This window comes from Lagopus muta, chromosome 1 (assembly GCF_023343835.1).
Source record: "Lagopus muta isolate bLagMut1 chromosome 1, bLagMut1 primary, whole genome shotgun sequence".
Taxonomy (NCBI): domain Eukaryota; kingdom Metazoa; phylum Chordata; class Aves; order Galliformes; family Phasianidae; genus Lagopus; species Lagopus muta.
The window spans coordinates 88123603-88195357 of NC_064433.1; the positions used below are offsets into that span (position 1 = coordinate 88123603).

Genomic DNA, 71755 nt, shown 5'->3' on the forward strand with positions numbered 1-71755 from the left:
GGTGGCTAGGGCTGGGATCTCCTTGTTTGCCTTCCTTCCTCTGAGCTGTCAGGCAAGGAGAAGGGATGAACAGTCTGATCAAGTCTTCAAATATCTTTTGGCTGGAAAAATCACTACAGAGAAGAGATGTGTGTGTCTTTGCAGTGCTGTTTAAACAACCCAACCAAAACCAGGGCTGCGCTATGTCAAAAGTAATGTGCAGATGTGTGCATGTAGGAAGGAGAGAGGAGGAGGAGAGGAAGAAGAGGAAACAAAGTGAGAACCCCCCTCCACTGGCTCCTCTTGGTGCCGCGTGGAAAATGCCTGCTTGATGCAAAAACAAAGCAATGACAAAGAGGGAGATTTTGCTGTAAGTGTCAGATGGACCTGGAAGGTTAGCTTGCTCTTTAATGAAATTCTGCTTCAAAGTCTCCACTTCTTTTCCACAGGGGAGCAGCACTTTCTTTAAGCGATGTTTAGAGGACACTAGTCTGCAAGGGTAATCATCCTCGCCTCTGGCAGGAAGAGCTCGTGCACTCGCATTACCGAGAAGGCTCTCTTTGTGAATAATTGAATTTGTCTCTGGAGCACAAGATTTTTTTTTCTGTGGGACTAACTGCAGCTCTACTTCTTCCTTACGTGCAGCTTACTGTAACTGAGGTAGGAGGAAGGTATTACAGCTGAGGTTTTTCTGAATGTGATGCATAATTGAGGTGATTGCCATGAAAATATACATTTATAGTGTTTCAAATGCCTCCTGCAGCAGTGAATGGATCTGCAGAAAATAATCAGAGGATCCCCCACTGCCACCCTCCTGCCACCCGAAGGAAAAAAGTAGTGCCGTATGAGGCAGCAGAAGTGTCTGTGAGCAGCTGGCAGGGCAGCTCTGCGCTGCACCCAGGGGTGCTCAGAGCCCAGCGATTTCCCCCAGGCTGATAGTTCCTCAGCTCTGCCTGGTTCCCAAAAAGGAGCAGCCAAGTCCAGACCAAAAGAAAGGGCTTCTTTCGCCATAATTTGTGTTGCTGCAAACAGAACACTGGGACCAATTGAGGAAAAAATCCATCAAGACTGGAGGTGCCTTTTTTTCCTTTCTTCAATCACTAAGGTCAGCAATGATGCTGGATGGCTGGACAGCCAACTCGCTGTGGCACAGCAGCCATGTATATTTAAGATATCACTTTAGGCAGGAGGGAACTTATTCTAAGGGGAAGACATAGCAATCTAGTAACATAAAGAAGCTGCTCAGGGATTTCTTTGAATACATGCCATGACCCTTGGGCTACCTTGTCAAATTGTGATGCATATCTCAGATCAATAAAAAGGCTCATCTGAGATTTCTTTGTCCTGAATGTTACACTAAGTGGTACAAATCAGCATGAGCTGATCAGCAGGAGAATTTAAGGTAGCTCCACCCATGACTGAAAGTGCAAACTCTAGATTCAAGTCCAATTTTCTTGGACTCCAGTCTCTAAAAATAATATTTGGGTTGTGATCTCCTGTGTGAGCCAGAAACCAGAGCATATACCTTTACCATTTTACTTATTTCCGTGGCTTCCAAATACAGTGACTTGGATATTCTATTCATCTTCAGCCTTGGGATTTCCCAGTTCTCATGAACAGGTTTCTAAGTTGTTTCTGTATGACAAGTGGAGACTTTATCACTTGATTGCATTCTCTTTGCAGCAACCCAGGCATCCATGACTGCTTTTAGGGCATATCCTTAGGTAGCTGAGTAAAGCAAACAAAAAAAGGAAAAGTGCAGTAGCATGTGTCCTCCCAGACACCTGGCCAGCAGTAGCAGCAGCAGCTGGTCCAGCTGCAGCACATTAGCTTGATTAAACACACTACCAAAATTTTGCATATGCAAAAATTAGGGAAATGGTATCAATGTAGTCATTCAATAGTGTGTGAAATAGGGAAATGACCAGTGAGTGTTTGTTTTTTGTGGGTTTTTTTGTTTGTTTGTTTTTGTTTTTTTCCGGAGCTCTGTGTCTTTCATGCTGGAACTACAGAGAGAGATCCACAGCCAGCACAAGTCAATATATTTTGAAGAAAGCAGAAAACTATTGGTAAGAAAATTACCAATTACCAATGTAATGGCTGGCAGCTTTCAGAGGCATTGCTTGAGTACCGGGAAGGGGTGTCATAAAGAAAAGGGGCTGACAGAGCTCCTCAACCCCCCAGAAATGCTTTCAGGAAGGAAATATCAGGACCTAGCTACCGGGTATCCCAAACAACCAGCCAAACTGAGTGAGGTATGGTCAACCAATTGGGATCCTCCATCCTGCAGAAATTAATTAGCGCTCTCCTGCTCCACTGGAAAATATGATCATGGAAAACTCAGTTCACTTAGGTTTAATATTTTTTTCAAAGGCAGTGGGAATTGAATCTTTTAATGGTATATCTGAGCTATTTTGAAATAACACAAAGGAAATGAGGCAAGGGAAAGAAAAAGCAATATTTTTATGCCATGTACCTTACATTCAACCCTAGACCCTTACCAAGTTTTCAAGGGAGAACTTAACCCATTAAACTGATTTCATCTGAAAAGACAGAGGAAAAAAAATAGTCTTGAACACAGGTTTACAGTATATGTATGTTACAGCATTAAGGTTTCACTAACACCCACTAATTCTGTTGCTGCAACAGAAAACTGAGGCTTTCACATTTAATAAAGCATTTCTTTGAAGTCAAGCTAAAGTGATGAGCATGACCGTGCTGCACATCTGCCTGTGTGCACAGGGCAGGCCATTCTGACTTCATTTTCTGAGAAACTACCAAGAACAGCCCAAGAGAACCTGAGGTACTTAACAAAGCTTCAGAAAGAAAAGATGGAAGATGGCTCTTCCCCATCTCTTGCTTGCTGCCCCCACCCCATATTGCAGGTTAGAGTGGTGGTGGGACACCCGCGCTCGGCCCATAGAGCAGGTGCTGGGGAAGGGTGGTATTTTTGGACTGAAGGAGAAAACCTTGCTAACGTGTATTTCTAGAGCAAATCCTAACTATCGGTAGTGATGTTCTGTTCTGTGACAACTTTCTAATAACCTTGGTTATATCATGTAGCTGATAAGGAGCAAATGGTTTGTGCTGATGAGCAGATTACATTAGATTATTCAAAACATCTAGCATTTTTTTCATCAGAATAATCACTGAGTTGATCTCAATCATGTTCAGGACAGCTTGTACTCATCTCTCATTGGAAAAGTCAAACTGTGCTTTCAAAGGGCAAAGAAAAATCTCATTCTCACACATACCTTTGTGTGCAGGTAGGAAGAAGGGCTGAAACACTTCATGGCAAGGATAAGTTACACAGCTGTAACCCCTTTAGCAGACTCTTCCTCTTCTCCACCAGCCCTATGGGCCACTTTAAAGGCTTGAGTTTGTCACTGCAAGTAAAATTTTCAGCAAATTAGAGTAAGGAGAACTGCATCACTGTTAGAAGTTTAAACCAAAAAGCTATCTGAGGAAAAAGGGAAAAGCTCACAAGCCCTTCCACCCCAGTGAACTGACAATCCTGCTTGCTGGAGCATTTATTGCTATCTAGGAAACAGAATTTTGTGGAATAAGACTTTTTCAATTAGGAAAGGAAAAAGTGAAGGTTCCTGCATTTGACTATTACAATAAAATGAATCTTGGTATCTAGCATAGGCTGTTTCTGTCTTCAAAGTCAGTGAGACAGATTGCATTTAAACTCAGGAGAAATATTTCATATGTATATTCATAGAGAATAAAAGGTTCTCAGATGCAAACTAAATAGAAATCTCATACAAATGGAAGAGAAAGCTTGATTCAATACCATTCAGAGAGAAGTAGGAATTTTTTTCCTTAGAATGAAACCCTTGCTGAAGTCATTCATACTATTTTCATAGTGAAAGTGACCACCATCATCCCCTTAGTGGAGAATAGGTGCAGAATAAAATTTAGTAATTTCACATGGAGCTCAAATATCAGTTAATGGGCAGTACTTGAGTTAGCAAACTGAAGTTAACATAACTATATAGCATAGACTATTTGCCTTGACTTGCAAATATTAAGTTAGAAACCCTTTTGTGTGAGAGAGTTCTGCTTTGAATAACCTGAAGTATTAGGCTACTAATAAGCAATACAAAATAAAATACTGATTCCTCATATGGAATTTATTCATTTTAGTACAAAATATTAAAATACTTCTTGGTGAGCTGTGTGTACGTGGTCCTTTGACCTTATACTGCATCAGTACGAATGTGACAGGTGACATGCTGGGTATCTTTTGCCTGCTAGTTTAATCCAAACATTGCTAATTGGAATTTGCTAATGCAAAGCTTTCAGTGAAACCAGTTAGCATTTGTTATAATGAGCTCTTTAGTCCAGTGAAGCCAGTTTTATGTAGTCCTTCCTACAGCACTTATCTACTCAGACTTATTTGTCTTTACCTTTCTACCTTTTCTCATCTCTTGGAAATGAATTAAAAGATGGACAGTTCATGAACAGAGATAAAAAGGAGATGGAATTTTGCCCTGACCATCGAGTAGCTTTGTTTTCCATGCACCTGTTCCTTTTGTGTTTATGTCACTTTCAGCAGCTCCAGCCCAAACCTCTGCCAGTTCTACACAGACAAGCTCTTATTTTCCCTGCCAAAGGGGAGCTGTGGGTGCCCCAAGTGGCTCCCAGGCAAGCTGGGGCAGCACAGGGACATATCAGAGCAGCAGCAAACAAGTAATGGAGGCTCATGTTGAAAGTCCCTTCTTTTTACTGATCAATTACTCCTTTACATGGGACACTGAGGACCGCCAACATGCTCTGCGAAATTAATTCAGGAAGAAGCCATTCATACTGGGGCTGCTCACACTGATACTGAAGTGGGCACTGCTTCAGGCTATGCAGGAGCTGTGTAACAACACAGAGGTGAAAAAGCAGCTTTCTGCTGAAGCAGCACAGGAGCAGGGATCTGCAGCATCTCTCAGCTCTAGATCTTCTCGTTGAAAGGGGGTTGTTTTTATTATAGGCATGAGCACAGCCCCTTCAGAGTTTTCTGGGGCTATGGCACCCAATCACGTCAAAGGCAGTTTAGGAGAAAGATTTGCTTAAACTTTTACTGTGCTGAAAACTCTTCCATTAGTTTTTAAGGCCAACTCGGAGACATCATTATACATACAGAGGTGGTCCATGCTTTTCCAGGCACCAATGTGACTTTGCAGTGAACCTTCTCCAAACCAGAACACATCCACAAAGTGTGGGCACAGTGGTCCAAGACCAATAGCAATGAGCAGTCCAGAATATCTGTCCATCACCCCAATTTTGGCATCCATTACTTTGAATTTTTCAAGACTTATAACTACTGTTCTGTGTTTTTGCAGGATGTGCCGCAACAGGGACATGAAAGACAGCTGATGTTCTCCTGGCCCAGACTCCTCATCTGAATGCAACCAGTGGGCTCTGTACTTGTAAAATATTACTATCTTCCTTAGCAGGCAGTACGAGTGCAGTTTTCCTACTTACCCCTACGGGACAAAGACTGCAAAAATTCCACTTGTCATCAAGGCAGAAGGTAAATGGTTACAAAAAAATGTGTTTCTTTTTCATAAAAGTGGAAAGAGGAAGGAGAACCGGGGTAGACAAAATTCTGTTGGTCAGTGTCAGTGGCTTTTTTTGAGGTTTGCAAGGGTGCCACTGAATGCTGTCTCAGGCTCTTGTTAGCTGTTAAACAGCTCGTGATTAGGAATTTTTCATTTATTTATTTATTTATTGGAGAAATATGAAGTAAGATTGAAATGCACAAAAGGTTGTCAGGTGAACAGTGTCTACATTTTCATTTTGGAGAAACGTGATGAGGAGAAGCCTGTGCAAGTGGTTTGAGGTATGGTGGGACCAAAGCCATCAGCTTTTCAAACAGTGTGGTGCCTCTGCCATGCATGTGCTGCACTGAAAACTAGGGAGAGAAAACGCCCTTGTCTGGTTGAGGCTGAGAACTGGACTTTGTGAAGCAGGACGTCATTTAAGACGCCCACAGGGCCAGAGACTTGGCTTCTTTTGTCAGACAAAAGGAAGCTGGAAAGCAGCATTAAGTCAGCCCTAGGGGAGAATGTGAACAGGGATGTTATTTAAACATGCTTGTAAAAGAGCAAATGGTTTTAAGTAGGACATGAGTGGATTTAGCTACAAATTAAACAACAATTGTGTCCTCAGGCCAGCAGTGAGGGCAAAGAGTCTGAATTGATAAGAAGATGGAGCTAGGCAAAGATGTTTGCCGAACTGGGCAAACTTGTGCTCAAGAGAGGCTGGATTTGATGACCCCAGAAACTTTTTTCAGGCTGAGGTTTCTGTTAGGAAGCTGAGAAGAATTATATCAATGCAAAAAAACTTGGCAAGGTTTCTGTTCAGAGTTGCAAAGCCAGCGCGCTTACCTGCTGCTGTCTGGGGCTGTACCCAGCATGCTTTCAAGGGCTGAGAATGGGGCAGGTGCAGGAAAAGTTAGAGGTAGCAGAGGGAAGCAGTGCCCATGGGTGCAGTTCTATCCTTTGTGCAATTTTTCTGCATCTAATATAAATAATATAGTAATAGTGATAACGAAGCACTGATTGTCTTTCCTTGCCTGTGTTTGATACTGGTATGTTTGATGCTGTAAATGTGGTCTACATTTGTTAAATATGTGCAGCTGCTGTTCATATCTGCATCACTGTGGATTTTTCAGCCACTGCATTATGTCTTACTGATAACATTTGCTGGAGACAGCTAAAAAAGTCAGTCTGCAATGCACCTCTTAAAGGTTGTCGTTTTAAAGTAATTGCAGATTTTGCAATAAACCTTGTCCACTCAAAAGAAGGCAAAAGACCTTAATGCAGCCTGTGAGTGGAATGGAGATGGGCAGTCATTATCAGTAAAGTACAGCTCCCAGCTGCGTCAGAGCAAAGTGAATCCAGCACTTTATCTATTCCATCTCAGTCCACAAACCAGAATTAACAGGAGAGCAAAGTTCAGAAGCATCCATGCAGGCTGCAGCACAGGGGCTGGCCAAAGATCTTAACATCTGCCCAGGCACTCACACCATTGCATGACTGTACCACTGCTCTTCCTGCTTAAATGTGGGGGTGCAGACAGATCTGACTTCTGGATCACAGATGGGCTCTGTTCAATGCATCACTTCTGACCTCCCACAGGTGGATTTGAGCCTTGAAGGAACGGGGAGGGTAGGAGGTGCTGAGACACTTTTTAAAATAAACAACACAGGAAAGAGTGAGAGGCTCTGCTCCTGGGGGAAGGCAGGTTTTACAATAAAAAAGGACCACTTACACTGAAAAATGGAGTTGATCTTAACCTGTCTGACACGTTGAACACCTTACCTGATACAAAGAAAGTCTGCAGAGAAAAGGAAAAGAAGAGGGGCACGAGGTTGATGTGAGAATTTACTGCAGCAAAAAAACATCATACGAGGAAAAATTGAAGATCAGCTTCAAAAGGAAATGCCTTGGTGCAGCAGTTAAGCAAAGGTTTTTGTGAATTTTGGTAAGGTCATGAATTAGAGTAATGAAATTGCATCTGGAATTGGATGCAGGGCTTTCATTAACAAATGTGTCTATGGATAGTGGTGAAAAACTACTCTTCTAATTAAAAAAAAATTCCAGTTCCTTCATCAAAAGACCTGTCAGCATTAGTTCCTGAATCATAATGAACATCGTGTTTCTGATTTTCCTTCTTGGGCTCTTCAGTTGTTGTTGTTACTGTTGTTGCCCTGATGAAAGAAGAGCAGCATTACATGAAGGAAGTGCAGTTAAACCAGACTTCAGAAATTCCATGCTTTAAGAACATGACCTCAAGAAACTAGTCTAATTATGCTTTGAAATGGACAGTGGTAAGTATATGTATTATTTCATCTCAGACACAAATTACAGAAGAAAATATAGGGTATTTTTGCAGAGAGAAATAGAAATGGTAGATATTACTGTGTCCTGTAGAATCAGTTAAACAAAAGCTATCAACTGTGTTAGAGCATGATAATAAAGGAAAAGGTAGAGATGTGGTTTTGCAACATTGATACTACAAACAATATCTGTTTAAAAAAAAAAAAAAAAAGTCCTTTCTTAATTGCTTTTAATTATTCATGAGCATATGTAGAGCAGGTCTGTGGGAAGTGCCAAAGAATTTAGCAAACATAACAAATAAAGTATGATAATAAAATATTTTTTGCATCAGCTTCTTCAGGGATTTTTGCTGTAGTGAAGCTCTAATATCTCTGAAAAATACAGCTACAATATATGTTAGTGAGGTATCAGGCTTTTTTAAACAAGAAAAAAGAGAAAGCTGAAAAGCTTTTGTGCTTTGTTGACCTCCATGTCATGGGCACACACTGAAGACATGCAAACCCAGTTATCGACTTAGGTTGCTCTGAAAGTAATGCCTCCTATTTCTTTCCATGGAGACTACAACAGGTGCAAAGGCAACAACAACACTATAATTGATAGAGCAAATTCTCAGCTACAAAACACTGCTTTTCTACATAGGCACCACCATTAGCTATGCATGTTTTGCTAGCTATGAACAAGAACCTGTGTGTTGTTCTTGTAAAATTCTGCATGGCCATCCAGAATGTGGCTTGTCTTTCATGCTGCTGTTACCACTGCTGAAATGCATCACCCACTGCTTCACTGTGCTCACATGCAACTGTTTGGTCTCCATAAATGTTAGGCAAGCATCTGTGAATGTCAATGGGCGCCATTTTTTCTGCAAGGAGAAATTCAGTAGCACACCTTTACTTCACACGCACTTCCATATCAGGTGGCATTGTGTCAGACTGCCCCTCTGCTGTCATCTGCCACATGGCAACAAAATGTAACAATACTGATGGGAAGATACAGCCTCTACTGCCATACCACCAACATCCACCTCTGATGTGGTGGGCCAACATAATAATAGAGGAGGCATTACTTTCAGAGCAGCCCTCGTATTTAACCACTTACATAAAAACTATGTTTGAGCACTTTTCCATGAGTCTTAACCTTCTAGCATTAACTTCAGTATAAATACCAGCAAGCAGTGTGCTTGAGCTTTGCCCTTAGGTTTCTGTGTTATCACTGATGAGTTGTAATTGTTGAGGTCTGAAAGGTGACTTTCAGACACAACAGGTTTCTCATTCTTTTATCTTAGGCCATTACCTCTTCAGATCTCTTTGCAGTGAATTCTGAATTTTAAAGCTCTTTAACATTTTTAAAGGGAACATGTTTGCCCTTAACATGATTTAGTGCAACCATGTCACTCTACAAAATCAAGCAGCAGAGTAAGGAGAAAAACAAACACCACAAAAGCACAATAATACACATAGGTCATTCAGAGGACAGCTTGCAAATATGTACCAAGGCACAGCTGTCCATGATGTGCTACATGTCTCTATCTCAGGGTGACTGGCACACAGGCAGTTAGAGGATGTGACTTCTGCCTATTATTTTTATCTGCCTACTGTTATTATATGCAGCTACTTATCCCATAGCTTATTGGTAAGATGATGAACACAATAGGTTTTGAAGTTCTAAGTAATTTCATCATAAAAAGACAATGTATTTGGGTAAAATAGGCGTTGGAAACGTTTAAGTACATCTTAGTGTTATTCCTCACTATTTTCACGGTGGGAATTGTGTTGGTCTGCAAAAATAGGAGGGAGTGTTTTGTCTTCACGTCTTACGTGAGAGGTTTTATTCACAGAGGAAAATGTGAAACACAGAGGAAAAGAAAGAGGAACTTATAACCAGGCAGTCCTCCTATCGTGAGGTGTATGGCAATGGCAGTGCACTGTATGGGTGCAGAGTCTTGGGTGTGAATAACACTCTAAAGATTTTTGCTACCAAAATAATCAATGATGGCAAGAGATTTTCTCACCAAGGCTGTAATTTCTGCTTATACACCAATGGGTCTGAAAAACAAATTTCCAAAACTCCTAAAGTAAATAGGTGTCAAACAGTGGGAATGTCGACGATGCTTTGACTGTAGTTGCTTACTTGAGGAAGCCCATGGCTCAGAGATGGCACAGTGATGCAAGGTTTGAAGCTTAGGATACAAAGGAAGATTCTACAAGGAACAGCAGAAAAAAAGAAAAAGTAAACCTCCGTCTTGGGGCTGTTAGTCATTGATGCAAGAGAAACAAAAATAGAAGTTAATGATCTGAGATTTCCTCTTGCGTTTGCATGATTCAAATGTAAGTCCTACTTATAAAAAAAATCAACGTTTGTCAAGCAGCTAGAAATGTTACCTGGATAATCATTCAAGTACACTAAGATATTTGAACTCTCCCTGTCCTCTGCCCCTGCTGATGCTCTTTGCCTTGGTTTGAACATCACTCAACTAAAGTGGTTGATTTATTTGGCATATTCTCTGAATTACTGTGTCACGTGTGACTGTCTGCGCATGCACCCCCACCAGCTGTACAGGAGGGGGAGGGATACAAACAAGAGAAAGAAACCACAGCCTTTGCTGCTGGTTTTCTCTGGGCATCCTATGATGCTCCTGGAAACTGCTGGCTGGCCTCTGATGGTGGTGTTGGGCCTCTAGCAGTGCTCCGAGCATAGGATTTGCTGGAGCAGCCCTCTGAGAGAGATGGGTGCTGAGAGTGATAGGTACTGAGGTGGCCTTCTCCGACCTTGGACTGACAGAGATCAGATCCTGGAGGCAATGTAGTTGTATGCTCCAAGCCCCTTCATTGAATCAGCCCATTCACTGGTAAGGCAGGAGCTGGGGAAGAACGAGTGCAGGAACCCCACAGGCTGAGCAGCACGAACACAGAGGAGACAACACAGGTCTGAGGGACAGCTGTGACACTTCCTCACAGATGAACTGGGTATGACTGAGAGCACAGTAGAAGGATAGGGAGTGCAAGTGAGAGTCTCTCAATGAAGTTGAGAGTCTTGAAAGGTTGAGTAGAAGAAGTAGAAGTGTTCAATCAAGAGAGCTTTTCTGAAGAGGGTGCTTTCAGACTGAAATGCTTAAAAATATGTATTTCCCAGAATGGAGCTCTTTCAAAGTACAAATTTCTGAGAAAATGTGTGGTCTTCTCACATCTAAATTTGCCAAATATTGATTTCTCCTTTTGGTAAAGGTTCAGCAACAGAAAGTGCTATACTAAAAATTGAATTTCTGCTAGACCCAAACCATTGGTAAAGACAAATAAATGTCAAACAGTTAACAGAGGCTGAGCTGTTAAATTAAAAAGATCTACTTGGTAATTCAGAGCTGTGCATGAGAGCTGCTTCCAGAATAGTTATGCAGAAAACATATCTTCTGAAAAAGCAAAGAAGCAACCAACATGAAAGTGGAGATACATACCTATTCTCACCAAAACCCCAAAAGAAGAATCATCACTAGATTCAATATTATTTACTACTACTAGCCAACCTTCAGCTCATGTTAGAAAACCCGCTTTTACCACACGTTTTCTTACATCTGAAAATACATATACGTCCTCTGACAGCCCCACTACAGTTTGTACATTGAACGTTTTAAGATATTCATTTTCTGATAAGGAGAATCCTTCAAACAAAAAGCAGAAAGGAAAGGAAAAAAAGAAAACAAAAGGAAACTCCACCCAAAATGTACCCTAAGTTCAGAAAAACACAAGGCCATGATTATTAAATATAGGTGTTCTGGTTTCAGCTGGGACAGAGTTGATATTCTTCACAGCATGTGGTGTGATGCAAAGTTTAGGGTTAAGGGGAAAAACAATGTTGATAACACACCAATGTTTTAGTTGTTGCTGAGCAGTGCTATACAGAACCAAGAACATTCTAGTTTCTCAGGTCTTTATGCTGTCTTGCCAGTTAGAGGTCTGGGGGGCACAGGGAGGTTAGAGAGGACAGAACCAGGAAAGCTGACCTAAACTGAACAAAGGGGTACTCCATACCATCTGATATCATGTGGTAAAAACTATAACAATGAGGGCAGTTGGTCAGGGAGGGCAGCCACTGCTTGGAGACTGGCTAGTCGGTGGGTGGTGAGCTATTGCATTGTGCATCATTTGTTTTGTAAATATATATACATATAAAAATAATTATCATTACTATTATTTCTCTTTCTCTTTTCTGTCATAGTAAATAGTTTCTATCTCAACCCACAAGTTCTACTTTTTTTCCCTGATTCTCTCCCCCATTCTGCTGGGAGGAGAGGGAGTGATCAATAGGCTGCATGGTGTTTATCTGCCTGCTGAGTTAAACCACACCAATAAGTCAATCCAGGCATAACCAGTCAGTAACACTAGGTAGAAAAGTAGAAATTAGAAGAAGAGAGAGAAAGAGTCCTAGGTGGATTAGTGGTAAAAAATGTCAGTGAAACTTGAACTCATTACCTCAGGGAGGAAAGTAAAGAACTGAGGTGACCCTTTATGGGTTAACAGGGTTAGAAAAAAAGAAGAAAAGCAAATTATATTAATGGTGGAGAATTATACAAGACTTACGTTGGAAAGAGAAAGAATTGCAGATCTCTTAAGTAATCCAGGGTCTTCACTTGTTTCCAGTCCAGTTTTAAGACTCAAAAGGGGTCAGAAACATGATTTATTCAAGGCTTTTGAGACATGTTGTTACCACAGTTTCAGCAGTTCTTACTTAACATTCAGCATAGCTGCAAACCAATGGCTAAATCAGAAATGCCTGGAAAATAAAGGCTTATGGTGCCTGATAGCTTGTATCTATGCAGTCAGTTGTGCCTGGAACAGAAATACTGTGCAAACAAAATAAAATAATAACACACATCTTCCGTTCCTTGTGGTCGTCACAAATGTGCTGCTCTGATGCAAAGATGAAGTTTGGGCTTCTTGGCCAATCAGGAAGTGTCTGTGGTGTGACACTGTCATACAACTGCTCAGATATTAGAACAGGAGAAGTTGGTTACTCACCATCAACAGATATTTTGGGGGACAGCAGGCAATGGCTAAAGCTTTTGCAGGTGGTTTTGATAGGCAAACACCTGGAGGAACCAACAGGTCAAACTGATGCCCTGCTATCAGCTGTGATAGCAGGATGGTTTTAGCTAGCTTTAATAAAGCCATCCAGACATACTTTGAAAGGTAGGGAAATGCATCATAGGTCTTACGGTAGTAGCTGCTGATATATGCTTCTAAACCTTGACCTCAAATTGGAGTATGCAAGCTTTTATTTTGCCAGGTACGTGGGTGTATATAGGATTTAATTTGCACTCTTTTTACAAAACAAGGCCATTAAGTCTTATTAGAAGTTGTTACTGTGACCTTCAGTACCTATTTCATTAATACATTTCTGTTTGCTTTCCAGCCTACCCTGCAATTTTGACTGGCCTACGGGAGGGCTCTGCTGGTACCTTGCAAATGGTGAGCTCATACAGCAGCTGCAAGTCACTTAGCTGCTGTCCATGACTCACATCCCTGCTTCTGAGCAACTCCTGTCCGTATAGCAGTATTCTGCTTCTGTGAACACAAATGGGAGCTAGCTGAGGGATTCTCCATGGCATGGTAATGTCTGACCTTGCATTAGCCCCAGGGAAGGCTCTAGGATGGGATGGAGAGGCTGTGAGTGGTCAGTGGTCATGCAGGGGGCTGCAGGTCTCTCAAGAGACACAATGGAAATTGTAGAGCTTTAGCTTCATGTTCAGTTATTTATTTTTAAGTTAGGAAGTAGCTATTTACTCAAGGTATATGTGATTTTTTTGAAACAAAAACGAAACAATGGAAATCATGGTATTTATCCAAGGGAATAATATTGCATGGGGAAGGAAAGGTAAGGAATCAGGGGCACAGTAGCTAGTCAGCTTCTGATGAATAAGCAAGACAGAGAACACAAATCATTTGTGGGTGGTCCTTTCCTTGGGCTTGAATTAAACATGGTTTACAGCCAGCTAGTCAGAAAATGCCACTGTTTTTTCCTAAAAAGCAACAATTCATCTTTTGCAATATCTGTCACATTAGGACGTGAAAACTACGATGTCACAAAATTTATGTTTTATTTTAAGTTTCAAGTAGAAACTTACCACATTTTAATAGCTATGTTCCAACTGTAGAAAGTTTCCAAGGAAATGTTCTCATTGCCACTTTGGATTGCAGACAATGGGAAGAAACTGGCAGGCTCAGAAAGGTAAATAGCAAACACCTTGGACCACGTTAACCGTTCTTGTTGATTATGAAAAATGAGGAATCTAAACAAAATCTGCTGGGGAAAGAATTAAAACTTATATTCTTTGCACTTCTCAGATTTTTTTTCCTTAGGCTATGATTCTTCACCTCTGTGAAAGGTTGCAGCGAAAGGTGAATGGAATAGCCTTTCTGATGCATGCATATAGACTCCTGAAGAAGAAAAAGAGACTGTGCAAGAAAGATTTAGGTTAGACATTGGGAAACCCTTCTTCATAGTGAGAGCCTGAAAGCTCCAGGAGAGATTGAGCAGATCATTTGCCACCATGACTGGGGCTGCGAGGAATAACATGAACATCACCAATTCTGGCTTTGGACAAGCAGGTGTATTTTTGGTTGTCACTACCAACTGCATTTTCTAGTAAAATTTGGCAGTGTTTCATCTCTGACTCTGAGATGAGCTTCAGCATCATAGAAATGAGGACTGATCAAGAGATTCCCCTGGAACATTCATTTTGGGCAACAGTTCCTCTGTGTTCTTGCCATGAAGTTCAAGCGGATGCGGTGCTACTCTGACTCAGGGCTGAAGCTTTGGGCTGTTCCCAAGTTGCCTACAGTGTCTGTGAGAAAGTGATGGTCTTGCCAGGTGTAATGTATCATGCTACAAGCACAACACAGCTGAAGCAATCAAATATCAATGGAGTGACTAGATCCAAGTTTGAGGATCCTTACTTAGAGCTGAACACTTACTTGGGTGTATACTTTGGAGACTTTCTTTTATCATCTGCTTCATAACAGCAAAACCTAAATGGAAAGTCTGTTGTACCGTGCCAGCTGTACTTAGCACAAAACATATTTCTAGCCCTTAAGACTGACTAGCAAGCTGCTCTTGTTATGATGCTTTGCTTCCAATTGCCTACATCCAGGTTGAAGCTTTTGATCTGTGAACATCCCAAATTAAGAAATTTCTCCTCAAAAAGAGCGTCTGTGGACAGGCAGACCCTTGTATTGTCCATATCCATGCCTTTTCAGACAAGGCATGCTCACGCAGTTCTGCAGAACCACTGTAATTTTCCTGGTGACTTATTTTCAATTTTGGTGTTGGACACTGCAAGCACTTGTTTGCACTGCCCTGCTGAGCAGAGCAAGGGGTGTTGCTATCATGGGACCAGATGATAGGAAACCTTTCAAGAGTATTTGTTCCTCACCTCCAAATAAACGTTCACTCTTTTCATTCTGTTTTCTACACTTTATTGTTAGGTTTAAATCTATTTTGGATGGCAGATTTATATTTCTTCATAGTAAACATCTATAAAAATATTACGAACAACAAGAAATTAACAGAAAAAAAAGGAGAAAGCAATTATGCTATGAGTTCAATGACTGTTTACCAAGACAGAGTTTCAGTTGAGTAGTTCCAGTCTTCATACGGAATGACTGCCTTGTGCTGCCTGCAATATATCAAACTTGCTTTCAGCTAAAAGTGTATACCACTTTCTTTGATTGTGAGTGCAAAGGTCTTTGTGCTGCATGAGTAATAGTATGAATGTCTTTGTTTAGAGGAAAAAAGCAATTCCTCTTAGTATCATAAGCTGCTAAGTAAATGTAATTAGGAACATCCAGGCAGTATGAAGATCTCCCACCCTGCTAGTACGCATCAATTCATCCAGCCTTGATTTTGGAATCTCTCTAGTCCTTCCCCTTTACTGCTTAAGGAGAAAGTAAAGAGAGTACAAGAACAGATTATTTATTTATTTATTTATTTATTTATTTGGAGCAATTGGCATACAACCAGAACTGCTGCATCTACAGCGTGCAATTTCTTGTGATTTCCAGAAACCTCTTATATATGATGCACTCTAGGAAGGTATCTGATTTTGTGTATTCAGTGCATCAGTGTACTAGGCGGCTTTTTTCATGGAATTTGTCTCCTTGTACAACTAACAAAGGTAGGAGTTGCATGGTAATCAGGAAGCATTTCATTCTTGGCCCTGCACTGTGCCCATTACTACTAGTAGTGTTTCTCCACATGGTGTTTGTCCCTGAGGTATTGAATTGAAGGATGTGGAAGCCCACTGTTCAGCCTGGCCCCAAGTAGTGATGAGGATGTCCCTTGACTTTCCTTCGGTTATGTCTCCAATGAGAAATATGGCAGGAGAAGAAACACAATAAATAAAGAGGAAGGAAGTGCTTCCTTGCCAAGCAGGATGGTAAATTTGTAGGAGAGGCTCTGTCTGTTGTGGATATAAGCAGTGGAAGACTGCAGTGGAAGAGTGAGAAATGCTGGAGGCTAACAATTGGCTTTTACTGCCCTACAGCCTAACATGAGCTGCATAGTGAGAAAGGTGTTTCCCAAGCCAAGCACTGTGTGGTACATGGACCAAGCAAAACCTGACAGAGTGGCCTGGAGGTAAAAAGCTCATGAATAGATCAATGACATAACCACAGAAATAATTAACAGCAAAAGCATTGGTTGCTAAACCACTCCTGCCAGTGGGAGCATGCAGATATCCATCTGGGTTACCACTTTGGATAGCATCTCAGCCAAGAAACTTTCAGCCATATGAGTTTGCTTTTCAGTAACAGCATTTAGCACCATTTTGATTTATAGTTTAAAGTGCAATGAAAAGGATTTGCAGCTTTGCTTTATGTGTTTGTTTGTTTTTTCTTCCCCAGAAATGTCTGTTGAACAAAAAGACTCACAAGACAGTGAAGGTTTCTATCATCAGATCTGTGCTTGATGTTACAAGGCACCCACCAGCCACATATGATTTTGTCGTGTGTATGCCTGTTTTTCCTTCCTTGGGAATGAAATATGGAGTATTTCATCAGAAGAAATATTTGTTTCCTTTGGTGAGTCTTTCATAGATAAGACACATCTGAAATGTTAAGAACACTAAACACATATATACTTTGTTATTTGAAATGCAGAATAAATGGTAACTGTATGGAAGTACTGTACACGTCACACAGCTTGAACTTTTTTTCTGGCAGATTTCTTAGCTCAAGTCTCTAAATGAGCCAAGAAACCTGACAAAAACACCTAAGTAAACTCAACTAGCTAAGAAGAAACTTCTACACAAACAAAAGATGCTTGCTATTGTTAAGAAGTATCTTGCTGCAATTCCCATATCCAAAAGTACCCTCACTTAGCTACACAGCACTGGTGAGCTGTTCTAACTATGCATTTCTCAGTGAGTAATCCTGCAGTGTGGCTGGCAAAAAGCGCAGACTGGCTTCCTTTAGCACCCTCTTGTGCATGCCTCATATTCAGGTGTAAATGCACAGTTAAACCTTTTTTTTTTTTCTTCTAATGTGTATGCTCTTTGCACATTAACAATATAATTGAACTGCTGGACTCTGAGCAGCCTTTATTGGTGCACCAGGTAAGCTGGTAACTGCTTGCACCTGTATTCACTTTCGGCTGTGGATACACCAGTCAGTATATTTTTTAGCAAAGACTGTATTGAAAACCAAAGCTCAGTCCCCTCAAAATATGCCTTCAGAGGGATGAAAGATAAATGATCATTTTTCTCCAAAATGACTCATTTCACACAATTTGCAGTTTAGTAGAAATGTCCTCAAATGAGAAAGCCATCAATTAAAGAAGTCTACATTCTTGCCTGTGGGCTATACTAAGATAGCTCCACTCTGTATAAAAATGTTAATGTATTTAGATGTGACAGAAAGGAGGGAAATTACAATAATTCTTGGCAGTGTTCTGTGATGGTGCCATATTAATGCACAGTGTGACACAAATCCCAAACCAAACTTTCAGCCTTTTTTCTTTTAAACAAAGCCTCACTTCTTTTAAGTACTACTGTTCACCCCCCTCCCCTCCCCCCCCAAAGAAAATACATCTAATGAAGACTTATCCCAAGCGTTTACCACAATGGCTTCAGAAAGGTAGAACAAATTAGAAAACAAAATAACTTGGGTTATCTTAGGGGTGCATCTATAATTTTTAAAGCTATTAGAGAAATGATTTTGCAGTAGTAAGGTATCCTTCTGTTTGCATTGCATAGTAAGGTATCCTTTTCTGCTGCTATGACTTCAGAGCAAATACAATGAAGAGATAGTCTGGTGATGTAATCCACCATAGCTAAACCCAGACATAACTAAACCTTAGCCTTTGTTATTCCTGACACTTTAGCTGGCATTTGAATATAGCTCTTTCAGCACTCAGCTGGTAATTAAAAACAACATCTCTACTAATGGTTCAACATTCTGTTTAAGGAAACAACCAACATCCTCAACACTTCTACCTAATTGAGGAACTGATAAAATGTTTCTTAATTTGTGTAAATATGACAAATCTATGCTCTGCCTCCACAAGTTCATCTTATTTTCAGCTTATTGCAGGTAAGTGAACTGTTTTCCTTACCCCTGAAGGGAAGTCCTTTTGAGATGGCTTTCCTTGGGTAGTTGGCTTTGCTCTGTCCAGGATACAGCTGTGTTTCAGTGGTGGGTCATGTGAGCATGTTAGAGAAGTGCTGTTGATAAACGGCAAGGAAAGAAGTGCATTTTTCTCCATAAGCCTCCTCTTGCTTGGGATGTAAACGCTACTTGGGAAGGACAATATCTCTGCTGTCTTTGGCTGACTGGTGAACAGCCCTTGGATTGTAAGAAACCAAACTATTTTTCTCCACTTCTTTGAGGACTCAGTGAGCCCTTTTCAATGCAGTGCCTTTACATTTCCTGCCAGAGTTGCGGCTGCCAGGATGGCTTGCGGATGGAGCCATGCAGGTGCCACCACCAGCAAGTCATGTATGCTATTTCAACCGGCATGCTGATAAGACACATCTGTTTGTATGGGATAAAACCAGGTAGATCACTGCTTCTCTTTAAATGAGGTACATACATACAGACCCTTTAGCCCCAAAACCTTCCCTAGGAGTTGCATAGCCCTGTTACTTCAGTTGCTGCTTGTTTCTTTCCAGACCACCTGGCTGGGTTGTGCATCGGAAGATTACTTGGAAATTAAGCGTGATGCACTCTCTCTCACCTTTAAGTCCTTGAATGATCCTCTTTTTTAAAAAAAGATGAATAAATACACTTTTCGCCCTTAGTAGAGGTGTTTGCTTTGATTTGTCATAGACCTTGGAAATTCAGTACTTCAATCAGCTGTCATGACTAGCTCAGGTAAGGAAAAATTTTAAAAGCCTTCCTTATTATTCATTCAATAGAGGTATGATCTTTGCTTGACCTGTACTTAAATGCCATGTACACAGAGCCAGAGGCATACCAGTGAGAGGTCAGCATGCCCAGCACTGGCGGTACCTGAAGTGCTTTTGGATGGGAATTTGTGAGCTGTGAAATCATTTAGCAAGAGAGCTAACAAATCTTGCTAAAGCTCTGTCACACTACGACAGCATGTAAAATGGCTTGCTGAATATCAGATGTTATTCTTATACTTTTTATAAAATGGAATAGAAACCCTATAAATCTATAAATAAATTTATCCTATTATGATGGAGAGGTGCCTGTGACAGAAAAGAATTTTAAATCCCTCTTTTTTTTTTTATTTTGATCTGACAGTAACAAATCGTCCCCATTCATTAATTATGGGGTAAGTGCTGCTGCTTTACTAGGGGAAACATAGGGATAGCCACATTAAACTATTTTCTGCAATTGAAAGGAAGAGCCACAACAACCTGAGAGCACCCAGACCTACACAGCCATGGTGTGTCCCCAGGCCCACTTTTGGAAAGGCCCTGTCTAGTCTGAAGAGCACCACCAGCATTTACGTCATCCACCTCACAGCTGTTAAACTGAACTCTATGCTTAAGAACAAATCGGTAATGCACAGCCAATCCATGTGAAAGGGTCTGCTTTAATAACCTTAACTGTCACTGATCGCCTGCTGAATTTATGGGATGTGTTTTGAGCATTTAACCTGTCACCCTGACAGCAGGCTCCTGCCACAAAGTCCTTGTTTACTCAGTGCCTGCTGCAAGCTCTTTGATCTATACTCATCCGAGGTTTTTTATTTATTCATAATATTTTTGAAACACTCTACCAACTAAAAGAGATACTGTTCAATCTGTGTTTCTTTAGAGGACCAGCCTACATCTTCAGGCTCTCTAAATTTCACAAGTTGAGCAAGCTTGGCTCCCTTTTCCATGACACAGGGTAACGAATTCGGCCAAAATGCTTTCCCTGTTGCTTCATTGTGAATAAAAGGATTGGAATCTCTCATTCTGGAGACAAATGGCACATGCAGAATGGCAGCATGGGCAGCACAAGGAAATGCTGAGCATTGCCCTCCCCTCCATAGCAGCACAGTGGCCATGCCAAGAGTAAATATAGTCTGCAGTGTCTACCACAGCCTTATTCTCCAAACAAAATGGATAGCAACAGGCTGACTTTCATGAGCCTGTGAAATATTGAGTGTCCACCTTCACCCATGCAATTCAACCCTGTAAGATTCACTTAAAGAAATCTCTATTATGCTGCAGCAATACTTACCCAGACCTGGGTGAGCAATGCAATTGGCAGCGTGTGTCACAGTACTGGCAGAAGAAACTGAGCAAAAGACTTGATTCTGACCCAGCAGAGTACTGCTTGAGAGCTGAATCCCTTCTTACAAAGCCTTGGGGAATGAAGAGGCTATATTTGTGTGCATATGTATATACATAAATATATACGTGTGTGTGTATACATACCACAGTATGAACACAGATTGCAGTAGCACTGAAATTAAATCTGGGTTCTTCTCAGTCTGCCTTCCTCAATCCCTAAAGCAGAGACCTGGCTGCCACTGGGTCACTAAGGGAGAAAAATTTTGCCTATAAATTGCCTAAGACTATAAATACACGATGTAAATGGTTGTATATCATCACTGGCTGAGAAGATACAATGTCAAAGTCATAGTACAAGGCAGAGCTGAGCCATTTCTCTGCTATAAATAGCCCCAGGGACAGCTGTCTTTTAACCAGCATCCATGACATGTGGCACCAGCACTTTGCTGACCACAGGTTAATGCTGCATGTCTCTGGCTCCCTCTTGGTTCCCATACCAGTGCCACTATGGTCCTCTTGGTCAGACCCCTTGGGCTGCAGCTGAGCTTGCTCAATCTAAGCCTGTAAGGAAGGGTGTTGTTTCAGCTCTTGTTATTTTGCAAGATTTTAAATGAAAACAAAGAGACAGCTGGGAATTAGTACAAGGGAACAGTGCACAGAAATAGGTGGGAGGAGGAGGGGAGACAAAACCAAGGCTCTTAAATTCACAGCTTGGTCTCTGAGTCTAGAGATGTCCAGGCTAAGATAAAGCTATATTTCACTTTCTCCAGTTTGTTCAGATAGCGAAATGGTACTTTTCCAAAAATGGGACAGGTGTTAGGAAAGATGGTCTCCTTTTAGTAAATGTGAAATAATCCTCATGGGCGAATAGAAGTCTACTTGCTAACCACCATCTGTTTGTGTTTGATTATCAGACAAATATTCAGCTCTAGAATACTTACTGCTTCAAAGGAAGATTAAAGAAAAGTGTTAAATAAGTTGATAGCACCAGACATCATAGGTGTGAATCTTCTGTGCTAACTTCCTCAAAACTTCTCTTTGTTAGTTGGGAAAACAGTTTCATCCCATTAGAGCAGGTAAAACCCTGTCTACATGCAGATTTATGTATGTTTATTTATTGCAGTTAGTTGATACCATGTTGAAAAGAGCCAAAATGCTCATAGTTTTGAGTTTCAGCTGAAACTTGGGTGAAACCAGCAATCCAGGCTTAACGACCTGAAGTTAATTCATCCATTTCACTACACTCATTTGGCATTTCAAGCTTGTGACAGACCTTTAGAACCAGACATAGCTTTCTGTGGTGGTGCCTGAGGGATGCAAAAATTTCAGGTAGTAGTTTACTATGGATTTGACATCTCTGGGGAAGAAAGAGGAAAAAATAAAGAGCAAGCGATAGGATCCTCAACAATTATTGCAAGCATGTGTGTTTTTCAATAGGAGAAATTATGTTCTGAGCTGCATTAAAAGAAGAGTGGCCAGCACGGTGAAGGAGGTGATTGTCCCCCTCTACTCAGCTTTTGTGAGGCCCCATCTGCAGTACTGCTTCCAGGCCTGGGGTTCCCAGTACAGGAAGGTCATGGAGCTCTTGGAGTGGGTCCGGAGGAGGGCCACTAAGATGATCAGAGGACTGGAGCACCTCTCCTATGAGGAACGGTTGAGGGAACTGGGCTTGTTTAGCTTGGAAAAGAGAAGGATCCAGGGAGACCTCGTTGTGGTCTTCTAATATTTGAAAGAAGCAAATAAACAGGAGGGGGAATGACAGTTTGCGAGGGTAGATAGTGATAGAACAAGGGGGAATGGTTTTAAACTGAGACAGGGGAGGTTTAGGTTAGATATTAGGAGGAGGTTTTTCATTCAGAGCATGGTGGCACACTGGAACAGGCTGCCCAACGAGGTTGTGGATGCCCCATCCTTGGAGGCATTCAAGGCCAGGCTGGATGTGGCTCTGGGCAGCCTGGTGGTTGGCGACCCTGCACACAGCAGGGGGGCTGAAACTAGATGATCATTGTGGTTGTTTTCAACCCAGGCCATTCTGTGATTCTATGATTTCTACCCTATAGACAAAAAGCTGTATTAGCACCACAGTGTTCTGAGAAAGGGAGACAGCAGCACGTGAGTAGATGATGCATCTTCTTTGCCTGATCGGACTGTAACAGGGGAGTTATGAAGATAATTACAGGTACTGCAAAGTGCAAGTGTGGCACAAACTTAGTGTTGGTTTGCACATCTGTGTTAATCAGGAGTCTCTTGCAAAAAATGCAGTAGTAGGTATGCAGCGTTATATAGCCCTCAGCTTGTAACGCTTTTGCTAAGCACGTGACAACTGCTGTGCTTATGTTTAGTTGCCGTTTGATAGTCATCACATTGCCACCCAAAAATAATTACTGAACATGGTGAAGTTGTGTCTAAGCAGAGACCAAACACTGGGTGGTATCATATGTACTAGCACTTTAATGCTCCACCGAAGCATTCCCCTGCACTGAGTTAGAAAACAAAGACTTGAGTCTTCCAATCCATTGAGGATTTGCAGCAGTGAGAGAGAAAGGAAAAACATTTGAGTATACTGTTTTTATTAAATATATTTAATTTAATAATATTAAAGTAAGGAAAGTTGCTAGGCAAATGCAGTGAGTACTGAGAGTAGTTTATGGATGAAATAAATTATTGGAGAAGCTAAATAAAATCATGGAGCAGCAATGAAATCATGAGCTAATGTGGGGCTATAAAGGCTGGCTAATATAGCACTGGAAAACAGCCTCATTAAAGACTAATGAATGAAAAAAAGGTGGGGGTGGACATTTTTTCACAGATCTTTCTCTTCAGAAAGCCTCTATTTAGCAGCAGAATGCCAGAAATTAACTAATTTCTTAACATCTTGGTTTGTGCTTTCAGGACAGGCAGAACCTGTCTATGTGCTTGTAATTGTATGGTAGATCTCTTCTGGCTGAAGCGCAAACCAAGCAGCCACTTTCCTATTCCTGAATATACTGGCAGCACACTGCTGCCTCTTTACCAGAGTATAACCTACAACCATGCATTTCGGGCAAAACCTTGTGACAGCACCTCATGCTTCATGATCCTGCTCTTTCACACCTTGCTCACTGCAGTTTCATTAAAAGAGGGAGGTTCCATTTGCTGCTCCATTTGCCCTCTTTCCCACACCCACATCTGCCTGGCATTCAGCAGAGCCACAGCCCTGGAAGGTCCTCAGCAAGGGAGCTACAACTGAGAACGGTTTCAGGGCATACATAATGCACTGGGGCACCTGCTGAGGCACAGCAGTGAGCTCCAGAGTGTCCCACTGGGGCCACCAGGCTCCTACAGCAGGGATTACTGCTATTAGTTAAATCCTCTGAGGCTGCAACACAATCCATTATGTAAATAATGATACGTTGCATTTGTTGGCGTGCTGTATAGAGCACTGTGTTATGAGATTTCCATGTCCTTTTTTTTTTTTTCCTTTTTTTCCTTTCCTAAATGACGGGTCTGCCATGCTTATCCCTGCAGAATTTAATACCTGATAAGCAAGGCAAAAAGGAAATTTAAATTGAATTAACATAAAAAGCTCTCAGTGAATTTTTAGAGTGCCCTAAAAGTGAATTGATTTTTTTCTGATTTAATAGAGCATTCATACATGCTTGAGTGCATATATACATACATATAGTAGGTAGGGATTTATAATGCATATTTATGAAAATATGCATAGATAGAGTACACGTATACATGCACACATGCACATGTATTAAAAAACAACCTACTATATATATGTGTCTGTATGAGTGCTTAATCTCAGACAGAGCCAGCACCTCATGAGAGAACTAGAGATTTTCCTGGCTCTGTCTAGCTACTGTTTTACATCATTTAAATGGTGGGATCTTTTTTTCTTTGATCTATAAACCAGCAATGATACTAAAGACTTTCAGGTATCTCTGTTACCGCATTTGTTGTTTGCATCAGGAAAAAGTGAATGACATAAAATATCCCCACTTAAGCCTAATGAAGCAGCTGCATAGAGGCTGTTACAATAATTTAATGATATTTCTCTTTATACAGATTTGAATGACTCTACCAATGAATTCCTGCAGAGCCTCAACAACACAACACGCACCTCTGAGGGTACAACCTCTGAGCACTGTAAGTGCTGTGGCAGTTCTGCAAATACCATGTAGTCACGTAGCCACATATCAAAGCTATTGTTTTGGAGGACATGAACACAGCAGTACTTTGAGAAAGCAGGAATATGTCCTTTTGGCAGCATTGATCTTAAATGCAGGCAGCTTAGCTGTATTAGGAAAGGGAAAAATACCTGCCTATAAATAGATTAAAGATGATTTTTGTGGTACAGAGATAGTTCTTGATACAGAAGACTGAGGCCTCACTCAGTCACGGCAGAAGCAGACTGGGCTGCCGCTAAGCCACTTAGTATTGTCAGCTTTTTCATTAGCATCAAAGAGGCAAAAGGTTTATCACTATCCCAGACTGCCGTGCAGACTGGCTTGCTGGAACATCTTAATAGATATTTCCTAATATCCTCTCTTTCTTCTAATGTTCTTTAATTTGATAAGAGCATATTTGCCTACCAATCAGTTGTAGTCCAAAAATGCAAGTGTTCCACCAAATGCCCTTTGCACTTTCTCTGGAATATGATTTCCAGTCCTCAGCAAAGTGAATGATGGTGGATTCTAAACATAAAATCATAGAATGACTTGGAAATATTATTTGTTTACAAAAGTGAAATAAAATAAAAAGAAGAAAAATTTCTTTTAAAGTAAGCTACTAAAAAATTTCTGTGCCAATATCTTTGCATGTAATGTGTCCTTCAACATCACAGACCAGTCTGTTTCAACTACCGTATGGATACATTTATTTACCACCAGCCCATCGGTCAACAGTGCTGCTGAGACACGATCCTACAAATCCTAAGTGGTGGGAATGAGGGCTGGGGCTGTGCTGAGATACTGCCAAACTGTAGAGAAACTCGTGGGGAAGAGAGAATATGGCTGGCTTTCTGACAAGCCATTTTTTAGGCTGTGACTAAATCACTTTCTGCTACTGTTGGGTGGCTGAATTCAGCCCACAAACCCAATCAGAACACAAGCCCATCAACTGGGGCAGTGATGTTTAGCATTTATTGTGGCGAGCCAGGAAAGCTGGCCTTTTTGTATGAGTCTAGGGCTGCTTTGTCCTCTCCAGAGGATCAGCAAGCCAAAAGAAGGACAGCCAAACAACTTCTGACCAGGTTTGGCTTATCACTGTTTCCCGTGTCCTTTGCAGGCAATGTGAGCAATACAAAAGGCAGCCACCTCCCCTGACCAGTGGTGGTCCTTCTCCTCCTCTGTAGCTTTCTAATATTCACAGAGAATCACAGACTTACAGGCATAAGGACATAGTGTCAGTACCAAAAAGAGATGTCAGTATCAACCTGAGGAACAAAAAGAGTAGAAAATGTAGTACAGCACAAACTCCAGTCCAGATGTTTGTACTTAAGTATTTTCATACATATCGGAAGGCTGTGCCATTCATCAAGATCTAACAGATTGGAGAGTTGAGCAGGGAGGAACCTGACAAGGTTTAACAAAAGGTAGTGTTTTGCACATAGTGAGGAATAACCGCATGCATCAGTACAGGATAAGGGATGACCTGCTGGAGAGGAGCTCTGCAGAGAAGGACCTGGGTGTTCTGGTGAACAACAGATTGGCCGTGAGCAGCATGCCTTCTGTCCAAGAATGTCAGTCCAGGGGAGGGCAACGAAGATGATAAAGTGCCTGGAGGATCTTCTGTATGAGGTAAGGCTGACTAACGTGAGTCTGTTCAGGCTGAGGAAAAGAAGACTGAGAGCGAATCTGATAAATGTTTCTAAGTATATAAAGGGAGGTGAGAGGCAAAGGGATGAGGCCAGCCTCTTCTCAGTGGTTCGTAGTCATAGGACAAGGAGTAATGGCCTAAAACTTCAACATAGTTAGTTATGTACTAACATGAGGAAGAACTTTATAGTAAGGGTGACAGATCACTGGAACAGGCTGCCCAGAGAGACAGTGGAGTCTCTTTCTCTGGTGACGTTCAAGACCCATCTGTACAACTACCTGTGTGACCTACTGTACTGAACTGCTTTAGCAGGGGTGTTGGACTCACTGATCTTTAGAGGTCCCTTCCGACCCCTGCAATTCTGTGATTCTGTGATTCTGTAAACTGAGACTATCCATAGCACTCAAGGCCTTTAAGTGCATTGATCACTACTGCCATTTTTTTCATGCAGAGGCATGAAGTGTAGAGTGGTCTCAGACATTTCATCCATTCTGCGGATTGTCTCTAAAACAAACCTCAGAAAAAGAGCTGTGGTGCAGCTTCAATGCATGCTATAGGGCATGAGGGAAGAATGCAAGTAATTTTTTCCCCAGAGCCTCCCACTTCTCTCTAATTTTGTGTGGTAATTAGAGAACATACTTAAACGGAACCATACTTCTAGGGTAACAGACTATTTGAGTTGTGGATAATATATGTGAACGTAGTCTACCTGATTCTTAATCCCAGTCAGAGAAGCACTAAGTTTGTAATTACTACCAAAGTTTAATTCCCTAGTAAGGCATTCAAAGATCTACTGATAAAAACAGTATCTAAGAGCCAATTATTTTTAATCCTAATATCTTTATTGAAGAGCTTGAAAAGACATGCAGATCACAAATAATTTTCTGTCCCAGAAAATCCTTTAGAAACAGAACATCAAACCCTAAATATCAAAGGTAAAAACTGATATATATATTTTTTTCACTGATTTGGGACAGGTTCTTTATCTTCTTTATCTTTACCTTGGCATATAAACTGGCAAAAAAAAAAGTTATGAGTTTTCAGATATGCCTCCAAAGAGCAGTTGGGAGCAGAAGACTGCTGTGAAGGCTTTGAGTTGTTCACCAAGACAGTGATATTTTTTAAAGCATGGATGAAGTAAAGCTGCGAGGTGGGAGCTGGGAAAGCCAAATGGATATGAAGAGGTGCATTGGGGTTATAAAACAAACAGGGAAGTTACAATGTGTGAGAGCTAATGTCAGGTGCTGTTACACCAGGCTGTCTGCTTACTGCCTTCTCTATCCTCCTGTGCACATTTTACAGCAATCTTTTATACGGCTTTTGTGTTACACCATGTTTTGTCTCTTACATTTCAATCTGAACAGACCTCTGTCTTTCAAGCCACTACTAAAGCCCATAAAGTACACCTCCATGGTGGACTCTGATGGGACTCCCATATCCTGCCACGAACTGGAAAACCTGTAACATGGCCTATGCTCTTTGTATAGTGTGTAGGAGAGTGACAATTAAGGAGCCGCAGTCTTTAAAGCAGTGATTACAGGAGCTGGGTGTTAATGACCCATATTAAAATTCAGAGTGCCTAAATGACATTAATGTTGGAAGCTGAGCACTCCTGAGCACACTGACTTCATCCCGCCTCTCTCTCTATGCATTATGCTAACACCATTGTGAGTGTCACAGGGAGATTACATGTGCTTAATTTGAATTGGGTAATCAACTGGGAATTTGCTGTCTTGTTAATGGGAGTAGATTAACACATCATTCCATAAACCTGCATAAAGAGTGCTGAAGCTTTCTGTTTTACTAAGTATATAGAGATGACAGCTTTGCCGTATGGACACCATGATTACATGGGAAACCTTGGCTTAATACAAGCTTTTTGATACCTACATGAGCAAAGCTTCCAATTAATTTTTTACTCTGCAAATATTGACTAGTATGAATGAACAGTTTCCTATCACTGTGAAACCAACCGAACAATAAAAAAATAAAAAAGACACCAAGGCACAAATCAGCAGCTTACACAGAAAGGAAATACCTGTCACTGGGGGGTTGCAGGACAGGATGGCTGGGAGAAGCAGGTGAGCCCAAACAGCACTGAGCAGGCCCAGTGGATGAGTTCAGAAAGAAGACTGAGATGCCTTTGGTGATGTCCCAAAGTCAGCTTTGGGCTCATTTACAAGTCATTGGTGCACCAGATGCTTAAGAACTGAAACCAACAAGGACACCAAGGATAACTTTATGTGCCAGTCTTTTTGACAGAGCTGTGCCTTTGAAACAATAATTTCTCTTGAGTCTGCTTTACAGAGTACTACATTTATGGAACACATGAAAAGGGAAAGGAATATAATCATTTTACTTTTCTTTGTTCTTCATTATATTTTGTCATTTGCTATCTTTAGCTTCTTCAAGACCTTGGAGGACATTTCCCAGGTAGCTCACACTTGTGGAGGGGACAGACAAGACTGACTCCATTCCTTGCACTGGCACTAAAGATCAAATGACTGCTTTGTAATTTGGGTCAGATCAGCACACTGAATAATCTCAGCTGGGTCAGTGGTTGCATGATAATCAATGCAGGGTGCAAGAGATACAGCAGGAGCACAGCTTTTGGCAGCAGTATGTTCTCACATTGACTTCAGCAAGCCAAGAAACTGTCCCCGCAAGCTGGTTTGAAAAATTATTGTTAGCACAGTGGTCTTTCTGCAATTAAGGCAAATAAACTAAAATTAAATCATGTCAAATTTAAAATTGGTACTCTGATCCAGGAATGGGATTCGCATTATTTACTGCTAAGCACTGGGCACTGAGTACCAGGGCTCAGTGCATGGAATGTCTGGTGACTTTACATGAATGAATGACTTAACAGGAATGAACAATTTGTCAGACAATCAGTGTTTTGGAGAATTATTTACCTTATAATACAATGAGTTTTAAGTGTATTGTTAAGATAATATCTGTGCTCAATAGAAAACACTTTATTTCCTGCAAATTACACAGAATTTGCATGCTTGGAAGACTAATGTGAGTACTTCTTTTCTGCCTGGGTTTGTAGAAGCAAAGCAGTTTAATTTGTGTTAGACTGTCACTGCAAAAGAAGGATGCTTCAAGAACAAAAGTAAATACATAGCTGAGAAAAAGATGGATAGCCATATTCTAAGGAATGTGGAGAGTCTGGACTTCCTTCCTGTCATTTGTTGAGATGAGTGCCTGTAGCACATCTGTCAGAGAGAGCTTATTTATCATCATAGATATTTTAATAATCTTAATTGCCTGATGGCCTCACTGTTCCTCTGGTACGAGGGTTTGCAGGTGCCCCGAGGAGTGTTCGAGCTCGGGTTTACAGTGGTCTTCACAGGTACCATAGCCAGGTTGAAGAGCCCGATGAATCCACCATCAAGGGACGCTGGTGCCTGTACATACCTGTTGCCGATACATCAATGCAAAGGCGCTCAGGCAACCCAGAGGACCCTGGTGCCTGACCAACCCCGTTGCCAGCCCCTCCCTCTCCCTCCTTCCCCCTCCCCCCCCCCCCATCCCTATCCCTATCCCTATCCCTATCCCTATCCCTATCCCTATCCCTATCCCTATCCCTATCCCTATCCCTATCCCTATCCCTATCCCTATCCCTATCCCTATCCCTATCCCCATCCCCAACACACACACACACACACACACACACACACACACACACACAGAGGGGAAAGAACAGCCCCGAAGCCCCCAGTCAGCAGCGGCCCCGCCCCGCCGTGAGGCGCTGCGCCCTTGGCGACCAGCAGGTGGCGCCTCAGCACCGCAGCCAGAGACGGGCACGGCCCCGCTGGGCTCCCGGGCCTCACTCTTTCCGTTCTGTCTGTCCCTCCAATGAACTTAGAACAGTTTTTACTTCCCTTTGACTTCATGTTTTCCTTACCGGGATAAGCATCTATGTATACATTTGCAGAAGGGTTGTGATTGTATTCCCAATTCATCCTTTTCAAGGAAAAAGAAAAAAAAGAAGCTTGCACTTTTAAAGCCATTCTGTTTTGTCACCAACTGCCCCAGTGAGCTGAAATTGTTCAGCTGGGACACGAATTCTGTTAACCCTGGAGGCCTGAAAACAGCCCACCAGCACCGTTTAAGTTATCAGATGGTTGCAGATGGCCATGGGAGTGTAAGATAAAAGCTCTTTTGTGAAAGCTAGGTGTTAAAGCAAGGTGTTCAGGTTGGGGTTAGGAACAGGTTCTTCACCAAAGGGCAGTGGGCATGGAACAGGCTGCCCAGGGCAGTGCTCACTACCCAGTGCTGCCAGAATTCAAGAAGCATTTTGACACCATTCTCAGACATCGGATTTGAATTTTAGGTGTCCCTGTGCGGAGCCAGGAGTTGAACTCGATGATCCTTGTGGGTCTCTTCCAACTGGAAATACTGTTATCTATGATTCTAAAAGCTCACTGCCGGGCGCCCAGCAGTTGGAGCAGTTGCCTGCCAGGTGCCACGGTGTGTGTGTGTGTGAGGCAGGCAGCCCATCACTAGCTCTTCACTGCTGATCACTGCCACCTGGGATTTCCTGGGGAAGCAGCCCACCTTCACATAGACTCTTTTTCTCTTGCTCTAGCTGTGCAGGAAGCCTTGTCATGTGCTCCAGCTTCATTTTAATTTATGTGTTTGTTTTTAAAAGCTGTTTACGGGAATTACACTTGCTAACTAGAACAGGGTATTAATTACATTCCGTGGTCTTTGTTGGATTTTAAGCCATCACTTATCAGAGCAAGCAAGCATCAGAAAGATGTGTGTATACAAACACCAGAAGAAGCAGTGTATGAAGGAGAAGTTTACTTTTATTTATTGTTTATGTTAGCAGGTAATGCTTCCTGACTCTGCAATTAACTTCCAGCAATAAGCCAAGGAAAGCTTCTAAAAAGCTCTGTGGGGGAATAATGATTAGTTAATCCCATCTAAGCAGATTTTAATGGAAATAATACAAAATCACATTGTATTTAAAATGATTCCTCAAGGACAAGACAAAGCTCGGGGAAGTCACTACAAATATTACTTGATTTCAGGGAACATCGGATTATGCCTTAGAAACGCCTCTCCCATCTGTTTTCTTCTGTGTGATGTTTCATCCCATGCTTTGAAATGTACCAGGTTGCCCCAGTACGATTTTCATCAATGGGAAGAACGTAGCTGTTTGCCTGTTGGTTCCGTTCCAAGCAGGAGGACTTCCAAATTAACTCTGGCATTTGACACAGTTTGAAACACCCTCATGTGGTGTACACAAAGCAGTCAATAGCTCACTGTTGTCAAACAGATGACTCACAGATGCCAGGGCAGGGAGATGAGAGAGAGAGGCAGATACTGCATCCCTACCGACTGACACCCAGAGTGAGTGCCAATGGCAGACAGATAAGTGGAAGAAGTCAATGTTAGAAAATACGCATTATGTGATAGGCATCTAATTCTTTGCAGTGGCCTGAGGAAATACGAAAATTGCTATTGCGGTCACAGCACTTTTCAGACTTGATATAAAATGGGAAAGGAACACCTTTATTTGGTCCACCGCACTTGAAGAACAGGTATTTTCAGTGCGGCAGTGTCTGAAGAGCTGTGTGATTGAGTGCGTCTGCTGGTTTTAAATGTTAAATAATTCCATTAGAGTCAGGGTAGAAATGGTAATGAACAGCTTGGAAGAGTCTGAGCGTACTGACATGAAATGTTGAGCAATTAGCTTCTCCCTGTGCGAGTGAGTCCTGCAGTTCTCATCAGTAGCAAAGTGACCTTTAAAACACACGGATGACACAGAAGCTCTTTCAATAACTATTTTGATCTATTGTCTGCTGATAAATTGCATGTAAGGATTTGGGATTTACATGGCGCAGTAGATTTTGGACTAAAATGGAAGATTTTGAAAAGCTTTGAATGAAAGCTTTGTAATAGCAGCAAGGCATCTTGTTGAGTTTGGGGACGTGATATTTGGATATTCATTGTGGAAAGGAGAATGAGGCTAAGGTTACCACAGCACCTGATGTTATCATCTTGTTTGCATTTGCTTTAAAGCACCTTGAAAATTCACTATTCTGACTTTGAATTCTATGTATGGCAGCCAACCCGAGAGCCACACGATAAAATCAAAATACATTTGGAATTAACTAACAGTGAAAAACATATGCGTATTAGCAGTTAAGTGGCACCAGCCTAATCAGCACTTCTAATCTTTTCACTGGGAGAGTTAGGGCATGGTAAGGGTGATTCAAGCTGCTTAACTGCTGTCTCTGACACTGGATTGTGCTCTGAGCCCAGGCATGAGGGAACAGCTGAGTTCTTTTGGTAAATCTATATAAGGCATAAGGCTGTATAATGAGTGGGGGAATTGAGAGTACAGCTTGAGCCAGGACATCTTCTGTGCTGTATGTGATGCAGATGTGAGTACTCTAGAAGCATGGAAAAATACAGCTTCATACTGACCTCAATACAGAATTCAAAAATATAGACAGAATGATATTTTTCCTGCCTGCTTAGGTATTCATCTCTGCGGCCACATGCTTGGCTATTGAGCTTTTGGACAGACTCAAGTGATGAGGCCATAGATAATTTGTGGGCTCAGTTTGAGGGGGAAAAAAAAAAAAAAAAGTACCATTAATGCACTTCAGTTCCCTCCCTGTATTATTAATGTACATCATTGCAGGGTTTGGTACTGGTTACAGAACAAAATTATGGAGTTCTGTGGAGATGGAGAGGCTGAGGTTTTGGGGAAAGGAATAGGCAATGTAATGCTTATCTTTAGAAAGTCACAAGGAGGTTTCGGACCATAAGAAAATTCTTCCAGAAGTTCCTGCCAGCAAGTATCTGCACATGGCAGCAGATGCTCGCAGCTGAAGTCTCACCCTGCAGAGCTGATGCATCCCCTTTCCTTGTTAGGCTGGTGTGAGCTGCTGGCATCCTGCAGTCTGAATGCCCTTTGCAGTTGGGGTGCCTAGAAACAATCCTAGCCACAGAAGCCAGGACGCATTATGCCACAGTGTAGGCACACTGCAACTGGCTGTGGTCACTGGTCTGTGGCAGCACCGAAGTAGCTGATCTGTAAGGTGCTCCCTTGGTGGCAAAGCTTGGGAGGCTGTGAAGGGAACAGATCAGAGGTTTTAGGCCTCCTCCAGCTGATGTGGTGGCTGAGGGCCCCTCATGTAGCAGGGGTTATGACACAAGGCAGTGCAATGAGACTCCCTTTCCCACACCAAAGCACTCCCTGCAGCACTCTCTATGATGAAAAGGAATGGCCTCAAGTTGCACCAGAGGAGGTTCAGGATGGATATTAGGAAACATTTCTTCTTAAAAAGCATGATGGAGTCACCTTCCCTGAAGTATTAAAAAAAAACAGTCAATGTGGCATTGAAGGACATGGTTTAGTGGTATGGCAGTGATGGATCAGCAGTTGGATTTAGATGATCTTAATAGTCTTTTCTAACCTTTAATGATTCTGTGATTCTATGATTCTAACTTGTTCCTCTAACTTGCTTGTCTTCAGCCTTCTGTCTGTCATACACACCCCATCTTCTCCATGTCATTTGAGGAGTGGGAAATGCAGGATGGTTGCAGCAAGTACACCAACTTCAGTTTTGATGATTTTCCTAACCACTGTGAAGCACTGCCCACAATACCCAAGTGGGGAAGGTGCACATCTGAGCTGCACAGCACAGCACCCTTCTGCTGGTGCACACAGGGCCATTGTATGTGTGTGCAGGCACACACTGAGCAAGCGCACAGCAGTGCATTCCCTCACAGCATGGTGACAGAAGGCCTTGGTGCCTGCAGGAATACACAGCTGGTGCCATCAGCAAGGACAAGCGAGCCAGCTGGCACAGAGAGGTGACATTTCATGTGGCTGCCAACATGGAACCCTCATGTGGTACCACCTGCAGTGAGATGACATTCAGACCTCAGCTGACATGACACAATCTCCAGTTCCAGATTGCGCTGTTAATGTCCCCTGTTCTCTGAGACAGGCGGGCTCCGTGCTGCATTCATTGGCACGGTGGCACAGAAAGAGCAGTGATTTTGGTGCTTTCACAGGGCTGGTTCAGTGCAGAGCAGAGGGGAGGCCTGATGGCGGCTGCCATGGTCCACATAGGGAGTGGAGGGGCAGCCCTGAGCTCTGTTCTGTGACAGCAACAGGGCCCAAAGGAATGGCATGGAGCTGTGTCAGGGGAGGGGAGCTGGGGGTTAGGGACAGGGTCTGCACCAGAGGGCAGTGGGCATGGAATGGACTGCCCAGGGCTGTGGGCATGGCCCTGAGTGCTGGAGTTCAAGGAGTGTTTGGACACTGCTCTCAGACATAGGGTTTGGATTTTGGGCGGTGCTGTGTGGAGCCGGAAAGTGGACTCGACAATCCTTGAGGGTTTCTTCCAGATTGGGATATTGTATGCTGTGGGTCTGTTGTGAGCACATTTCCTACGGCTGGGTCCCAGGGAGACACGTCGTGCTGCGAGAGCACGGAAGAACCGCCGTGGCAGCGTTTGTGCTTCGCTTATGACTTCTCGCTACAGCCACGCGCACGTTCTGCCCCAGCCGCAGCTCGCCGGGCCGCCGCCGCACGGAGTTTCGAGGCGAGGCTTCTGCTCTGTCGGCCACACCGTAGGCAGGGGCGGGGCAGCCGGCGGGACGGCCAATGGTCGCGAGGCGGCTGTGACGGCGGTGGGCCGTGCCATGGCGAGCCGTGCCGTCCGGCCCGCACCTGTTACATAAGGCGGCGGGCGGCCGCTGTGCCCCCCGTCCCGGCCGCCCCTTACCGTCACGGCCCGGCCGGGCCGGGGGCTGCCGGGCGGCGCCGTCAGGCTGCGAGGTGGCAGCGGCGCCGGGCGGTGATGAGCCCGCTGGGCGGTAAGGAGGGCGGCCGGAGGCGGCGGCAGCGGGCGGCGGGAGCCATGGCGGACGGCAACGCGGACTGGATGGGCTCCTTGCCGGCGGCGCTGCGCAGCTACCCGCTTTCCAACCTGGCCATCCCAGGTGAGACGGGGCGGGGAAGGAGGCGGGAGGCTGGCTGCTGTTTTCGGAGCTACCAGGGCCTGTGGGCCGTCCCCGAGGTGGTGGGGGTCGGTCGAGCTAGGGCCTGAAGTGAACGCTTGGGCCGTGGGCAGCCTGGGCAGGCGGTAGGGTTGACCTTCCCTCCCGGGTGGCTGGGGCCGTGGGAAGAGTGGTCAGGGTGTTCCCGTAGGTGTTGGCCTTCCGGCCTGCTGGATTGTCATCCTGGGTTTGGCTTTGAGCCATTCAGCCTTGTATAGTAGTAGAACACATAGAGATGTTGTTCTTCCTTTTCTGTTCATTGCTTGCCCTGTTGAGTAAGGTGACTAGCGTCTTGAGTATGTGTCAGTTTAAAGCAATCTGCTGTGCCCTTATAGTGAGTAGCTGGGATTTCAGGTATTTGGACTAAATCTGGTGTTGAGATGTGTGTTCTCCTGTTAGGATTTGCTGTGCTTGGGATTGTATTTGTTAGCTTGACCTATAACAAGCACGCAGAAGGCCTATGTTGAGACTCATAGAATCCCCAAGGATGGAAAAGGCCTACAAGATCATCCAGTCCAACCATCCATCTATCGCCTATAGTTCTCTCTAAACCATGTCTCTAAATGCAATATCTAAGCATTCTTTAGCACCTCCAGGGTCAGTGACTCCACCACCTTCCTTGCAGCCCGTTCCAGCACCTGCCCATGGTTGGAGAAGAAGTATTTCCTAATGTTCAGCCCGAGTCTCCTCTGGCACAACTTGAGGCCGTTCCCTCTAGTCCTATCACTAGTTACATGAGATAAGAGGCTGACACCCAGCTCACTACAACCTCCCTTCAGGTAGTTAAAGCCTTGTTTCTGTGCGAGGCAATTTCAGTTTGGAATGGAATGGCCCATTTTAGGATTAAATGTATTAATGCTGATGATAGCCCTAAATAGCCCTTCCTTCAGTTAATCCCTGAACTATGACTTGTTGCTTTTGCTCCTCAGAAGCTAATTAGGAGTAGCATGCTAGAAAGCAACTTTTTCCAGCTCAAACTCTCATTTAAGCGTAAATTTTGGAAGATGGAATTCTTAAAGGTGCTGTTCAAGTTTGGTTTGGTGTCCAAGAACTTGTGAGTAAATGCTTATGTGAACTCCATCCGTTGCAGGAGTGGGAGAAAGACTGCTGAAGATGCCACTTAAAAGATCTTCCCTCTTTGTCAGATGAGTTTAGTAATTAACTCCTAGTTGCTCCCCGTGACTCCAAGTTTAAGACGTTGTTAAGCATCATTGCTTTCACTTTAGATAGATAAACTGACAAATGAGTAAGACAAAAGATACCTTGGAAATTATTTGTGAGCACAGTTGAATTTGAATCTAAATGACAAAAAATAATAATCTAGTATTGCTCTTAAATCCCAGGAGAGAAGATCTTAGGGGTAACTACTGTAAGCAGATGGTTCTGATGCTGACCTCTGGTTGCTGTTGGTAGGCTTCCTGATAGTAGCTTGATTTTCACCATAGTGCATTAGATTGTCAAAAACCTTTAGGTACATGTCATGTAGAAGGCATGGGGAGATGCTTCCTTACAAACAGAGGGACTTTCTTTGCCCTAGCAGAGATGACCAAATGGCATTTGAAGCATGTAGAGAAGGGGAAGTGCACTTCCTATGGATACTACAACACCCACTGCTGTATTTCCTGGGGTAGAAGGTTGGAAGGAACAATTCAAAATGCGGTTTTAATAGACCGTGACACTTTTTTCTTCTCCACTGAACAGTAGCAAATGCATGGTTGTGGGTTTTTTTTTTTTTGTAACTTTGCTGGTTTCAACAATGAGAGGGGGTCAGAAATTGCACTGTTTCAATGTTTGAATGCTGTTCTGGCTGGCTGCAGATTTTGAAACTTCTAGCAAGGAAATCATTCTCAGTTTAAGCGAACATCACAATGTCTTTATGGATGTAGAACTTTGGTTTTGAAAGGTTAAGTGATGGGCTGTGGTAATGCCTCAGGTTTGTAGTGGAGGAGCTAGGCTATTGAATTCTTGTTTCAGTCATGACATGCTGCTTTTAGAATGAGTAGTGTTGGTTGTTGCTTGTATTTTTAAAATACCTGCACAAATTTTGGCTTTACTGCATCTTCCCATCTCTTTCCTGCATATACTTCAGGTAACATATGAATAGAATCATAGAATGGTTTGGATTGGGTGGGACCTTAAGATCATTTAGTTCCAACCTCCCTGCTATTGGCAGGGACATCTCCCTCTAGACCACGTTGCTCAAAGCCAAATCTTGAGAGTCTCCAGGGAGTAGGCATCTACAGCCTCATTGGGCAACCTGCTCCAGTGTCTCACTGCCCTCACAGTAAAGAATTTCTAGTATCTAATTTAAATCTTCCTTTTCCAGTTTAAAACCACTTCCCCTTATCCTGCAACTACATGCCATTATTAGAAGTAGCTACCCTTCAGGTACTGGAAGGCTGCTATAAGATCTCCTCAGAGCCTTCTCCAGGCTGAAGAGCTCCAGCTTTGTCTGTCTTCCCAGGAGAGGTGCTCCAGCCCTCTGATCATCTTTGTGGTCTTCCTCTGGACTCATTCTAAAAGCTCTGTGTCTTGTTTTATATTGTTGGACACAGTATTCCCAATGGAGTCTCACATGAGTAGAGTTGAGGGGCAGAATTACCTCCCTTGACCTGCTGGTCACAATTCTCTTGATGCCAGGATACGGTTGGCATTCTGGGCTGCAAGCACGCATTGCCAGCTCACGTTGAGCCTTTCATCAACTGCCACTTCCACTTCTCCTCAAAGCTGTTCTCAAGCCATTCTCTGCCCAACCTGTATCTGTGTTTGGGATTGCCCTGACCCAGCTGCAGTGCCATGCACTTGACCATGTTGAACTTCATGAGGTTGGCATGGGTCCACCTCTTGAGCCTGTCGAGATCTCTCTGGATGACATCCCTTCCCTCTAGTGTGTCAACTGCACCACTCAATTTGGTGTTGTCTGCAAACTTGCTGAGGGTGCACTTGATCCCACAACACCTATGAAGATGTTAAATACCACTGGTCCCAGCACTGGTGAGTAGAGCGAGGAGCAGAAAAGAAGGTGTAATGGGTAGATGCTTTGGGACTATATTTTCTGATTTTTATAATTATAGTCCAGTGATTTTTCTGCTGATTTGAATTTTTTTAGTTGATGAAGCAACCTTTACAGGAGCCAGGGTGATGTTACTGGCAGTATGCAAGGAAAGGGTTATACAATACAGTTTGGTTTTGGGACGTCTGTTTACAGATGCTGAATATCAATGACAGCCTGTGGTATCTTCAAGAAATCTGAAAGGTAGCCATCAGCTCAAATGAGAAACATTTTGATCTGTGTGTAATGTATGCATGTATGACAGGTATGGCTTGCTTTTGTCTGTCTCTTGTGGTGTTTGCTTTCACCACTGGAATGATGGAATCAACTGGTTTTTGGATTTTTTTTCTCCTCCTTCCTCCCAATTTCTTGTTGTATGCAAGATGGGATGCAATGCTATGGGTGCTGCTGAAGCAGTTGAAGCCTGAGAACTTGTGTTAGCTCTAAATAAAGCCAGTATTCAAAACCCTGAAATGATTGGTTTTGGACATGCAGCATTTAGAGATAAATATACATGTATATTTCTAAGAGATTGCAGGTTGGGACTATTCAAAATTAATAATTGCTAATATACACCCAAAAAAGAAAACCAACAAAACTGGGTTTAAACCAGTCTCTCGCTTTGCAAGTGTTACCATTTAAGTAACTCTCTTGTGTGAAGCATAGAGTTCTTTATCTGGCGCAAACTTTTGGAGCTGCGTGTTTTCACTGACTTTAAAGGAAGCTGTGACCTCTGGGATTTTTTTTTTTTTTAAACCAAAACTATTCAGTTTCTCTGAATGTGTTGTGAAACGTGCTGCCTGAGGAGAGAGGAAGTCATTATTCTTTATTTGCCCAATCCTGAGAAGTGACTGATAACAAGTAGTGCTCACGGTGGGTATTCTATTGGGTGCACTCATTTAGTGCTTACATGCTGATTGAATTCTGTGCTCAAAATAGAGAGAAACTTTGAAGAAGTTGGAGTAATCTTCAAAAGCTTGGGTGCAATCAGTTCTAATATTTGGGCTTTTCTTGAAAAGCTGGGGGCTACGTTCTAAGCCAGCTCAGTGCCATCTGAAGGTTTTTGTGTGGTGTGATTGAGGGAAGGAGTCTTGCAGTGGGAAATTGAAAAATGTCACATAACCGAAACGTCATCAAACTGCGTACAGTTAATTTTGTCAAAAATACTATCTTTAACAAATTATGACTGTATGTGAAGCTCTTGAGGGTTTTTTTCCTAATTATGCTCTGGACTAATCCTCTTTGAATGTGAGTTTAAAATAAGCTCTTGAACATGAATTGTGAATGTGACCCTTAGCAGGGTAATGCGAAGTGTTGTATTTGTATAGCATTTAGTCTAATCTCAAGATATTTTGTTTTGAGCTATTTTATGGAGCTATGTAACTCTGACACCTGGTGTTTTCCTTGCCCATTTCTTGACCTATATGTTTTCAAAAGCGAAGGAAAGGGGGTAGGTTTAAAGAAGAAGGGGACAGACTCTTTAGCATGGTCTGTTGTGACAGGACAAGAGGAAATGGTTTCAAACTAAAAGGGGAGATTTAAATTGCATATATGGAATTTTTTTTTGTACAGTAAGGGTGGTGAGGCACTGGGACAAGTTGCCCAAAGATGTGGTGGAAGCCCCATTCTTGGAGACATTCTGGATATGAATGTGATGAGTTAAAAAGTGACAAATCTGTTTTCCTTTGGCTTTGCTGATAACGCATTTCCTTAGTCATGAATGGCTTATGCAGTCTTTGAATAATCAAGAGCTGTGATACGTGAGGTAGGTGTACTTGCAGTTTTTCATCAGACTGTATCTCTGGATTGGTTCCAAATTTCGGATGGTTAGCTGAGAGGATTTTTTTTTTTTTCCCCCTCAATTCTGTTTTTCTTTGCCTCATGGAAGAAACTTATGATCAATTAGTTAGGGATTTACCTGTACATGAGAAAGTAGGAAAGCCCTTTCTTGCAGGAGCATCAAGAATAATTGTAGATGCTGCTTTTTAATCCAGCTATGCCACCCAAATGCCTCTTGTCTCCTGCTTTGGTTCCTCCATTCCTTCTGTCTCTCCTCCCCTTAGAATAAATGAAGGACAAATTTTGGCCCATACCTATTCATACAAAGGTGAGTGAGTGCCTTCAGCAAGACAGCTTGATGGAAAATTTCTCAGGTGGTGGTGATAGGGGGGAAACACTTTTTTGGAGGAGCTAGTTCCTGCCAGAAATGCTTCTCTTTGAATTGTGGTATGAAAGTCCATTCACGGTGTTGTTTGTCCTAGACTGTAAGATTTGTTTTTCAGTATTGACAGGAAAGCTGTGTTTCACTTCATATGTTTAAGACTGATTTGAAACACAAAAAAATTTAGATTATTCAGATATGAGTACATACAGCGCTGTAGGTAATGCCAGGCAGGGTGTGCTGCTGGAGTGGGTTTGTGAGCAGTCTGCCTCTCGGGAGAGAAATAGGGCAGCACTGTAGTAATTGCTTCTGACAGGGCACAGAGCCTTTTTGTCACTGCTCAGGGATCCCAGCTGGTATATTAGCACTTCCTGTGAATGTATGTGATAGCATAGCCAAGGTGTCATTTCAGAGCAATGCAGAGCAATTAAGATGTGGCTCAGTTCCTGTCTGCAGCAGGTTGAGTAACTGCTAGAGAATTGCTTGTAGGATGCTGGGCTGTAGTTAGCTAGAGCTGAATTTCAAATTTACAAAAGCATTTTGTTAACATAGAGAATAACCTTCACTTGAACGTGGTTAAAATAGGACTATACTGGAAAGCAGAATTAATTGTTGAAATGTCTTTGCCTGTTTTCAATGATATCCGTGGAGAAGTGTGTCCTTGGCCTCTTAAAACAGATAAGGTTCATCTGCTGCTCCGTTACTGCTTCAGTGAAGCTGCTTAGTTCTCCCTACCACATGCAATTTCTTAATTAACTATCTTTGTAACTTTTAATTGAATAAATTTCCATAGTTTGTTCATGGGCATGTCTGTATGACTGTGGCAGACGCTTTTGTTAATGTGTCCCTGTTTCCACCACCTGATAAGATTGCCCTGAAGCCCTGACAGAGAAATCTAATGGTTTTGAATTCGCTGATCCAAGTCCTACGAAATGATCAGCACTGGAAAACAGAGCTTCAGACAGACTGTGCTGTGCCTTTGGGGATGCCTGAGCTGGGGGGGTCTTGCATGGCTACTGCCATCTCTTCAGCCATAGCCACTTTTGCTGTCCTTAGTGATTAGCGAAAGTCCTGTGGGCACCTTGTGTTTAGGAGGCCAAGCTGAAACTCAAGTGTTTACAGTAGATGAAGCGGCAGCCCTGGCCATCTGAAAATGGGCCACGAGCTTCTTACGAGATGTGATGTTTTATCATCTTTGATGCCTCAACCCTGAGGCAAGTGGTTGAACTTGCTAATGCTGCAGTCATCTTGTTGCTGTGTTCCTGAGCTTGTGTGCCATGTGGACATGCCTCCTGTGAGGAAAAGCAGTGGCTTTTGGATCTGCGTTTTCTTTTCCAAGTAGTACTCCTTTGAATCAGCTAAAATGGCCATCTGTTGGGTTAAAGCTCAAAGAGAAGAAAATGTAAAATTAATGTTTTGGTTCACCAAGCTTTATTTTCCTTTCTAGTTTAATTGGCTTCTACCAATCAATGAGGGTGTAACCATTAGTGGAACATACCTGCTTAAATATGGTGTTGGATGTGATTTGTAAATGCAGACTTTTCAGGATTAGTCCATTCAGAAATAAGTGACTTCATTACCTTAGTCTTCTATCTCTAATAGCAGCTAGTCGTAACTGGTTTTTAAGATAAGTTTTACTAACAGAGAAAAACAGTTTCTGTGTCAATATTAATGTTTGTTTCTCCCCTTCAGTATGATGGGGAAGTCTTTCTTGCTGCCCCGAGAAGATTTTGAAAGGGCTGCATAATGAAAATATGAATAATTCACAAGGAAGATGAGAGCTCTTGATCTGCACATTTCTGACTAGTCACAGAAAAGGGATATGGGAGAACCTAAATTGAAGGTTTTCTTTTCAGAGCAGGAGCATCCATCCAGGCTTTGAAATGTTGGAGAGGTGCTGCCACTTCCTGCTTTCCCTCTACGGGGAAATAATAAAATAAATGGGGAGTCATGGTTGACTTGTGCAAAAATTAATGCAGAGAACTCCATCCAAATGGCTAATTCAATCCAAATTGATTTCTTCCTGGTTGAAGGAAGAGCGGAGTAATGTGATATTGTGTTTGTGACAGACTCATGCAGACTTCTCTCTTTCTCTCCTTACATCATTTGTTCCTCCCTAACTGCCTTCCACCCCAAAAGGGGGGAAGTCATGGTAATCCTCTGACAGGGAGAGGAAGTTTTCCTAAGAGGATTTAATCTCTACTAGGCTCTTTCTCTTCTCTAATGAAACAGTGTTAATAATACCCAAAGAATTCTTTCAGAATTGTATTGAAATATTGATGTGTTTATCTAAGTAGTTTTAGGTTAATAACTTTCAATAGGATGCTTGTTGTTACTGCCTCTTGTCCTTTGGCTTGGCAAATGAAAATGAACTATCTACTTTGTTTTTCATTAGTGAAGAGCTTTTAAGAAGTTAATCTTTTGATTAGAAAATCTGGATTGTTAATGACCTGAATCCTGAGGACTTCTAGGCTCCGTGAGGCACTTGTGTTTATCCCATTTTCCCTCAATTCTGGCACATGTGGAACATTTGGTTTAGAAGAACACTTGTGGGCTTTAATTTGCTAGCGTTTGCATCCTGTCTTTTTGGAACTTGGTTGCTGTCTTAAGTGTCTTGGCTATGTAATGTTTGCTTCTCTGCCATCTGTGGTGCTTTGTAATGTATGGGGAATGCACTTCGTATAGTGAGCAAAGCTTGCTCTAAGAAGTCTTGGCATCAACTACAATTAGGGCGATTCTTTGCCCATAAATGACCCTTTAATGTCGTTAATGGATTGGTACAAGTATGTTGACCTTGCCTCTTAGGAATCTTTAACATTACATGAGGGGTTTTCTATCATGTTTTCCATCATATTAATATTTATTCAATGTGGACATCAAAACAAATTACTCTGATTCAGTTAAATTCAATGACTATGTGCTCTCCTGTCCTTTTGCTTTCATTATTGTTTCTTGGCTAGCCAGCTTTTTGGAGGTTTCTTTACCTGCTGCATCTGGCTAGTCCCCAGCCTTGCAACCAGGGGAACTACTGATTCAACTGCTTGTATTAAAACAAAAAAGTTTGTCTTGTTTTCAAGTAATTGGCAGCATGCACATAGTATGATCTTTTGTGGAGGATCTGTGTTTTGTGTGCCATACTCATATTTCAAAAATCCCTTGAAGGTGTATTTGCAAGTCGTGAGTTTGTAAGGTGATGCTGATTCCTTTCCCTGTACTGCATCTGTGCATGGAGACAAAGTGATGTGGAAATAAAAGATCATGCAAAGAGATACAACCAGTAATTGTTGAAATGAAGGCTTAATAACGTCGTGTTGATTAATGTCATTGTTTGAGCTACACCGTGGGTTAATTAGGCTATCTGTGACCAGGTAGCATGACAAATAGAGATGCTGGAAAGTTAAGACTTTGCTACAGATGTGCTGATAAAAGGCTGCTTCCTAACAATTAGTGCAAACACTTCAGCAAAAAAAAGCCACCCTGAACACTGGAATGCAATCTATTTAACATACAAATTGAATTGAGTAGCGATCTATTTAACATACAACTAACTTGGGAAATTAGTGTAATGAGAATAAAAAGGAGTTTAAAGATAGGAATGAAAATTAATCCACAGTTGCACTTGCTAGGATAAAATTAAGAAGGCCATCCATCATTTTAGCAATTTGGTGTCTGAGATGCCTCTTAATACTTGAACCTTCCCATCTTTATGAGATGAAAGATATGAAACTAAAGCAGAGTAGCCATCATCTCTTAATGTGTTGTGAGAGCTGCCAGAAGTTATTTCCTTTTTTTTTTTTTTTCTTCTGAATATACAGGCTCTTTCTTAAGCTTGTTTCTGTATGATATGCCTTTGGTTTCTGGAAGGTGTGAGTGCAGCATTGATACTTGTCACTGCAACCCTTCCTGAGACGCTGCAATCTGAACACTTATCCATTGTCACATGCAGTGATTCCTCTTGAATCATGTCAGTATGCAGCATGTGCAAGAACATGCCCTTGATGTAATTTGGAATAGGGCATCTAGCCTCTCTTCCCCTAAAGGACAATTCTGGACTGGCTTCTTGGCTCTGCTGTGCTTTCTCACTTTTCAATCACAGACTGAGATTGCTGTGTTCACAATCAGCAGGTATAAGGAAAATATTTGAGTCAGTAACAGCGTGTAATTTATATTTAAGATTTTGACTATCGTCTGAAATGTTTTGCTGATGTGCGCTTTCTTGAGAAAAGGGTCTGTGTAACTTGAAGAGATACATACTGCTTGGTTGGAACCACAGACTGAAGAGGGTTTCTCATGCACAGCACTCTGCCGCAATGAGAGGTTTTGTGGTGGTTTTTTTTTTTTTTTTTTTTTGCTCTGGTCAATGACTGCCATTCCCTTTGCTTGATACTGTATGTGATTATGTAATGCTCAATCAGGAACCAGCCTGGCTCACGCCATTGCTGCAGAATGATTGGCTCTTCCATGGGGCTCAGGTGTAGAAAGGAGAGCAAGGGATTCATTTGACATCATGATTCAATCAGCTTAGCATGTAGTTTAACATCACAGCTAAGCTATATTAAAGGTCAGTAGCTGAGCTGGGAATGTAACACAGTGATCTTAAATCAGAGAAGGGCTTGGTGGATGATGTGAATCCTCACCTGTCTCTTAGCTCTCGTCCCAGCATCCCCAGTAATGTTGCTTTGGGTTTTTGGTTCACTTTTTTCTTATTGAACTAAAAGCAGTCAGACATGGCCTGGATGCTTCTCACATTTGGTGGCTGGCCTTCTGTAAATGGCACTGAGGAATGTGGCTGCACTCCTGCTGTGTCTTGCTGTCCTCAGTACAGGTGATACTACCCTGCACTGTAAGGGAGGTAGTCCTCCTATGAAACAGAGAGCTTGTTCTGCAGATTCTCTAGTGCACATTCTACTTGATTCTGCTATGTGTTGACTGCATTGTAAATGAGAAGTCTCACTTCTGAGATTCTTCAGTTGATGAATGCAGGATGTTCAAGCATCTTCTCTAGCTAGAAGCATGTCACACAGTTCGAGTTCCTTAAATAGCTGCCCTGTGGAGGAGCCCAGTTCTTAAAGTATGTGTTGAAAAAGCTGCACTGTGCATTTAGCTTCTTTGTTGTTTTCTACAGCTCTAAATAGAAGTTGTTCTGCAATACTGCAAGGAGAAAATTGCTGTTTTATACCTCTCCCTGTGCTTTAAATATGGCCATCTGCAATGGAAAGAAGCTTCTGTAGCTGTGAAATATATTATCAGACTTAAGAAAACAAACTGTTTCTTGGCTTGGATTTGTGTAGACAAATCCTTCAATGTTGACAACAATATATTTGATGCCAGATAAAATTGTAATTCTGTTCATTCCTAAGTCATGTATCAGTGTCACTGTGTGAGAGGCCATAGCAGCAAGTGACTTCTCTGGACAGACTTCTTTGCACAGTCTTGGTTATAATTAACAGAAAATGTTTCTGATGGCTTTATTCTAACAGAGACTTAAAGGAAGAAGTTAAAATGAACTGAGAACTTAAAAATAAATAAATAAAATTACCAAGTGACTTACTAAAGGACAGAAGACAATCCCTGTGCAGATGAAGTCTGCTTTACAAATATCATAGAGGACTGAAAGACTCATTGTACTTTATGAGGTGTGTGAAACTTCAGCGTCTGTGAATTGCAGCTTCCTTTATGAGCAAGGCTTTGTACAGCACCTTCTGAAATGTCTTCATTAGATGTTTAGTCCTGTATTAGTGAAGCTGTATTTGTTCTGGTTTGCATATTTGGGGGTGGAAGAAGCACTCCCAAGCTGACAGCTGCTTCTTGATGTGGTTTATTGTGACAGCTTTTAAAAACAGCTTTTTGTTACTTGTCACTTGTTCTTCCTCACGACTGAAGGGAAAGCCACATAAGAGGCATGCTTTTGCAAAGACCAGGAAGGATAGATGAGGAGTTGATCAGGAATTACTTAAATATTCTTTTATAGACAAAACAAAGCTGGAAACAAAACTTTCCTTTTCAGAACTTTCAAACTAAAGTTTGTGCAAAGAAAAGAACATTTAAGCTTGTTGTGTACCACTGCTTGATCTTTCCTTCCGTCTGGATTAAAAAATCCTGACAAGGTAATCCAGTTGAGATCATAATCTTAATTACATCTCTGACCTTGCATGGCAAGAAATGCATGAGCCTTCAGGTGAGCGCTTGTACGCAAGGCTTGGATAAAGGGGGGTTGTAGACTCAACTCTTGTCTTAATCTAAAATTTCCATTAGGATTTCTTTAAGGAATTGCAGAGTGAGGTAGAGAAGAAAGTTCTGGAAAAATAAAGCCATAGGAGTGAGGAGAAGGTGAAACTGGGCCATGCAGTGATGGAAGAGGCAGATGCAGGCAGTGAGGTATGGCAGCCCTCAGACAGCTGGAGGAAGAGCTGCTTATGGTGAACAGGGGTTGAAGATGCCTTCCCTGTACTTCAGCTCTGGATTTGCAGGATGCAGGTGGGGTTTGTCTCTGTGGAAAAGCTTCTGTCCTGAAAATAAACAGGAAAGCAGAAATGTTTAGAGCTTCTGTAATACTTTCTAGATGGAGTTTTGAAGAGAAATTGCAGCTAATTGGCCAGAATGCAGGTGACTGTTATAAATAGTTGGAAATGCTTAGAAATCCTCTGTCTGTGTTAGATCAGCATCTGCCCATCTTTAGCTTCTGACTGTCCCAGTATCAAGGGAAGAGATTTCACTGTTCAATGATAGCTCTTCACTGACTTGACTCAGCAAGGGATATTTCTTTTGTCTTGCAAGCTTTTATTTTGGAGTTTATTATGAGGTTTTTTAAAATGTGTATTGGATTGCAGAGTACTTCTTCTAGTAAGCAGAAATTCCCACTGTAGCTGCAATTTCTTTGCCAAGGTGCATGTTACATTCAAGGAGCGTGTGCTGATAGTTTTGACTGTGGGTCTTCCTTTGGATTAATTCTGTATTTTTGTATTTGAGGCTACAGGAAGTCACTGCTAGATTGAAGAGAAATAGCTGAGTTTGTTCAGCAGTATCTAACATCAGTTTAACATGAGACTACAGCTTGATTGAAAGAAAATCTCAGGCTTAATCAGTGTTACCTTGAACTTAATTGTTTTACCTCTGAGTTCAGCCAGTCTTAAGCCACTCTCCAAACTACTGATCATATATTTACCATTTTGGGGCTAAAGTGAAGCATTCTAGTGAAGTATGTGCATGTTAACATCCCTCTGTCTATCAGATGAATGAAAATATCTGTTTTAGAAACTTTGAAATACATCATGATTGAATTTATGAGGTAGAATGAAAATTAAATCTGTGACTTCTTTCTTTCAGTGAAATTGGTGTCCCACCTTAAACCAGTGATCCATCAGACTCTAGGAGATCTTTGGAGGTTGCTTGACAGCTTATAGATGGAGAAAGGAGTTAGGATGGAAGTTTCCTTTACCACTGGTATTTTCCTTGTGGTTATAATTTTTGTAGTGCTTTGATATTCGCACAAGAACACAGCTCAAACTCTACTTTCTGTACTTTCATAGGGTCATAGAACCACAAGGTTGGAAAAGACCTACAAGGTCATCTAGTCCAACCATCCTCTCATTACCATTGCTATCACAAGCCTCTAACCCATATGTTTTAGCTCTTCATCCAGACACCTCTTGAACACTGCCAGGAACAGCAGCTCCACCACCTCCCTGGGCAGGCTATTCCAGTGTCTGACCGCCCTCTGAAAAAGTTTTTCCTTATGCCTGTACAGTTGAGGGGAAAAAAGGGAAGATGAAGTATAAAAGGATTGTCTGAAAGAGTTGAGTGCAACTCTTTTCTGGCCCTGCTATGCACGTATGGCCTTTTTTATTTCACAAGGCTGTGTGTGCTGAGGAGAGTTCAAGTTCTTGGAAAACTAATTATTCTTGGCTTTATTTTGTAGGATCACATGATTCTTTCAGCTACTGGGTGGATGAGAAATCTCCTGTGGGACCAGACCAAGCCACTGCCATCAAACGCTTGGCCAGAATTTCTTTGGTTAAAAAGATAATGAAGAAATGGTCAGTAACTCAAAATCTGACTTTCAAAGAGCAATTGGAAGGTGGAATCCGCTATTTTGATCTCCGTGTATCTTCCAAGCCTGGGGAAATAGGACAGGAGATTTACTTCATACATGGATTGTTTGGCATCAAAGTATGGGATGGACTAATGGAGATTAATACCTTTCTTGAGCAACACCCCAAAGAAGTCATCTTCTTGGATTTCAATCACTTCTATGCCATGGATGACAGCCATCACTTCTTCTTGATCAATAGGATTCGCTCGGCATTTGGATCCAAACTTTGTTGTGTTGAGTGTGTAGAATATGTGACGTTACAGTACATGTGGGAAAAGAAGCATCAGGTGGGGGAAGGATGATCCATAATTTTTTTTTCCACACTCAAAAGATTCAGACTTAGATAAGCTGGGTAGAATTTACTCTGAGGTATTGGCCTAGGGACACTGCTGATAGCTAATATAAGCTTGCTGGGGACTCATTAAATAATTAGATGAGACAGTATTCTCAGGATTGTGTTCCTTACTAATGTTGTTCTCTTCTGAGAGAGCATGTTATGCTAACTTCTATTGAGGATATGATAAAATGTCATTTTGGTGTATGTAAAGTATGTATGGTCCATCATGACTAAGGGAAGCTATGGAACTTCTAGCTCCTTTACAGCCGTTCACATTTATGGTGGCAGGACTAAATCCCTCTTGCCCACAGAGAGAGACAGACCGAGAGAACAGGATTTCAGTGACTGCGCTTAATTCTTAAACTACAAGTTAAATGAGATTTTGAGGATTTCTTCTGAACTGGTACTATTAGTGCCCTGCCTGTGGCAGGGGGGTTGGAGATTCATGATCCTTGAGGTCCCTTCCAACCTGGGCCGTTCTTTGTACTACCCTCTTACAAAGAACCATCTTACAAGGCGTAAAATGCTGAATTTCTGATTCAGAGGAGGTTTTGCTGAAAATGAGATTGTCTTCAACGGCATTTCACTCTCCTCTCACTGAATGTTATTAAAATGCTGGATAGCCCAGTGTGTTTCAGCCATTTAACAGAAGCGTAGGAGGTGTCAAGATAGCTAAAATCTTAACTTCACTGGTTATATTCTGACAGTGCTCTGAAGTGCTTTTTAAGCAGACTGCTTAGAATTGACATCTCACTATACTTCTGGCCATTCTTTCATTTTTTTTAAATTGATGACCCTTAAAGCCTGAAGCAATCCTGTCCTCACATCTATGTTAGTAAATTTATTGACAGCCATGACTCAGGAGTAATTTCTTTGCTTTCTCACTGCTTTGCTACCTCCAGGAGTAATGCATAAGCCAGTACTCCATCCTATTTCTAAACAGAGTAGTTAATAACTATCATCTCCTTTTTCTTGTTTCTGTTAGGTTCTTATTTTCTACCACTACCCATTGTATCGAGAATTTTCCTTTCTATGGCCAGGGAATAAAATGCCAGCACCGTGGGCTAATACAACCAATGTGCACAAGCTCTTACAGTTCCTGGAGACCACTCTTGAGGAACGAAGTCGTTATGGGACTTTTCATGTTTCTCAAGCAATTCTCACTCCTCGAGTAAAAACTATCGCACGACATCTGGTCCGTGGTCTAAAGAACACACTTGTTCATAGGTAAGGACATGTCTTCATTTCTCAGTTCTTGAAGTGTTTTGTGTTGAAATGGCACTGAGAAAGCAAGAAACTGTAATGTTTGCCTAAAAGTAAGACTTGCTGACTGACCTTTTAGGAAGCATGCAGTCCTACTTCATTGTCCTACTTCATTGCTGGGTTGAGATACTTGCAGTCATTAAAAATCAATAATTATTGAGAGTAGAGAAGTAATGGGGTGGATATTGTGTGTTTTCTGGTAATTGGAGCTCTTGGAGTGTAATCTCATGAAACATGGGCTCGTTTGCCAAAAATCACCAAAATTCTAACAGTCCTGGTAGAACTCAGTCTCCTGGCTTATTGTTTGTCTGTTTTGATGTCACTGAGAGATTGTCTGGCTATAACATTTTAAAATTCTTAATTAACTTGTGTAGTTAGGCACAACTGCCTTAATGGGCTCTGTGACTCTCACTGTGATGATCTCCACAACTGTTCTTATTGTTAACCAGTGAGATAAACATGTGCACGTCTATAGCAGCTGGCTTGTGTTTACTTTTTGAGGGAATCATTAGTCATCTTATAGTAAGTATAATTTTGAATCAAAAGTCAATGTAACATTTTTCTTTAAAAGCCTTTCTAAAAAGAGCAAGTGCTGTAGTTCAGCAATCACAGAAGTTGCGTATAGAAATGTAGAAATTCCAGGTGAAGTGTAAATTGTGTAAGTTTAGGGGCATTAGGTAAGAGATCATTAAATGCAAAACGTGTCTGAGAATGTAGTTGGGTATCCTCTTTGGGCTTGCTCTTTGCCTTTCCTGATGTGTGATCAACGTCAAACACTAGATGGTGCTCAGGTGCTTTAGGACTGGTGCTTAATGCCACAAGTTGCATAAATGTAAATGTGTATGGTTGGTAGGGATGCTTAACAGGGAGCACAGATGTAACTTATACCTCTATAGTGTATACTTTATGTACTCTTGTCGTTAAAGTTAGCAAGATGATGCTGAATTTCAGTTTTCAAACTAGTAAAGAATAATAAGAGAAATGGAATAAACAAGTAGCTTTGTTTCAAGTAATTTCTGGTACAGGCCTGGATTTTTAGCCACTGAGAGGCTGTAAACCCTGCTCAGCTTCCTTCTGTCCCATCCCATCATTAGTATTTACCTGTTGGAACTGTGAAAACCTAGAACAGAGGCCACTGTTTGCTAAAACATGATTGCTCCTGTACATTTACACACGCTAGCTGATCTGCAGGAACAAATCTGTCTCTGCAGTTATGTCTGCTTTCTTGTATGGAAATTCTGCCCTGAGCATGAATATTTAAGCATTCTGAGTTCCTGTTAGAGGAGAAATGTACAGTCTTCACACTCAGCTGACTAAAGTTTGTCTCCTCTTGGTATGAACAGCACTTCTACTTCTCCCTCTTTTTCTTGACAAGTTTCTTTTTCTGGAGCAAGAGCTGTGGAAGATCTTCATGGGTTTTTTTCCTCCCTGTCCTGTTAGCCAATCTGTGTCTGCTATCTTCTCATTGAATATATGCATTCTGTGGCACAAATTAATTCTAATGCATTTAGTTATTTTCCTCTGTGCTGAAAACTGAGACTTGCATACCGAACTTCAAAAGAACTTGGACAGACAGCAAGTCAGGAGTCTGCACAAGAAATGACTGAAACTTCTTCCCACTGAGAGCTGAAACAATTCCTGGCACACCTTGCCGTTCTCTAGTTACAGCAGTGTATGGTGGGATGCTGAGACCTCACAGTGCTGAGGGCTGGATCCAACTTGGGTTTCCCTCCTGCCATTGCTCTGAGCGAATGTAAGGTGTTTGGTAGAAGTGCCACATGTGCTGCCCACAACTGTCTTTCCTGCCTGCCCTAAGGGGGAGGTGGGCACAAAGACTTCTTGTGCCAGATGGAGCTTTGTTCTGTGCCAATCTGAGATGTGAAGATTTTAGTTCAACATGTACTTGCTCAAAACTGAGCCAGGATGAAAACCAATCTAATGCAGCATTTTATCCTGAAGCACAATCTTGTAGGTGAAAATTGATTTCTTTTTTTCCAGGTTTCATTTTGTGTACCTGTTAGTTGGGTTTGACTGACCAATGTTCCCGTTTGGCAGCTCGCAACTCCTTGCTATGTTAAGCAGTTTTCTTTTCACTCTGGTTGCATTTTTTGATGGCAACTGGGACCTGATCACAGACGAGAACATAATTAGCAAGCAGCATGCTCTCTTTGAAATAAGCAGAATACCTGTAGAGGAGAATATCTTAAATGTTTAATTTTCTTTCTTTCTCTTTTGTCTAGGAACCTGCCCATGATTTTGAATTGGGTGAAAGCACAGAAACCGGGTGTTATGGGTGTTAACATAATTACATCTGACTTTGTGGAGCTGGTTGATTTTGCTGCTACAGTTATTGCATTAAATGACCTCCTTCTAGAAGAGGATGATTCTTCAAGTAAATCCTGAATGCTGTGTCCCACTTGTGCTTATCAGTGAAGATCTTTCAACTATGCTAAACTTTTTTTAAGTGAAACCTACTGTAATCATTTAATTTAAAACAAAGTTTTCTAGAGGAAATGTGGTTTAAAAATTAAATTGTATACAGAAGGTTCTTTTCTCCTAGGGCTCTGTGGATCTGAGTGGAACACAGAGTACCAGCTGAATGCTGCTGCATATCTTTTTCTGGTTACATGTTTGACTAAGTTATGCACACATCTGCTGCAGCACACAGTGTTGTCTGCCTGCCAACAAGAGGCTGGCCTCTGAAGTCGATGTACCCAGTTACTGTACATATCTCCTTGGTGAGTAGACTCACTGTGTCTCACAGTGTCCTATTTTTTTGTTCAACTCAAAGAGTCAAATCAGGAATCATTGTTGATCTCTTTGTAGCAGTTTTACTATTACGGCCAACACTCTTTTGTTTTTGGCCACATCAGGCATAGCTGATCTCACTGGATGCTGCTCTTGTATTCATCACGCTGTTTTAGACACTACCTCTGACTTAACTGGGGAGGGGAGAAATAAAACAACTGATACCCCTGTTGTTCAGGGAGAAACAGTTGCCACACTCCTAATATCTTCAGTATTCTTTGGCCCCCAGATGCGAAGACATGGCACATACTGCCTCTTTGCTGTCCAAACTCTCTTTCTAAATTCCAAACTAAAGTAAATATTTTTACTTCAGTTCTTTACTGTGGCCATGTTTTAATATATCTGTCTTTTGACACTAATTTGGAGAGTATTCAAGTCCTTAAATTATCAGTATTGTAACTCTCAATTCTGAATTCTTGTTGTGAGACAGTTAAACAGAAGAGAAAACAGTGACCTTTCTTTGATTTGCTCGTCACTTTTTTTTTTTTATTCACCCAGTTTTGTGGCAAAAGTCTCTCACCCAGATAGTCCTTCTATGAAAGGACCTATGGAAGGAGGCTGGCTAACTGGGAATTGTGTGGTATTCAAAACAGTACTTATAGAGACTGCTCAAAACTGAGATCTGAGTACTGGATCTGAGTTTTACAGTGTTACGGTGAATTCCAAAACTGGACTCAAATGCTATGCTTGCAGTCAGAACTCCCACAGCTGTGTGGAAGGAATTTCCTTGCCTTTACCCACTTGTGACAAAGTAAGATGTACTCACAAGGGCTAGCAGGCATCAGTGCTGAGTGTAGTCAGTCATTTTTGTTGATGCACAACAAACATGACTGTGTGCTTGAGCCAAAGACATCACATTGATATTTCTGAGCACGTAATTGATGAGCCAACAGTGGCCCTGTGATCTGTTTATCTTGGTTTAAAAAATAACACAAATGACTGGTGAGCAGATACTACTTGGTTGTCTTCCTAAACCAGCTGTTGGTGCATTAATTATTCAGTGATTATTAACTTGTATTAATCTATTCATAAGAGAATGAATCATCTTTATGGGTATTCTATTCAAAAGAAAAATGTCTCTGGATTTATTATTTATCTTATTCTGTGTCTGCCACTGTGATGTGACAGCACAGAAAAATCCCAAACCATTTTGTTTGTCACAACTCTGACCTCAGGACTTTATCTAAAGGTTTGCAAGCCTTCCATGTGAACCTTGGCCAAGTTCTGAGCAGGCTGTGGTCTGATTTATCTTATCTACTTGTCGCATGGTTTTTTGTTTGAGTTCTTTGCATTTCTTCTAAACTGAATTAAGTTGAATCTTTTTTCCTTGGGGGCTGGGGAGGTTCTGTCTTTCAGTCTTTTTTCTGTTGAGCTTTAGGGAGGCAGGGCCAAGTAAATAAAGCAGTCTCAGGGAAATGAAGCTCAACTTTCTAGTTTAAAATTTTGTTTGACAGCTACAGCAGCAGATTTCTATATCTGTTATCTTGTTGGTTAAACTTTTAGGACTTGTTCTGATTGGTATCATTTGTTTTCAGAGTTATTTAAAATTCCTGTTTTTTCAGTAGAGTTTTGTTGATGTACTTCTGGCATGGCCAAGGCCAAAACTCCGTAATAGTATTAAATGTACAGATTCTGTTCCAGTGGTCTTCTAGCTACAGATTATCTTAGAGCAGAAAAACTTAGATTAGGTGCTGATGAGGCAGAAATAAAATGTTTGCAATGTTCTCTACAGAGCCAGAAGACAAGATGAGAAGGTGAAATAGGTATGATGTTTGCATTTGACCTTTAGTATGTTTTATACTGTATATATCTACCTCAAAAGAGATTTATTCAGGCTTACCTAATATTTATATTGTGTGTACAGAGTAATGGCTGTGTTGTTGGTCTTTCTGTTCTATTTATTTAAATAGAGATACAATGATTGCAACTCAGGGTTTTGGTTAAGTATTTTTGAATACAAGCTTGTTTTTTTCACTTTGCTGTTGGCTCTAGCCCCTTGAAATGGAGCAGAAGAGTGCAAGGTGTTAAGAGTGTTAACAGAGAGACAAGAAGTGGAAAATAGCTTTAAGATTAATTATAAAGTAGGAGGAGAAACTCATCTTAAAGAGGCTTGTGGTGTTCTAAAGCAGTGCTTGATGTTCTGCCTCTGTGAAGAAAGTTGACTTCCTCTGGAAGAAGCTGGTGACTGGCAGCTACAATGGCCTGCTACAGGACATCTCTTGGAGATGCTCTGGACAGTACTGATGTTTAGAACTGATCTTAGGGTAATTCCAAACTGTTCTAAGCAGCAAGAACTGCCTTTCTCCTGTTACACATCATATCCCATAGCAAAGCTGCTCATGTAATGGGCTTATTTCTCTTTGCCCCACAGCATATCCAGATACCCTCACACACTGTGATAATGAGCTGCTCTCCAACTTGGGCTTTGAGTTGTGGACTCTTATTTTTCCAGCAGTATAGAAATGACAAGGAAGAGGTGACCTGGCAAGGAAATGAGGACGAGGAAAGTAAGGCAGTGGGCTGCATCTGCATCCCACACATAAGGTGTGACAGTGCTTAGTCAGGTTTGTGGCAGCGGTGGGGAGCAGGTCTGGTGAGTGCTGGTGGGCACTGCTCCTACTGAGAAGCTCAGCTGAGTCTTGCTCTCAGTGGGCTGCAGCTGGGTCAGGTGTGGATCAGCAAGCAGGCAGCAAGGCCATGTGTGACCTTAAGGGAAATAAAGATTGGCATTAGTGCAGGAGAAGGTTAAGGGACCTGTGTGGTTGATGTGGACCTGCATCTGTTGAGCATGCTCATAGCTTTACTTGGATCTTCTCAAAGCAGTAGAATTCACTTTTAAACAGTTACAGTCGAAAACTCTCCGTGGGTAATTGAGTACTTGGTCATTTTGTAGATGTGGGAGATAAGAAGTCCATATAGTAATAGCTGCTTGAGGCAAAATACTTGAAATGTGTGTTCTTGAGTAATTATTTATATGGTATGTTATTGTAGACTGTTTACTTTATTTGCTGTTTCATTGCTGTCACTTCTCTTCCTTGTGTGCATATGCTGAATGCTGAGCACACTGATAGTGTGCCCGTGCTCAGTGCTGCCATGTGCAGCCCTCAGGCACACCTGAGGCTCACAGACCTCTGTGCACATCCTGGTGGGGAGCAGCAGAGAGAAGACTATCAGGAACATGGGAGTTGTAGTGTCCTACCATATGTTTGTAAGTGAAAGCTAGGAGTTGTAACTAACTTGATTTTCAGACTATCAGTCACTTAGCTTGTTTTTTTTTTGTTGTTGTTGTTTGGTGAGGGGAAGCTGAGCTGAGTTGTAGTTCTTTGTTTGCTTTTTTTGTTGCTTTTTTATTTGAAAACACAGGTTTCTTGCAGGTGCTTTGCTGTGATGGTGAAAATCACTGCTGGAGGTGGTGCTGATGAGGGATGTTTTAGGGGTGCAGTGGTCAGTGACACATGTCAGATTGAGAATCTTTGATAATCAGCCTCTTTGTAATCAGCATTTCTACTGAACTGACATTTTAGGGAAGACTGAGAAGAATGGGATCATCTGCTCCTGACACCTGTTTTCTACTGTGTTGGTACTGAGTTAATATGTTGATGATAGTCAGGAGGCACTCATGCTGTAATGAAGTTTTTAGACCAGGGACTTCGGCTCAAACTAGGGTGTCTGCCAAGGTACTTATCTGTTGTTCTGATCTGGTTAAGCCTTGGAAATATTTTCCTTGTGTACCTGTCTCACATGTCAGAGTGCATGTATACAGAGTTCACTGTATAATTAGCAGTTCTCATTTTGTATTTGTTTCAAATATTGTGGTGATTCTGTTTTATACTACATTAAATATGGAAGTCAGTTGACAGAGCCTGTGAGACTTGATGATTACTTGAATATGAAATATTTATTAGAGTCCATGTGCACTTTCATTAAGACTTTCAGGTGGACTTAAGTATATTGTTACCCATCCTTAAAACTCGAGGACCACTTCTTGGGATGAAATGTAATTTGTGGTGACTGCTTTGAATGCAGGAGAATGGTTCAGTGTGAACACCAGAACTAACCCAAAACTGTATTCAAACTTCATACTATATCATGATGTAGTCCTTTTAGCAGAGAAGATGATTTCTTGCTCTTCTAGGTGTATAATGGAAGTTCTTCTGCTGTCTGATAGCCAGAGCATACACTGACAAAAGTAGTGGAAACCTACTGGGTGCTGATCTTTCTAAGGGTCCCAATTCAGTTTGCTGACAGAAGGCACTATGGTAGGAGTTCACTATATTTGAACTGGCCTCCATTTACTAGTTAGTTTACAAATAAGAGCTCTTGGTTTTTAAGAAGTCTGTGATTGGACCAAGAGAAATGGACATCCATGCATTTTGTTTAAACACACAAATATTTCTCAGTTGAAAACTCCAGTTAGCTTTATTTGAATACAGGTTTGAAAAGCTATCCTGCAGTAGTGAAATGCTGCACCTGCTCTCACTAGTGTAAGTGCAGTAGATCTGTTTTGACTTGAGCTGGTAGAAGAACTCAAGCATAAACTGGAGAGTGAGTAGATTTTGTGCTAACAATGTGTATGTGGGTAAGAATGCAGCATTCTACTTAATGCTAAGTAGATAAATGATAATCTTCCTAGCACTTTGGGTTAGATTGTTAAGCCAGTCTGTTTTACATTTTAAAGTCAGGTCCTCTGAATGTGAGTCTCACTGAAGTATGTTCATGTAAACATTTTCTTTTTCTACAAGTCTTTAATCTTGTAAACAAGCTGTAGCTCTTAATTGTAAGGCCTGGAATAGCACTGACAGTGTAATTGTGTGCTGAATCAAATTATATTTTATATTATATAATTATATTACAGATATTTACATATTGTGATGCTCAGTGATACAGTGCTGCTGTTATGCTTTGTAGACCTGTGATAATTTACTGTCTATCTCAAATTCAGCTGTAATGTATTCTCAATTCTTAGGAAAAGTACATTCATATCAAAGTAATTTTGACTCTTCAACTTTGCTCAGTGTCAAATGTATTTTGTAATTGAAATTTTTTGTTTGTACCCTTAATGGGAGGGGCGAAGGAGGCCAGGTGAAGAAGAATTACTTGCAATTTATATTTTGTGCAATTTCTCTTCTTTTTTTTGGCCATTCATGCTTTGAGTCTGTGCAATTCAGTCTTGTGATACCAGGATGCCTCACTTGAACTGCAGATAAACTTGGGTTGACATCTGTGTTTCTGCTTTATTCTGCATCTATATCATTGGGGTTTTTAATCCTGAAAATAAAAATGTCATGTGAGATAATCCCACTGTGTCTTCTGTGCTGTTGACTGGTAAATGAAAACTGCATTCTGCCACTTGCATTGATTAGGCTTGTTTCCTTTTTTCTAATTCAGAATGGTGTCACTGAGACAATCATAGAATAGTTTGTGTTAGCAGGGCCCTTCAAGATCACCTAGTTCCAGCCCCCATGCTATAGGCAGGGACATCTCCCACTAGACCAGATTGCTCAAAGCCACATCCAGCCTGGCCTTGAATGCTTCCAGGGAGGAGGTATTCACAGCCTCACTGGGCAACCTGTTCCAGTGTCACTACCCGCACAGTAAAGAATTTCTAATACCTAGTCTAGATCTGTTAAGCTCAAGATTTTTTTGAGGTGCCAGATCTTGCTGCACTCATGCTCCTTAGGCAGCAGGCCTAGATAGTGTGCTTGGTTTCAGACTGTGCTGGGTGTTTGTCAAAGTAGTGCAAATAGATTAGGAAACTGTATGCTTGCACCTGTATGTGCGGATGGGTGCATCTCTGCCTGAACAAACAGGTGAAAATATGCTATTACATGGGTCAAGTTTTATTATGAAAGGCAGGTAGATGCCTTTGTGCAGCATCTATTGCTGTACACAGATGATGAAGCTCCATAGTAATGTTGTATTAGAAAGTGAAAAATGATTCCCGAAGCCTGTGTGAATGTTGGATACTGGTAACCCAGTAGGATCAATAGGACTCTTCTTGATGGTTGCTTTCAGCTTGCTTGTTTCAAGAATGGAGGGAGGAGGGTGTGGGTGACACCAATTCCCTTTTCTTTGGACGGTTGCCTGGTATCTGGTAAGTACTATGTTTGTGGATCCTGAAGTCCTAGAGGTAGGTATCACAGTACAGGGCCTAATCACTGCTGTTCCTACCTATAGTCTGACACTTTGCAGTATGCTGTTACGAGCCAGACAAGATTAGCAGAGACTCCAGTTTAATAACCTGTCTGAAGTGTGCTACAAGGAACAGGGCGTCCTACCTGGTTTCTAAGGAATATTGATCATTTGTTTTTAAATAAATTAAAGGCTGGTTGACTAGCTTGCTTTTTTAAAACTCTAAATATTGTTTTCCCACTTTAGAAATTACATATCTCAGAAGGGACTTTGAGTGCAAGATTGAGTATGGTCACCCTGCTTCCATATTGTATTTAACTAACTCTTGGTGTCCATGCTGCAGTCTAGTGCCTACCAGGAGGGCTGCACAAAGGTGTGTGGGCACATGTAGAAGGTAGGCATCTTTGCAGAGCACATAATGAGACTAGTCACATTCTGTGACAAATTTATGCATTCCTTATGTGCAGAGTTCTGCTGTTGTCATAAACCTCTGAGTAGCTCTGTGATCAGAATCATGCCTGAGTTGCATGTGACTAAATATTTGCCTCTCAGGAGATGCTACTGAACTTAAAAGCAGATTTTAGCTGTGGAGGATCACTACCGTGATCTAGTTCCCTGGTATAGTGGTTGGCAGCCCTGTACACAGCAGGGAGGTTGAAACTATATGATCATTACAGTCCTTTTTAACCCAGGCCATTCTATGATTCTGTGCTATCAGAAGGGAAGCCAGCACGTGAACACCCTCAGGCACTGCTGCATTGAGGTAGCAAGGCAGCTGTTGCATTCAGAAGAATGGGACATGATGTTGTTGCACACTGTCCCTCTGCAGTACTGGCAGGCATCTTTGCTTCAGGATGAATCTCTGGAAGAGTCCTGGTGACTCAAGAGAATGCTGAACAAGTGACTTTCTGTGGAAATGCTTGTATATTTTACTGAAATGGCTTAAAATCTTGACCAGCAAATACAAAGCACAGATGGCATCTCTTGGTTGGCTTCAAAAGGGTAATTTGTGTTTAATCTAACACTGACTGTTGTACGTGTCTTCAGCATTTTCATCTGTGTTACAATCATGATGGTATTTTGATCCTGTTTGTGGAGATGTGCCTGTGGCTGCTGAACAGAGTGGCAAGCAGCAGACTGAGACATGGCCCTGCCCCCAGATCTCTGCTACAGGCAGCATCTTGGCCTTTGACATTTCTTGGCAACTCTAAAACCAAGTCATCTTGGGTCACAAACGTGGGTGTCTGTACTACAGAAGAAACTGAGAACTGAGTTGTTGTTTTTTAACATGTTGCTTCTTGCAAATCTGCTTTAAGAAAAGGGAAATAAAAGACTGCCTGAGGGGATGTTCTTCTGTGCATCAAAGTCATCATCTGGCAGCCTGGGTGGAGAAAAACATACCTTGTTTGTTTGGTGAGGTCTGTGTAAATGAGAATTAAAGATGAGGAAGATATTTTCCTTGACCTTTCTGCTACTGAGTGTTCACTTTTCAGTCATAGCAACTGAGCAAAGGGTTGGGTTTCAGTATTCTTGTCTTGCCTTCCAGCTTGAAATTAGCCTGATATCATAAGTGAAAGAAAGAAAAAGCATCCTCAGGGAAAGACTGGAGCAGTGGAAAGGAAGGAGGAAACAAATACTGAAATGTACGTAGCAGAAATTGTTGCAGTTTTTCCTTTGCAACAAAAAATGAAGCTGTTTTTTTTTTTTTTTTTTTTTTTGGTTTGGGGGTTTCTTCAGAACAAATTATTACATGGAGTTCATCCTTTGAATCGCATCCAGCACAAAGTTCATCTGATAAGTTAAATACAGTGTCGTGATTACAAAAGTGCTGAAACTTGACTACACTGGCAGCAAATAAAATAGAACGTGCCAGGCATTTCTTCAGAGGGAAATAACAATCACTGTTATTCCAGCCTACGTACATTACGGCAGAGCTTTTCCTATAATTTTGCATTTTGTAGGGGAGTCATGATTTGAACTTCACAGCATTAGAAACAGCCGTCTCATCCCGTGAGATAGCAGTTATTGCTTGAAAAATGCCCGTTGTTCACTGCCAAATCTAAAACCATAAAAACGTGTGCATCACAAAGATCATCCTCTTCTGGCCTTCCATAAATCTGTCTTGAAAAGTACCCCTTGGTAACAGGGTTGTCTGAAGATAAATGATGCAAGCTGTCTCACCATGTTGCTGCTTTGGTTGCACACCACGGATGTGTTTATAGAGTGATGAGCTGGTGTTTCTCAAGACTGTTTTTCCCCTGCATGCTGGACGTGTTCAGTGTGTAGCCATGCACAGTGTTGACAATTGTGCCCCAAACCAGACAAACCTTTCCAGGCTGTAAGTTTCAAGGCAAATCCAAAACTCAGGGTAGGGTTGTTGAACTGAGAACTTCACAAAAAGAGAACAAGGCTGCTGCAACAATAGTTTACATGTGCAAATGGTAATGTAACTTTGAGGACCTTGGTGTCTCTAACAGTTAATCATTTGTTTTCATAGTGCTACATCTGGAAAGAGATTTGGTGATGCCATCTGGATTTTTGTGCACAAGGAGGACTGTGTTCTCAGATGGTTGACTGCTATCTCTTGGGAAAAAATGCTGAAAATAAAACCACTAAAAATGTGCTTATTTGTGGCAATAAGCTAGATAATTAGAATCTTTCCTTTTTGCCTTTATTGCAAAGAACAAGGGCTTCTGAGTAGTTTAATTTCCCTTCTGTATTTAGTTCCTTCCTCCTGTTGTGGGGCTAGGTTGATCCCCTTTCCAGGGCTGACAAATAATGCAGGCAGTGTTAATAAGCACCAGGGACCTCAAGATTATGATTGTAGTGAAATTCTGTTTACCCAGGAGTGAAATGAGATTAAACAGTGAATTTGTTCTCTGCTATATCACTACACTGTGGATTTCAGAGCAGAAAAGGCTATAGGAGCTGTTGCAGCAATGACTTTAGCAGAGAGTGAGAAACAAGCTGGAAATCCAGCCTCCTGAGGACACTAGAGCTTCCACTGAAAACATACGTTTTGTAGATGGTAAGCAAGCAGCCAACTTGAAATTCTCATTATCCTGCCATGCTGGATGTGAGTGCTTGGTTAGGGCACTTTGGAAAAGCTGAGATTGAAAATGCTTTTTACCTTTCTCCTGCTCACAGAAATGTAATGCTGAGTAGATGTGTATACTTCTGTTCCTCAGTTCACAAGGAGTGCTGGCCAGGAGGTGTGGAGATGTGCCAGGTCTCTACCACCTGCCTTCTTGTTAGAGAGTCAGTTGCCCTGTCCTGTTCCCAGGGCCTTGTTTTTCTTGGGGCCCTATCATTAATATAATTCTAATGGTATTTGTAGACCTAAGATGCCTGTGGAACCAGCAGGTGGAGACTTATTTTATAGATGTCTTCAAGCATGCTCAAATCATGAACAAAATTTATAGTGGTAAGTAGTATAGTATAGGTATAGCGTTATCATCCCTAAGAAAAAAAAATGTGAGTACCTTCCAATATGCTGAAAATTACAGTGGTGATCTTTATACCTGCCCAGATCACAGCAGTGTTGCACCACATTCATTAAAGCTTGAGAATGCTCCTACTATGGTACCAGGGGCTGCAAACATATAGATCCGCATACGCTCTGTGTTGAGCAGACTGAAACTCTCTCATACGAATGCAAAAATGACAAAAATGACTTCTGTGAAGTGTGGTTGGGTATATTTGCTACCTTGCTCCTCCTGAAGATGTGAGACACACCTCCCTGGGTAATGCTGACCCCCAGGTCACAGTTAGGTTCCAGCATGTACACCAAGATACCATCTCTAACATTTCAGTGTACCACACGTTATCCTCTTCTTAAAGAATCCTATGTGTGGTAGGGCAGGAGAGGGAACAAATAAATAGTGTCTCATGTTAGGATCCTCAAATCTATTATCGCATTTCCCTTTTGTTCCTGTTCTGCTAGATTCCTGTTGGTCAGGACTTGCCTACCCTGCTCAGTGAGTCTCATTACTAATGCTGGTGCTGTTGTTTTCCTAGCTCAGAGATAGCTGGCACATATAGCTGTATTCTGTAAGAGAATTTAATTAGATTAGGTATGGCTTTTTGGCTCCAGGTTGAGACAGTATTCAGACTGACTTTTTTTTTATTATTTTTTTTTTCCAGAGATGATTAGTCTAGGACAAGTGATGAAAGCTGCCTTTGAAATTCAAAAGCACTTCACCATTATGCTCAATTATTAGCGCTGGCAAAATGCCACCAAATGGAATGCAGTGAGGTGAGGTGATAGAGGAGTTTGCTGGGGTTTTTTGTTGTCTTGATTGGCAACCTCAGAAGGCTACCTAAAATTCAAAGTTTTTTACTCCTGATCAGCTGGCAGCAGGAAACATTGGCACTGCATTTGAGGGAAATGTGAGCTCTTTCCTGTGTTCTTCTCTTTTGACCGCACTCAATTCAGTATAGAAGGATGGTTGTGAACTAAAGGAAAATTCAGAAAATGCAAAGAATTCTCACATCTTTTTCTTGCTGTTGTTAAGTGCCTAAGAGTGAGAAGCCCAAAGCAGCCTTTCCAGACCTGTATTCAGAATATAATTACTCCAGAATGCATTTCATGGTTATTTTGCTATCTGGGGAGGGAGTATCCACCCCTAGGGGGGATTTCTGGACTTCTGTTATCATCCTGCTGCATGTTTGTAGAGCTCCATTTGTTGTCTTATCTCTTGGCTGTTTTGTGTCAACACACCTTCAGCTGACCTGCGCTCTAGAGTGTTGTTAAACATTGCAGGCATACTAAATGAGACCATCTCCCTTTGGAATGGGATTGCAGCACTTCCACTTACCAGTCTGGCAACAGGAGCAGCAGATGCAAGTGTGGCGGTGCTTTTGAGAACGTCAAAACCAGTCTGGAGAGAGCAGGGAACGGTGAAGTGTGGAACCGTGTAAGCTTTATACTCTGGTGGGATAGGTAAGTAAGTCACTGCCTGTGGGCAGAGCTTTTGAATGTGGGTGTTAGAGCTTTAGGAGAGTTGTGGTTTACTGAAGGAGAGCGTGGAAAGGGTCTGAAACCAAATCACTGCGTTGTGTTTGCCTCACTGAAGGAGAAGGTCACTAGAGATGGTTAATAAAGCTCTAGCTGCTGAGCTCACCAAACATTCTTCCAGTTCAATGGCCTATGCAGAATGATGTGTTTAGTCAATGTTTAATTCCTAAGCAACAAATGGGGATTGTCGTAGCAAAAGGCACTTGTGGTGTTGACTGAAGCAGAGGAGGCCAAGGATTAAAAAGGTCATGTGGGGAAGATCCCTTCTGCAGCCTCCAAGCTTTCTCCTGTAGATCAGGTTCCTCACAGCAAGAGAAAATGGGAAGAAACAAGAAAAACAGAAATAAAAAGTGTTGCAGGAGCTGGCAGCGTGAGGGGAAAAGTGAAGCAGCCATGTGGGAGGCAGCAGCTGTGAGGAGGATGAGGACCACCTGTAGGTCCAGAGCCTTGTGCGGAGTTGCAGAGAGAGCTGCCCACAGTGCCCTTACAGAGCAGGGGACACCTTGTTAGATAGAGCTATTTCCAGTTTTGTGAGCGTAGACTGTTAGTGAGCCTGGGCATGTGGAATACAGAGCAGAGTTCTGCTTTGGGTCTAGGAGATTAAGGCAAGACTGAGTGGATCATCTCTGATCTCTCAATATGATACCTCAGGTGTTTCTCAGAATGGATGGCATGGCAGCAGGCTAATGGCAGGGCTCACCTGTGGGCAGGGATTGTGGCTCCTTGCATGTCAGAGACTGGCAAAGAGGGGACCTGGAATACATTTTCATCAGTGCAATTTCCATCTGTAAAATAGATCTAGTATGAAATTACTGATCAGTGTTTCAGTTGTGGTAGATTTTGTTGTTTTGTTGGGGTTTTTTTGTTTGCTTTTTGTTTTTTTTCCTGATGAGTATGCTCTGGTAAGCATGTAAGGCAGCTTTGTGAAGGTTAACATTTGTGCACTCTTTGCTTTATTACCATTCTCTGAAATTTCATGCTGCTTACCTTCAGAATGAGGGATATAAAGCGGCATGTCCTATGAGCCAGCATTACTTTGCTCAGTGTATCAGCAGGACCAAGCTGTTCCAGCAGCCAGGGTGCACATTCCAAAGCAATTAGAACAGCTTCGTGAGTATATATTGCTCAGCGGATGATAAAAATGCTTTTCAGATGTCTTCATAAAACAGATTCAGGTGACCAGCGAAGAACAACTCTCTTTAAACTTTGAAGTCGAATGTGAAAGCACTTGTTTTGATTTTAACAATTTCTTCACTTTAAAATGCCTGTGAATTGCAAGTAGCTGCTAATTCGACACGTTAGAATAGCCTGCAACAGGAGTCTTAAGAGGGGAAAAAAAAAAAAAAAGGTGATGATCACAGATCCCTACTCCTGACTGCTTCTCCAGGGCTCTTGTTCTCTGCAGAACTACACATGCAGCTCATTTGATGCTTGGCACAGCTGAGAGGATAAAAACTTCTGGGGAGGAGAAACGAGTGGGGGCTGGAAAGCATAAAAGGAGGATTTCCTCTGCCTATAAAACAGCATGTACATAACTGCAATTCATCTGGGAAGCTCAGAAAATTAAAGAATGCTTGTCTGATGCTCAAAAGGAGCACTGCTGCAAGCCCAAGTTTGTGCTTCCCAAGCTCCTTGGACTGTCAAATCTCTCCAGTCTTCAGCTTTTCCTGAGGCTGCCCCTTGTCACTGAGCTGTGAATTCCCAACCCCACAACTGGGATGTGTTCTGCAGGCCCTCTCCCAGGTTCACTAGTTCTTTGAATCCCCCTGGCTGTGAGAACACCTGACCCGGTGTATCCTTTGGGTACGAACTCAGGGAGGTAGTGATTATTTACTCCAAGTCCAAAGCAAAGATCTCTTTTTCCAGAAATGTGCTTTTAGAAATTAAATAAAAAACTGTCTTCAGATGTTTTTTTCCTTTCTCCCCACTTCTCAGTTTTCTTTCTTTCCTGTACTTGATGACTTCTGGCTAGTTTTCTTCCTGTCTCTGGATTGATTCTTTTCTCCATGTTGCTTCTTTGTGAAGGACAGATAGAAAATTACCCAGGGATATTTTTTTTCTCCAAGCACTTCTGTTTCTGGAGAATTATACTGTGATGAATTGCACAAGAAGGAAGGCTACCTGGGACACCCACTGAAAACATGTGTGCAAATATGTGCGAATGTGGAGCTGAAGGAGAGAAGCACAGTCCTGTGACCAAGGTTGAGAGCTGAACTCAAGAGCAATAGCAAGCAGAGATGGGCCTAGAGCAATGCCAGCTGAAATTCAGCCTGGGCTCTGTGTTCAGCCAAAGCCCAGATCTGCTTGCTCTGACTGGGTAACTTAAGACGTGCACTTGGACATTGCAGTTCAGGCTCTTGCCAAGCACACAGAGCATTATTCTGCCTGAATGTGAAGAAGTCGTCCTCACAGTTTGTCCAGCTATAACCCAAGCCTGTCACATAAGCACACCCCTAACATTAAGCTTTTGCGTAGCCCTACTCCCACGTGGCATATGAAAATGTATCCTCATTCTCCTTCACCCTGATGTAGAGAACAGTTTATAGGACATGTTTTAGGCATAAAATTTCCTTTTGTTCTGCACTGCGCTGTGGTATCCAAGCACACAGATGTGAAATGTACACAAAGATCTACTTAATTTCATTTGCTCCAGCTAGCAGAAGTAGGACAAGTATTGGTGCTTTGTTTTTCTTGTTTGGTTCTGATGTGGTTTTCCTTGGGGGGGCTGTATGTGATGTGGTAGGGTGAGAAATGCAAGTGAAAGAACTGAGCTTGGCATTTCCTGTGGACATCCACTGAGACTGCTGGTGGCACATACCTGGTGAGGTTCCAGATGTGGAAGATATTTCTACTGCCTCTTGCCTAAATGCTTTCCCTGCTCCCCCTTCAAGATTGCTTCCAGTACAGCAGTCTCGTGATTGCACCTGATGGAGCCTGGTTCTGCTGGAACCCTTGGCCAGTGCTGTGCTTGGGCCTTGGATCATGACATGATATCCAGAGATGTACAATCCACTTTCCCTCTCATTGGCTCTGAACCATAAGTATATATATATATATAGAATTTATTTCCACATGGCTGGTTTTTGATTTTTTTTCCTCCCAAAATCTTCAATTAGACTAAATAGGGAAACAGCTGTTGATTATTAACAGGATGCCCTACTTATGGCCCTACGTATGGCTATCTGCTCCAGTTTGACCTGATTTTAAAAACAGACTTCCAAAACGTGAAGAAAAAACTGTGGCTAAAGCTTTCTAATACTTTTGGAAGCCTCAATACGTGAAAAGTATCTTAGGTTTGGTTAGCAAGGAATGTGAATTTCAAGTTTATCAAAATAATTATCTAAATTTCGTTCCACACAGGTTCCTCTATATCAGAGGCAAAGGTTAAAATTTTACCCAGCAGATTTGAAGAGCTTCAGGACTCTGTTAGAGGACCTTGCTCAGTTTCAGTACTTCATAAAAAAGCAAGAGGAAGCTTCTATAGTTTTAAATTTAGTCTCAAGCCGTGGCTAGAAACTCCATAGCATCTCCTTGCTTTGGTTCAGGTAAACAGCTGCCTAGCCAGAAGACAGCTGACTGGGATGTAGCTGTCAGACCTCCCCATGGAGCCCTGCTCTTTGCAGTTCTCCTGTCAAGGGTTGCTGGGGAAAGGTAACCCATAGCTGCTGTGGTTTTTCTGAAAGCTCAAGCTTCCTATGGGTCTGGGCAGTGTGACACCCTGTGGCTCCCATGGGCTGTTAGGTAAGGATGTAACAGGCCAAGACAAATCTCCCAGAAGCAGGGATAAGGTCTCCAGGCAGCCAGTCCCTGTGGTCGCTGGGACCTGTCTCGCCGTACCAAAGTCAGTTTGCAAGGACTGATCCTGAAGCACTGTAGCATGTGTCAGCTCTAGGAGCTTAGAGTTATATTTTTAAAACATTGGGTTGGTTGGATGGAGGGATTTTTCTCTCTGCCTCCCTAATCTTGTGCTGAGCAGAGAAGTCTGAAGCCATGTTAGCCATGAGTCCTCTGGCTTCCAGAATGATGCTCAGGCTCACGTCTGCATGAAAATCATTGTAGCAGTCTTCAAACTGAGGGTTGTGTTCTGGCTGAGTAAGGCATCAAAATCCAAACCATGTTCAAATAGAGGCCTTTCACTGTTTTCATACTTCTGACTGTGAAAAAGCCCTAGATTCTTATGCTTCTTATTATTTTTAGTCCAACCCAAAGCTCTTGCATCAGCACAGCTAACAGAAATCAAGCAGGTGGGGACCATGTGACAGTTTGCCCGTAGAGGAATATACTTCCTAATTTTTGCACGGACTTATGCAAAATTCATGAGTTTGGACAAGTTTTCTCTTCTGCCTTGTAATATTGGAGCCTGGATGGTCCTGCTGTGCCAGTGCAGCTGCTCACGGCCCAGAGTGAGGCACCAGACTTGACTTCAGGAGCAGTGCTGTATGATGAAGTTTTGAAGTCGGAACCCTGTGACACAGGAAAAACCTGACCTATGCCCCTGTTCTCTTGTGTGCAGTGTGGCAAAAGGTATGTTCTTCTCACTTTTCAGTTTCTTGGCTTCATTCTTTTCTAAATTTTCATTTTAATTATTTTATGGGAGAGGTAAAGAGAACCTTTAAAGCTGTTCCTTTCAGCTTTAATTTGGGCAAAGCGAACTGAGAACTGCTCATATGACAATGCTGGAATGGATTAGCTAGCACTTAACAGCTTTGATTGCTAATCTGCTGTAGAAAATGTATTTCTAGATGTGAAAAACTGCTGCTTTTCCCTAATGGCCTTCAGCTGTATGTATACATGGTACTTCCTTGATATCTGCATGAGACCAGTGAGCACTGTACCAACATGACTTTAATGGTACTTCTACAAAAGTTAGCAGCCAGCTGAGAAACACTTGTGATCTTACAAGAGTCTCCATCAATGATGGTAATGCCAGAACATCTTAGTTTTTTGACCATGTTTTCATTTCCCTGGAAGCCAAGAGAAGCTTCTGAGTCGCAGGATGCCCACAGTGCCAAATCACATCTCCTAATCCCTCGGTTAGTTAAAAAAAAAAACAAAAATCCTTTTTTTTTTTTTTTGGCGTCGTCTTCAGCTTGTTGAGAAATCTGTGCTTCTTCCACCTCCTTAAATGATGATTTGATCTTGTATTCATTGTCTCCTCAGTGATTTTTCTTGCACTGATTGTTTTTGAAGCGGAATAACTCTGGTGTATGTGTAATTCTATTAGAATGGTATGTAGCTGCTTGCTTTTCCCATGTCCTAGATTCTTGTGGTTTTAATGCACATTCATAAGGTAGATTTTGATCTCTGGGTTCCCATGAAACAGCCACGTACTTTTTGGACATAGGAAACCATGAGGTACAGAGACAGTGCTGGAGGACAAGAGGTAACGTGCTTGTGGTTAAAGAGGCATAGAGAAAAACCAAGTCAGAGTTCCTCCTTAGGAAATCTTTGCAAAAGAGGTGTTTCAGTGCAATCAGAATATTCATCCTGCCCTTCCTTCTGCAAGTGGCTAACAGTTTAGCTCATTAGAGAGACTGAATTCTCTGGCTACTCATTCGCAGAAGAGTTGTGCAGCTCAATAGCAATGGGCTTGAATTAAAAGCCTCAGGGAAGTTCATAATGCACAGCCTGATAGTTTCCCCCTCGCGTGCATTTCAGAATGGTGCTTGGTTCTAATTTGGAGAATGTCCTTTCAGTACCTGTTGGCAAATCACATCACTTTAATTTCAGGTGAAGCTTTAAGACACTTTTCTTTAGTATCATTTCCCATTGCTTCTATCCTGCCTTGGTCTCCAAACCTCTTCATCTCCTTAAAGCTCACTTGTATTCTAAAATATGTGTGGGAAGTCAGGTATTCAGGGAGAAGTAATAAAAAGAAGGCCTTGCGGCATCATCTGATGTATAACAAAAGGTTAAAAAGTCCTAAAAATCTCTCCTCAAAGCTGTGGGCAATTTCAGGCCAGGTTTGCATTTTTTAAATTCTTGCTTTACCTTATTTGGCCATGCAAAATGGGATCCAGAGGTCCCTGGGGACCTGGCTCTGTACAGCGATGGGGCTTTGTTCAGATGAAAGTATGTGCTTTTTTCCTTCGGAGACACATTGCTAAATATGGGCTGTGTTAATAACAAACAAGGCTGCTTTCTGGCAGAGGTTCAGCTCCCTAACGTCCCTCAAGTTAAGAAGGCAAATTCACAGCAGCCCTTCAGCATCAAGCTCTGCACCTTTGACAGCAACTGCCTTGAAAGCCAGGGGTAGCGAGGGGATACGCTGATGCTGACGTTGGTGAAGCATGCTTTGATTTCATGGAGATGTTTGTGTGCAAGATAGAAAGGCTTACAAAAAACAAAGACTTAAAACTACGCTAAGCAGGCCAGAAAGTTAGAGTTGAATATTTTTGTGAACGGAGACAGTGTGTTGTCTTTGCACTTTCTGTTTGTTTGCTTGTTTTGGGGTGTTTTTCCATGGAACAGCTACCCTCTGTCTGAAATATACAAGCAGGCAAAACATCAGGTAGCCAAATAATACGTGTAGCTTTAGGGAATAAATATTGACTAAGGATCTGGTATTGGTTAAGTGTTACAACTGAGGTGTGTCTTTATAAAGGAGAAGGATCAGATTGCAAAACCTCTTCCAGCTCAGCTTTTAATTTCACATTAACAAGAGCTGTGACTGAAATAGTTTTCAAGCTGAGATCACTGATGGGCACTATTGACATTTACCACAACTGTGGGGGAGAGCATAAAGGGGACAGTAATAAAGAAGCATAAACTTATGAAAGCGTGTTATATAAAATATGAACTGTATAAGTGGATTTTTAATCTAACAACAACATCTGAGACTCTTTAAAATGCTCCATTGCTCTGATCGATAAAGGCATGATGGTGGTCTCATCATTATTTTGATGGATCGAGCTTGAGACCTTGTTTGTCACCAGTGGCAAAAGCATCCTCCAGCAGTGGCCTGAGTTGCACTGGAATTGGCAAGAAGAGAAGAAGAAGAATTTTTCTGTGAGCTCTGCTAGAGTTAGCAAGAAGTTGCGGATAGTGAAACAGCTTCTACTGGTGGGAGCTGCTGATGTGACAGCATAAGCTGGATGCCCATTCTAGTTAACAGAGAATTAGCTTCTCAGAAATAGTTACAGACCAAAATCCTTATAGATGTCTGTCTCAGGCTCTTCTCTCACAGAAGAAATTTAGGAAAAAACAGCAAAATGCTGGCTTAAACTCTTCTATTGAGCGTGACTTCGGGTGACTTGTCAAGAAAAGGCTGAGACAGCAGGTCCCAATGAGATGTTGGTTAAGAACACATTACATCTCCAGCTTGGTTGCTTCACAAGCTTACTATGCAGCTGATGAAAAGATGAATAGTCAAAAATACTGTTCAGATATGCTGAAAACTTAAGGCAGCCCCATGAGCTTGAAGGCGTGGTGATGACACAGTGCATGTAGATGCAGCTGCATCATGAGTAGAAACAGATGGGGATCAATTGCACAAT

At 41.9% G+C, this 71755-nt stretch overlaps 2 protein-coding genes and 1 long non-coding RNA gene across 5 annotated transcripts in view; all 3 read left to right on the forward strand.

Moving 5' to 3' along the window:
* The first annotated feature begins 13007 nt into the window (after window positions 1–13007).
* Window positions 13008–16436, forward strand: LOC125688005 (uncharacterized). 2 transcript variants are annotated; one of them, XR_007374559.1, is made up of 4 exons: window positions 13008–13094; window positions 13221–13276; window positions 13963–14036; window positions 14153–16436. It is a non-coding gene; the product is annotated as an uncharacterized LOC125688005 (long non-coding RNA). The 2 variants fall into 2 exon arrangements; XR_007374560.1 differs by lacking the exon at window positions 13963–14036.
* An 18638-nt stretch (window positions 16437–35074) lies between these two features.
* PLCXD2 (phosphatidylinositol specific phospholipase C X domain containing 2) lies at window positions 35075–58423 on the forward strand. The gene is made up of 4 exons (XM_048933456.1): window positions 35075–35340; window positions 48529–48989; window positions 50025–50266; window positions 52543–58423. The coding sequence occupies exons 1-4, from the start codon at window positions 35199–35201 to the stop codon at window positions 52703–52705; spliced, it is 1008 nt and encodes a 335-aa protein (XP_048789413.1). The 5' UTR covers window positions 35075–35198; the 3' UTR covers window positions 52706–58423.
* A 5572-nt stretch (window positions 58424–63995) lies between these two features.
* The window catches only part of PHLDB2 (pleckstrin homology like domain family B member 2), a 112927-nt gene continuing 105167 nt past the window's right edge, over window positions 63996–71755 (forward strand). The window contains exon 1 of one of the 2 annotated variants that reach the window (XM_048933438.1): window positions 63996–64184. The gene's annotated coding sequence lies outside the window, so the exon portion shown is untranslated. Of the gene's footprint in view, window positions 64185–68649; window positions 68784–71755 lie in introns of those variants that run through there. The other variant, XM_048933440.1, reaches the window with a different exon arrangement.

Bases quoted from the DNA above. Each gene is read 5' to 3' on its own strand.
- PLCXD2 (XM_048933456.1), top strand. From the start codon at position 35,199: ATGAGCCCGCTGGGCGGTAAGGAGGGCGGCCGGAGGCGGCGGCAGCGG. The intron at 35,341-48,528 runs GTGAGACGGGGC...TTTATTTTGTAG, and splicing joins TTCCAACCTGGCCATCCCAG to GATCACATGATTCTTTCAGC. The intron at 48,990-50,024 runs GTGGGGGAAGGA...TGTTTCTGTTAG, and splicing joins TGTGGGAAAAGAAGCATCAG to GTTCTTATTTTCTACCACTA.